Raw genomic sequence first — 72,089 nt, forward strand, 5'->3', positions numbered from 1 at the left:
TTCCTTCTTCATTAAACACAACTTGATTGCCAGTGCCCACAACAAGTTGTGAAACACTTACCAAATTATGTTGAAGACCTTCGACATAAGTAACATGATTTACAGTAAATTGGCCATTCGTTACTTTCCCGTATCCTTCTACTTGACACTTGTTATTTTTCCCGAACTTAACAACACCAACATTTTCCAAACTTCTAAAATCTATAAAATTCTCCTTTCTTCCAGTCATGTGATGTGAGCAACCACTATCAATGTACCATTTCTCATCATATTGCTCGTCACACAATACCTGCAATCGTTAAAAGGATTTAGGAACCCAAGGCTGTTTGGGTCCTTGGTCATTAGTTTGAAAAAGTGAATGTAATTTAGAACCTGAAGCCTAATTTCGAACTTTGGGTTTGAAAGTATCAACTAAGTCGATATCATTAGTTAAATATATCAAAAGATAATATTTCGATAGTTTTGGACGTTCACTAACTTTCTCTTTGTGCTTCTCAGTATGTTGTACTTTTGAGATCGGTTGCCGTTTCTGAACTGGAGTATTTGATTCTTTTGAAGATGAACTTCGAGATGAAGAGTCATTTAAATACTGTTCATAAGCATTTTTTATTCGATTTTGAGAAAACTTTCTCGATTGATACTTTTTCCCTTTTCCCTCAAGTCAATGATTTATAGTTTGCACCTCATAAGAACCTTTTGTGTACGATACTTTATTAGCTTTATGCGTAGATGGATATGGAAAATTTAATTTTTGTGGAGTAAACTTCGCAGATGGATGGAATTTATCATTCACAAGTGTTTATTTGTTCGCAGAATTTTGAACATTTATAATTTTTCGAAGATTCTCAAATTTTCGAACATCCTCCAATTTTCGAACATTCTGAAATTTTTGAATATTGTCAAATTTTTGAACATTGTCAAATTTTCAAATAGTCTGAAGTTGACAAACATTTTCAAAATACTGATTTGTTGCATGAATATGTCTTTTCGAAGAAAATTTATTTTGCTCATTTGTTAGTGTGACATAGAAAGTATTTAAAGTTAAAAACTTTTGTTGATTTTTAGCACAAAAATTCTTTTGATGATTATTTGTTTGAAAAGTCCTTGAGAATGTTGATTTTGAAAACTTCAGTGAATAATTTTGAGAATCAGACAAAATTGATTGATCGGGATTTTCCTTTTTATCCGAACGAGTTGAAAACTTTGTTTGTACTGATTTAGACAACCCATTTTCAGATATTTTCTTGGTTGGTATTTTTGATTGCTTTTCATTTGACACTACTTGCCAAAAAAAGTTCTTTCGTGCTTGTCTTTTCGAAATTCCTTTTTTATTCGAAATTTTTTCAACAAGATCTTTAAAATCTTGTGAATTGAGTTTAACATTCTGATTCGTTTCAACAAAATCTTGTTTTAAAATCTCGTTTGCATTTTCTTGTTTTTCAACCCATTTTCTTTGTGGGTTTTGTCTTTGAAAAACATATGAATTCTTTGTTAGATTATTTTGAATAGTGCTTTGATTTGAAAAGAATCCTTTGTCTGATCTTTTCTTGTTATCTTCTTCAATTATTTTGTTCAACTCTTCTTTGAAGTTTTCAAAATTCCTAGCAGTGACAAACACATGATTTGGGAATACAACATCATCTTTCCCCTAAAAATTTGGATACACCACAATGTTCATGTCCAGAAAATGAACACCTTTTTCAGATAACACTTTGTTAAAATTTTTAGTGTCTCCAAACATTTGTTCAACAACAATTCGTATGGTTGTTTCGTTTGAAACATACTTTTCTGTTTCAGAATTGTTTAACACTTCTTCTTCATTCTCATCATCACTACTATCCGTTTGACTGTCTCTTACACTTACATGATCAAAGTCACAAACATTCGAAGTAGAGAGTCTATCAGTGTTATCCTCAACCATTGAATCATCATAAATTTCTTTTCCTTTTGAGTTAGATGTGACATTAGTGACAGATAACTGAGAACAATCAATACTTTCCTCCTCCTCAATTTCACTTATTTCGCTAAAACTATCAGAATTATCATCGATATCAGGAAAATTAGATTGAGAGTCAAGTTTCGAATTCTCAGTTCTTTCCAAAATTTTGATTTGTTCACTTTTAGTTAAGGTATCATTCACAATTTTAACAAGCTCATCAGCATTCAAATATTCGTCTATCTTAACAATACCATAAGCAAATTGATTATCAGACACTTTATCGAATTCTACTATAGTTTTCTCACAATCATAGGACAAACTATCAACTTTCTCTCTTTTGTAAACAAGAAAAGGCAATAATTTCCTATGTTGTTCTTTGCTTATATAAGATGAATGACGCAATGAAGTCAATTTAGCATATAGTATTTTTTGCTAAATTATAGTAAATTTCTCGCTGAGCAAGTAACATTCGAACTTCATTATCTAGACATTCCCTATCATTATTCACATTATTCAATTGCAATTTCAGATACTCTACCCTACTTCGTTTCGAATGTAGCAATTTTTGGGTCTCTAGCAGCTGGAAGTTTAGTTTCTTAGCTTCATTACTAGTAGACACCACAATTGTATCAAAGTAATAAACAATATCATCAAATGCAATTATTTCAGAATCATAAGCTTGTAAAGGAATGTTAAAAGATTGAAGAATAGAACGTACCTTCATTGTCATCGGTGATTTGTCTCCTGATTTGGTCATGAAACAATGACCAGTCACCATTTCGTCCTCATCCTCTTCAAATTGTGCGAACATAGCCCCATGCGTCGGATTACGGATCTCTTCTTCATCAGATCCTGAAGACCAGATTTGATACGTGCCATCCTCTTCACCTTCGCCTCGTGCAACCAAAGACATCCCCTTTGCCTTTGCACGAACTTCTTCCAATCTTTCAACATAAAAGGCTTCGTCCTTAACCCTATTCTTTTTCTTTTTTCTTACAAAGCATACAATCATTTGCCAAATGATTTGCTCCGTTGTAGTAATGACAGTGAATGCCCGAATCACCCTTAAGTTTCCTCTCAATTTTGGCTTCAGTTGCGTTCACATCATTCTTCTCGAATTTCTTCTTCTCCTCACCCAGAGACTTATTAATGAAACTTCCTTTCACATCACTCTGCTTCACCTTGGGATTGAAAGGTTTCTTGAAAAACTTGTTAACTCGGTTGTTCGAGTAAAAAGCAATCGCTTCATCATCAAAATTCATTAGAAAGCCTTATTCATCAAAATCATATTTCTCAACTGCTTCTTTCTCAGACAGTTTCGAAACAAGATCTAAAGGACCTACCAAACTAAGTTTCGACTCTTCAGCCATCTCATTCACTTCACTTTCATGAGTTTTCAACTGATTATACAAAAGATTCAGGGATGAAGTATCGAAGCTTTGTTGATTCTTCACCATCATGCTGACACTTCTCCTTTCCTTACGAAGTCCCATCACAAAAGTGAGATTGAACTCCATTGATGACCTTGTGATTCCATAACGATTGCGTCTATAGATCAGTTCATTAAGACGATCATAGTAAACTTCAATAGTTTCATTCTCTTTTTTTCTGAACTCTTTCAGCTCCACAAGACACTACTTAACAAAATTTATCTTTGTTTTCTCACTTCCTTGATACTTTTCCTTAAGTGCGTTCCAAATTTCCTTCGCACTTTTACAACCACAAACGTAATTGTTAACAACAGGTGGCAATGCACCTCGCAATTCTCTCAAACAACACTTTTCGTTGTTCTTCAGTTTGGCATATTTTTTAGTGACAAAGGCTGATGATCTAGATGATCTGATATTTTGAACATTTGATGGAGGTTGAACTGATCCTGAAATTCAGCTCCAGAGTTCCTTGTCCAATCCGTTCAAGTAATCCTCCATTTGATCAGCCCACTGATCATAGTACTCTGGAATCAATATAGGAATCTTCGTAGAAGATCCTAACAGATGAGAAAATGAAGTCATCGTGTTCATGTTGAAATTCGCCATTAACGTACGGATGAGATTTTTCAGAAGAACTTGAAGAAATTTGAAATTGAATGAATGAATTCGTTAGAAACTCCAAAATCGATTACTCGATTACACAATTTAAACACAGAATCAAATAAAAACGGTAGATCAATGATAATTTTCAAAATCAAACAATGCGGAAACTTTTGAGAAAAAATCGCGACTCAAAAACTAGAGATTCAATTGAAAATCAGATCTTCGCAGTATTGATTCCTGCTCTGATACCAATTGTAGTGGTGTTTAATCGAGTATGAGAATTAAATCAGATTAAAACGATGTAATATGAACACAAGAAGTAAATAAGGTCTGGTTTGGCTCATATTAATTTCAGAGAACAAGAATACAAAACTGATAGTAAATGATGGGAAAACTCTATTATCAACTCTATGTTTAGCTCCTATTTATAGGAGGCTGAAAGTACAAAAAATACTAAGGCTAGACATTAAGCTTCCTCAAAAAGATGCCTTAGCAAATACATAAGGAACATATGAAGCTATCTATTACACAGACTTCGACATATTACAAAATATTTCGACTCTACACTTACAAATCACTAAGCATGGCATCATCCTATCTATCAGGATACAGATCAAACAAATCATAAAAACATAACAACATCCTACCTACCAGGATATCGATCTAATAGATCATTACAACACTGAATCATAAGATAAATCAGGATAGCAATTCGACAAGGCCGAAATTGGTGCCTTCGACCCAAAAGTATAGTAAGAAAAACTCACCTCACACTGATGTATGAAACAGAACCTCTGGCCGTTGGCTCACGAAAAATCTCGAACTATCATAATAAATAAACCTCCAATTAATAATTGGATTATCACTTCAAAACTATTAACTCATAATTATCCATTAACTCTTCTTTAATTGGGCCAAGCCCAAGTCCAACCTTGATCCAAAAAGGTCAAAAATATATAAGGCCCATAATTGGCCCAATTTTCCAAATTGGGCCCAACTCCCTAATAGACCTCATCCTAAGGCCCAATTCCCTTAACTGGCCCAAAATACTTCTACGCAGAAAGTCCATTAAGGGCCCATACCCAAACTGGCCCAAAATCGAAGCCCAAATTGCAAAAGCCCAATAGAGAGCGTATGTTAAGCGTACCCTGAAGTTATGCAGGGCGTATGCGAGCCTCGCATTGACTGGAAATGGGGTCGTTGACTGCGTACATGGGGCGTACTCCATTTATGCGAGGCGTACCCTGGTAGAGTTTAAACTCCAATAAGTGCTTAATGGCTTAAGCACTTAAGCCCAAACTTCAGATCCATGGTCCAAATGCACCTGAGAGTCAGAAAGTTTCCAACTTTATGTCTTTAGACGTCCACAAGCTCTTAATACAAGATCTTATCCCATTAATACCTTTCTACCAAATGCATAGGACAATTCTAGCTATAGGGACTTCATTTTTATCATTTTGGACCCTTCCTATGGTCTGAAAGGACAACCTAAAACATCCAAAACGTAGCATGCATAATATTGGGACTTTTGGGACAAGAAGAGTACCAAAAAGCTAACAAAACATGATCCACACAATACAAGCACAAAGGCAGAAGCTTTTTACCTTCCGAAGCTTCTACATGACAAGATGATCCCAGATCTACAAGCTTGCTTCAGTCTCCAAACACCTTGATGCAACTTCTTCTTCTTCAACGACTCAAGAAACACACTCTTACATCACACACACACACACACACAAAAGAGAAGATAGGGTTTCCAGGAAATGATCTCAGGACTTGGAGGTTGAAAGGATGGGGGTAAAGGGTCCATAGTGGGGTTTAAATACCCAACAAACCCTAAAATTTAGGGTTGCACTCAGACATACGTACGCCTTGCGTACATATGAATACGCCTTGCACACTAAGGCATACCCTAGTACGCCAAGCATACTCATATATACGACTAGTGTACTCTCCTTCCGACCAAAAATTACCAATTTACCCTCATTCGCCTAGCATACTCATATATACTAGGGCTAAATTCCACCAAATTCAAAGACCAACATGACATATTTATTACCGAGGGAAGGATTTGAAAATACCTAGAATCACAGGATGTTACAACCCTCCCCCACTCAAAGTAGACTTCATCCTCGAAGTCTGCTTTAGCAAAGAAATCCGGATAATGATCTCGCATCTCAGCCTCTGGCTACAACGTCTACTCGGATCCCCTCCGATGCTACCACTGTACCTTCACCAAAGGTACCTCCTTGGTACGCATAATCTTCACCATACTTTCTAGGATAGCTATCGGCCTCTCGACATAGTTTGGGAGCTCATCAACCAGAACATCATCCAATGATATCACTTCATCCTCGTCCAAAACGTACTTCCGCAACTGCGATACGTGAGGGTGCTATGAATCTGACTGAACTCCTCTGAGAGATCCAATCTATAAGTAACCTTGCCAACACTAGCAATAACCCAAAATGGTTCAATAAGTCGGGGGCCTAACTTCCCCCTCTTCCTGAAGCGAACCACACCTTTCTAAGGTGAGACCTTCAGCAACACCACGTCACCGACTTGAAACTCCAACTTAGATCGGCGCCGGTCGACATAACTCTTCTTTCGACTTTGAGAAATCTGCAACCGCTGCCTGATTTGCTGAATCATCTCTGTAGTCTGTAGAACCACCTCCTCCGACCCATGACCCTGTGGCCAATGTAACCCCAACAGACTAGTATGCGACATCTTTGTCCATACAGAAGCTAAAAAGGAGGGGCGCCAATACTGGAGTGGAAACGGTTGTTGTAGGAGAACTCTGCAAGAGGAAGGTAGGAGTCCCAGCTCCCACTAAAATCAATAACAAAAGCACGAAACATATCCTCAAGAGTCTGAATGGTCCTCTCACTCTGGCCATTGGTCTGAATGGTCCTCTCACTCGTGCCCAGTTTCTCATAGAATTTTTTCCAGAAATGGGAGGTGAACAGAACATTACGGTCTAAAACAATAGAGATTGAAATCGCAAGGCGAGCAATGTTCTTGTGGATATACACGTCGGCCAATTCTTGGCCGGCGAACTCTCTCGAATTTCCAGAAAATGGGCACTCTTGGTCAATCGATCCACGATGACCCAAATATCGCCAAGACCCCTTGTTGTCTTTAGCAAATTGGTGACAAAATCCATCGAGATCTTCTCCTATTTCCACATGGGAACCTACATGGACTGCAACTTGCCATGCGGCCTTTAATGCTCGGCCTTGACCATGTTGTAGGTCAAGAACCTCTCAACATACCAAGCGATCTATGTCTTCAATCTCAGATCCCGATACATCTTGGTGGCCCCCGGATGGATAGAAAAACAAGACGAATGAGCCCCCTACATCTTGGTGGCCTCCTACATCTATGTATTCATGCACGACCACCAATAACTCAATCTCAGATCCCGATGCATCTTGGTGGCCCCCGGATGGATAGAAAAACGAGATGTATGAGCCCCCTACGACACGATCTGTGTTACCCCAACAGACACATAAACCACACCCGACCACAACGAGTTAACAACCCACGACTATCCGGCACAAATCTGGTGATCTCACCCCTGATCCTCTCAATCTTCCAATTCTCCTCTCGGATAACCTCAGTATGAGCGTCCCTAATCAAACCCACAGGTGGAGAATCCATTGATATCCTCATACACGCTACCTTAAGAGAAGGTCCAGCCGACTTACGGCTCAGGGCATCCGCCACCACGTTCTCTTTACCCCGATGGTAAAGGATCTCACAGTCACAATCCTTGACAACGTCTCGCCACCTGCGTTGCCTCATGTTCATGTTCGGATAATCCATAATTTGCCTCAAACTCTTGTGATCCGTGTAGATGGTACAGTGGACCCTGGTGGTTGTCGAGGCCAACCAAATAAATTCCCTAAATATTACACACTAAAATAGTGTATAGTGGTAAAGGGATTGTATCCACGAAGATTGGTTCAATTTAAATCTATATGTAGATCACTTGTTCATGTACTTATAAAACAAGAGTAAAAGTAAAATGGGGGGGGGGGGGGGGTTAATTCTTTTTGATTGCTTGAGAAAATTAAAGCTAAGCTAGAATGTAAATATGACAAGTAAACAAGTAAAAGATTTGATTAAATTCAATGAAGTGAAATTGGTTGATTTTAGGATACACCACATGGATGACATGGTTGACTTATCATTAGACTAAACGGAACAACACTTGTGAATTAACTTAACTTGGCTATAGAAATCCATAAGCACAAATTTCCTCAACTCTTCATTGTTATTGAAATGGTTAGAGGAGCTCTTAACACATTTCCTTAATTAAAGTCACAAAATTAATGAAGCATATAATCTTGTGAAAATCGATTAGCTTTAAGTTCTAAGAGTTACCAAGCCCAAAAGATAATCAAATGCTTACATTATCATTATGGAGGAAACATTTCCATGGTTTAAATGAAATGAAAACAAACATAAAAACCATTTGTTGCATACTAACTTGAGGGTCCATTACTTAACCATGAAATTAATCAACAAAGATAAGCATTCATTCATCAAAACTCATGATCAAGAATAAATATGACAAGTAAACAAGTAAAAGATTTGATTAAATTCAATGAAGTGAAATTGGTTGATTTTAGGATACACCACATGGATGACACGGTTGACTTATCATTAGACTAAATGGAACAACACTTGTGAATTAACTTAACTTGGCTATAGAAATCCATAAGCACAAATTGCCTCAACTCTTCATTGTTATTGAAATGGTTAGAGGAGCTCTTAGCACATTTCCTTAATTAAAGTCACAAAATTAATGAAGCATATAATCTTGTGAAAATCGATTAGCTCTAACTTCTAAGAGTTACCAAGCCCAAAAGATAATCAAATGCTTACATTATCATTATGGAGGAAACATTTCCATGGTTTAAATGAAATGAAAACAAACATAAAAACCATTTGTTGCATATTAACTTGAGGGTCCATTACTTAACCATGAAATTAATCAACAAAGATAAGCATTCATTCATCAAAGATCATGATCAAGAATAAATAAACACAAAAAGATGTTTGACTAGAAAACATTTCCATAAACTTCAAAACAAGATAACATAAGTCTTCAAAATAACCAATCATCCATGGGCTAAACCCTGTTCAACCAAATATAAGTTTAGCCAAGCATGGCCAAAATAAAAGAAATGCAAAGTAGTTTAGAGGTACCAAAAATTGCGCTAATTGCAAGATGAAAAGATATTACACTAGTCCCATAAATCTTCAAATTCTTCCAAAGCCTTCTTGAGAGCAAAATGAGTAGTTCTTCAAAGTGTTTCTCTTGAGTTCTATCCCAAATCTTAAGTAACAAGGAGCTCATTTCCGGATCTAAAAGTTGGCCAAAAGCAATTGAACAACCTTCCCAAAGTAGAGAATAAAAGCCAAAAATCCGGATTCTTCACAACACGATCCATGCGGACCGCATTGGTCTCGTTGAAATGGTGCCTTGGCCCATTTAATTAATAAACCAGCCCAAATATTTTCATTAACATCCTAACCCATTTGCACAAGCTCTTGGAAGCCCATTTATATTTTTCCAAAACCTTCAAACACGATCCAATGCTCATTTAGTCCTCCATAGCTAGTCCTCGTCATCTCGGCCAAAATTTAAGTCCAACGCACTTCTTGTTTATATTGACATCAAGCCCAATTGCACCACTTCAAGTCCACGAAAAAATTGCAAGCCTCTAATAGTCCTGCACTCCTTCCATACATCCAATGCCAAATAGTTTCCGGTAAATCTTGCAAATAAGCTCAAAAGACTGGAAAGCACCCGGTAAAGGAGAAAAATAACAAAAAGAGAAAATATGCACGAAGATTAACTAAAATGAGACAGTTTTAACTAAAAATAAACTATGAAAAGAAGTAATAAAATGAAACTATCAAATCACCCCAACCTTAAACCTTACTTGTCCTCAAGTAAGACAAGACTAAAATGAACTTGGGATGAACTATCCTAAAAAGGAAAAAGAATGAACATCTTAGGCAAAAATTCACAATACGCCCTTAAAATAAAAACATATAATCCATTTTTAGAGATAAGAATCGCTTTAAGGTATGAGCCTTTGTTACATTTCTAGCAAGGGGTACATGTTGATCAAGATGCAAGATGAGCATCCATACTTTACTATTATGGTTTATGTGACATTGTTTCATGGTCCGATCTAGCCCACAAGCCATAAGAAAGTGTCCCTCGGTTAGAATGTTCCTCACTCCTCACAACTTCAACCCCACGCCAAGAAATAAAACATAGAAGAAGATAACTCAGGCAAAAAATGGCAAGTAACAAGCTATGTACAAAGGTTGACAAACTACAATCATTTAGAAGAATAAGTGCTTCCACCAAAATAAGATCCATGTAGAGCGAAGAATCAAGCACGTGATGAACAAAGAGCGCCATTGTAGTTGCCAACAAAAGATAAAATCTAAACTAGAAAAACATCAAACTAGAAACAAATTACATGAACTAAAACCCAAAAAGGGCTAAACATCAACAAAAGAAAACAAATGGATGCAACTTCATGGCCCGACATTTTCTTTATATATATATATATATATATATATATATATATATATATATATATTATTTATTTATTTATTTATTTATTATTATTATTATTATTATTATTATTATTATTATTATTTTGGACAACAAAACCCCAAAGACACATTTACAAATACAAATACTTGAGTTACTTAAGCAAAAAAAATCATAATGAAGGAAACACTAAAAATATTTAACTAAATTCGTATTTTATTTTATTTTTTATTTTTTAAACTAGAATCAACAAAAATAAAGTTCAAACTTCACAAAATATCAAAACTTTAAACACATATGTAACTTCACATATGCATACTAAATACTATACTTCTATTAAAACTTTTCGAAAATTAGTGCAAGAACTTTTGAACGATATTTTAAAACAAGTTAGTTTTGATTTACAAAACACAAAACAAAACTAGAAAAAAAGGCAGTTCTCTCTCTCTCTCTCTCTCTCTCTCTCTCTCTCTCTTTTAGGCTCATTTTTTTGGTTTACCATAGTTTTACAAATATATCCTAAAAATAAAAATACAAAACATAACTATATACAAACTATAAGCGGAATCTAAATCTAACCCAAAAAAGAGGCCAAACGAGCGAATTTATAGGAACTAAGTGCAAAAGTTGAGCACAACTAGACTAAGGATAATTTGAGATCAAGTGGGAAAAATGCGTCTAAATCATAAAGTGAAGGAATATGATGTGAAATGTAGCAGCTAGACACTAAAGATCTCAAAATAGGAAAATCTAGTTTTTATTCCTTTCTTTGGGGTTGGATTGTGGCTTCTGAGGAACATGCAAGTGAGGAACTAGTTGGCACGAGGCTAAGTTGTCCCCCTAGTTATGCCACAATTATCATAATTCGATTCATATGCATAACTATTTGGTCTCTCTCTCTCTCTCTCTCTCTCTGTAATGACCCAATTTTACCAAGAATTTTTTTTTCATTTTTAATTAATCAAACAAATCCCATAATCCATAGATTTCCAAACCATTTGTTTTCCAATTCACAATTATTACAATTTCATTGTACTTTTTGAAAACATCACAGAGTCCCAAACACACAAAAAGAGAGGTAGAGTGCACGCCACGTCATCACGCCTTGACCTTGCCCTTAGGCTCTAAAGTACCTGAAACAATCAACAACCTGTAAGCGAAATGCTTAGTGAGTTTCCCAGAGCATACCACACATACAAACCAATTATATCACATATCCTGTTTGTTATAAAAGCTACACACATATCACGTAAGCCATGCATATATGAAACCTGTGAGAATGCCATGGGCTCCCCCGCATGGTCTTTACCTAGGACTGCCATGGGCTCCCCCACATGGCCTTATATCCAATGCCATAGGCTACCCCACATGGTCTTACATCCAATGCCACGGGCTTCCCCCGGGGTCTTCATACAAAACATGCAATCACATAACAAAACACAGAATGTCTAACACATATGTCATAATCACATAATGGGCCAGCCTTGGTGCCTTAGACCCATAGGTATGGTGAGAAGACTTACCTGCCACGAATGCTGAACTGACACTTTGCGACCAAATACACCCCATGAGCTGCTCCACTCAACTGCCTAAAAAGTGTCATACCACATCCAGTCATTTCCCAAAAGTCAATCCTGGTCAACTACAGCCAAGATCAAGTCAACAGTCTACTCGCCGAGTACAACTAGTGACTCGCCGAGTTTCCTGGGATAACGACTACTCGCTGAGTCATCGAGGTGACTCGTCGAGTTCATACGGTCTTGATTGATAATCTAAGGTCATTCGTCGAGTTTCCTCGCTTGCCACTTGACACGTCTACGAACATCCAATAGTTGGGGAATCTTACTCGACTCTCCGAGTTCTTCCTTCAATTTGTCGAGTTCTAGGTAATCTTCATCTAGCTTGCTGATTTGTTCATCCAACTCGTCGAGTCTAAGACAATATTCATCGGGCTCGCCGAGTCGATCATCCAACTCGTCGAGTCCTTGCCTGCCTTCATATGACTCGCCGAGTCACCGCCTGCGACTCACCGAGTCCTATCAGATCTCAGGTCATACAAACACTTTTGAGCCATACAATGCTTCCAAATGACAGATCTAAGATTTTGAGGCATGCTTTCCACGTAAAGTTGCAAACTTTACGTGCATGCAAGGCTTTAAGGCCCTAAAATAGCAAATCTAAGCTTGGAATGGAGTCATACCCTAGAGAGGAGGCACAAGCTAGGCACAACTGATAACTTTATGCATCTAAAGACCAAAAGGAGTTCAGATCTGAAGTTACAACTTTAGATCTTGGATTAAAAACAAAAGCCCTTTTTTAGAATCCATGCACAAGAGGGTTTTGGGTGGAAATGAGCCAAGGAATAGCTTAATACCTTTAGGAAGTGCTCCACAGAAGTAGATCTTGAATCCCCCACAAGTCCTTAGCTTCCTCTAGCTTGTTTCCTCAAGTGTTTCCTTCACCAAATCCCTCCTTCAAGCTTAAAATCACCAAGAACACACACACACACACACACACACTCGAATCAGGGTCTTTGGGAGGTAAAGGGGTGTCAAGGGGAGGCTAGGAGAGGCTAATGACCCTCTAAATAGGGTGCAAGGCCCCGAAATCTAGGGTTTCTTCTGCCAACATCTACTCATTGAGTCCCATTCTGGACTCGGCGAGTAGGTCATTAAACTTCACGGACAAACCCTTTACTACTCGACGAGCTGGGAGCCCAACTCGCTGAGTAGGTTCTTAAAATTCCAAACCAAGATAACATTATTAATACCTGAGGATCAGGGTGTTACAACTCTCCCCCACTTGAATTAGGCTTCGTCCTCGAAGCTTGCTGGTCCAAACAACTCCGGATAGAAACATCGCATTTAATCTTGTGATTCCCAGGTCCATTCGGAATCATTTCGGTGCTGCCATTGCACCTTTACCAACTTCACTTCTTTATTACGGAGCTTCTTCGTCTTCCTGTCTAGGATCGGAACTGGTCTCTCGATATAATTCAGGCTCCCATCCAACTGAGTGTCGTCCAAGGATATGACTGAAGACTCGTCGGCAACACACTTCCGGAGCTGAGACACATGGAAGGTGTTGTGAATCCGACTAAGCTCCTTTGGGAGATCTAAACAATATGCGACCTTGCCCACCCGGGCTATGATCCTGAACGGACCTATGAACCGAGGCCCCAATTTGCCCCTCTTGAAGAACCGGATAATCCCTTTCCAGGGTGACACCTTCAGTAAGACAAAGTCTCCTTCCTGAAATTCGAGGTGTGATTGCCGTCGATCTGCATAACTCTTCTGACAACTCTGCGCAACTCGCAATCGGTCACGCACCTGCTGAATTAGTCCGGTGGTCTCGAGTACCACCTCCGTGCTCCCCAAAACTCGATGCCTAACTTCATCCCAACACACTGGGGTCCTGCACCTCCGTCCATATAACATCTCAAATGGGCTTTGGTCAATACTGGCATGATAACTGTTATTATATGAAAACTCTGCCAGTGGGAGGTACGTATCCCAACTCCCTCCAAAATCCAGCACACATGCCCGCAACATATCTTCCAGTGTCTGGATCGTCCTCTTACTTTGGTCGTCGGTCTGGGGGTGATATGTCGTATATTAGATGCAGCTGGGTACCCAGTTCCTCATGGAACTTCTTTCAAAACGTGAATGTAAACCGAACATCCCTATCTGAAACCACTGATACCGGCACTCTGTGCCTAGCCACCACCTCTCGAACATAAATGTCCACCAACTTCTCTGTAGATATACTCTCGGAGATCGGAATGAAGTGAGCACTCTTCGTTAGTCTATCCACGATCACCCATATGGAATCTACTCCCCTCGCTGTCCGTGGTTGCTTCGTGATGAACTCCATAGTGATCTCTTCCCACTTCCACATGGGAATGGGTAATGGCTGAACCTTACCATGAGGTCGCTGGTGCTCGGCCTTGACCTTCCTGCAGGCTAAGCATCGCTGCACATACACAGTGATCTCCCGCTTCATGCAGGGCCACCAATAGCTCAACCTCAAATCCCTATACATTTTTGTTGCACCTGGGTATATAGAAAATTTGGAGTTATGTGCCTCCTCTAACAATCTCTGCCTCACTCCCCCTAACATCGACACCCATACTCGGCCACACTGCGTCAACAAGCCACGACTATCCTTAACAAACAAAGGATACTGCCCCCGAATTCTTTCCAATTTCCAGTTCTCTTTCTTCACCCCCTCGACCTGAACCTCTCGAATCATTTCTATGAAGGGTGGACTTACCGTTGCCCTCATACAAATACCCCTGATCGGCGACCCCGTCGCCTTGCGACACAATGCATCGGCCACCACATTGGCCTTCCCTGGATAGTATAGGATCTCGTAGTCATAGTCCTTTAGCACATCCAACCATCTCCTTCTGTCGTATATTCAGGTTCTGTTGGTCCATCAAATACTTCAGACTCTTGTGATCGGTATACACAACGAATTTCACCCCATAAAAATAGTGCCTCCAAATCTTGAGGGCAAACACCACTGCCACCAACTCCAGGTCATTCGTGGGGTAATTTGCGTCGTGAGGCTTCAACTGCCTCGAGGCATATGCGATCACGTGCCCCCTCTGCATCAGTACCGCTCCCAAACCTGAAATCAATGCATCACAATATACCACGAAATCATCCAATCCCTCGGGCAGTACTAGGATCGGAGCCTCACATAACCTCTGCCTCAGGGTCTCAAAAGCCCTCTGCTGATCCTCACTCCATCGAAAAGCCACATTCTTCTTAGTCAAACGAATCAATGGGACATCAGTCTTGGAGAAATCGTGGATAAATCTCCGATAATAACCTGCTAAGCCCAAGAAGATACGAATCTTTGAGGCATTCCTCGGTACTTCCCATCGCATCACAACCTCCACCTTCGCCAAGTCAATCGAAATACCCTCTTGATTGATGACATGACCCAAAAACTGCACTTCCCGCAACCAAAAGTCACACTTGGAGAACTTCGCATACAGCTTCTCTGTCCTCAAGGTCTCCAGTACCTCTCTCAAATGTTGATCATGCTATTCCCTAGTCTTGGAGTAGACCAGGATATCATCAATAAAAACGATCACCGACTGGTCCAACATTGGCTTGTACACCCGGTTCATGAGATCCATGAATGTGGCCGGAGCATTGGTGAGCCCAAATGGAATCACCACGAACTCGTAATGCCCATAACGAGTCGTGAAAGCTGTCTTTGGTATATCCTCATCCCGAATCCTCATCTGATGATACCCTGACCGGAGATCAATTTTAGAGAACCACGATGCTCCCTGGAGCTGATCAAACAGATCGTCAATCCTAGGCAAAAGGATAGTGGTTCTTCACTGTCAGCTTATTTACCTCTCTGTAATCGATGCACATCCTGTGAGACCTATCCTTCTTTTTCACGAAAAGGATCAGAGCTCCCCACGGAGAACTACTTGGACGGATGAACCCTTGGTCTAGCAGCTCTTGAAACTGTGCAGATAATTCCCACATCTCGGGTGGCGCCAACCGATAGGGTGCTTTTGCTATCGGGGCGACACCTGGTACCAAATCAATATGAAACTCCACCTTCCTTTCCGGAGGCACTCCAGATAATTCTTCAGGAAAAACATCCCGAAATTCCCGCACCACTGGCACAATATCGATATCTGTCACTGACTCCACTCGCGTATCTGAAACATAGGCCAAAAATCCCATGCAACCTTGCTGCAGAAACCTCCTCGCCCTCGCCGCTGAACAGAGGGTCGGGCCCTACGAGGTCCTCTCGCCGTGGATAACCAGTTCTCCCCCCGTTGGGGTTCAAACCCGGACTAACTGCCGCTCACAATCGATCAAGGCTCCATTGGCCCCTAGCCAGTACATCCCAATAATCACCTTCAATCCCCACAATGGTATGGGAACCAAATCAATGCGAAACCTTTTGCCGTGCACATTCATGACACAGTCCTGACACACCCTCGTAGCACTCACGGTGCGATCATCTGCAATCTCCACCTCGAGCGGGGTATCCAGAGTCCCCGGTGCGTCTCGGAATTTCTTACTAAGCGCGAGAGACACAAAAAGATGAGGTATCCCCCGAATCGAATAAGACATGGTCCGTTATACCATTGACCAAAAAGGTCCCTATCAAATCATAATAAGCATACATACAAACATTTAACATAAAAGAGACAGAGGATTATGATCACATACCAGCCACGACGTCTGGCGCGGCCCGAGCCTCCTCGGTAGTCAGCTGGAATGCGCGGCTCTTCACCGCTGGAGCTTCCGCCTTATGGCGGCCATCAGTAATCCTCATAGTGGCGGGCGCGGGCGCTGCCACAGATCCTCCTCCTCCTCATCCTTGCAACCTCGGACAATCGAATTTTTTATAGCCTGTCTGGTTGCAGTGAAAGCATATCAAGCCCTTCTTGGGGCAATCCTTACTCAAGTGGCCCTGCTAGCCACATGAGTAGCATCCTAACATCCCGGCTGTCCGACAAGCCCCACTATGAAATCTCCCGCACTTGGCACACCGACCCCGACCCTGTTGGCCCTTACTCAAAGAATCCGAGGTCTTAGGATTCTTAGCCTGAACCCCTGCTGTCTGTGCCTGCCCATTCTTCCGCTTCGTGCGGGACTCCAATTCCATCTCCCTCTCACGAGCCTTATGAACCATCTCATTCTGGGTTTTGCACCCTGTGAAGCTCACAAACTCCCGAATGTCCTCTCTCAGCATAGAGTGATATCGGGTCCTCCTTATGTCGTCATCTTTCGCATACTGAGGGATCAACAAAGCTTGCTCTCAAAACTTGGCGGTGATCTCCGCCATAGTCTTAGTAGTCTACTGTAGATCATGAAACTCGCTTACGATCCGTTGCACCTCAATAGGTGGTGCAAACTCCTGATCGAATCGTCATACAAACTCGGCCCACGACATATCATCCACACCGGCTGCTCCCACCTGACTAGTAATCTCGCCCCACCAATCTCGGGTACTGTACCTCAGCATACAGGTAGCAAATCCAACCTTTGCCTCCTCCGGGCAAGAACTCGTGCGCTGGGCATTCTCAATGTCCGCCACCCAGCGTCTACTCACAATGGGATCCCTGACCCTAGAAAACTCCGGAGCTCCGTATGCTTTGAACTCCCTAAACAAGGGGGTTCGAGCTCCACCCTGGCCCATAGAAATATCGGCCCTGAATGCTCTAAGTCTTTCCTCCATGATCTCCATCACACCCTCCTTGACTGTCCCAATGATAACTGGGGTAGTGTCAAGGATGCCCCTCGTAACCTCGGCCGCAATCAGCTCACGCAGCCTCTCATCGATACCATCAGTAGGGCCGCCTAGCCTAGCCCCGGATCCCGATCCCGATCCTGATCCCCCTGCTCCAAATCGCATAACCACCATGCTGGACTGTCATTTCACAAAACATAATGATCAGGATACCCATAACGAGGTTACTTCCATACCGTTTTCCTTTGGAATTCCTAGGTAGAACATGGGTTTGGGTATGGGTCCTATGCTTACAATAGTACGGGCCCAATACTACCTTCCACACCTACTCGTACCTTACCCCGCTGCTTTACCTGGTACCTCCAAATCTATCCACACAAACCATGACTCACAACTCTCGCATGAATCAAACTCGGACACCCTATGGTTGTCCTACTCATAACAGTCAAACCAATCACTCCAGGTTGCTTTTAGGCATGCAAATTATACACAAAAAGGATCAAATAAACTTTTGAATAAAGGATTCTACCCTAAGACTGCGTCCAACAAGAATACGGCTAAATCCATAATTCTCAGGCTATCAGCTCCTAACCATATATAATATTAAAACATACACTTAGCAATTCCATATAATCGAGAAGGCTCACTATCATATAACATGGCTATTCAACGTGGGAAACTACTTACTTGGCTCGGCTGATCACGCGTGTTGCACTATCCTCTTTTGGCTTAAAAATCCTTTGTAAGTTACTTTTGAAAACATTTTACCACTTCCTTAGTTTGAGTCTCGACACACCCGAGAATGTGTTCGAATCCCTCAAACCAAGGCTCTGATACCAACTTGTAACGACCCAATTTTACCAAGAATTTTTTTTCATTTTTAATTATTCAAACAAATCCCATAATCCATAGATTTCCAGACCATTTTTTTCCAATTCACAATTATTATAATTTCATTGTACTATTTGAAAACATCAGAGAGTCCCAAACACACAAAAAGGCAGGTAGAGTGCACGCCACGTCATCACACCTTGCCCTTGCCCTTAGGCTCTGAAGTACCTGAAACAATCAACAACCTGTAAGCGAAATGCTTAGTGAGTTTCCCAGAGCATACAACACACACAAAAACCACATATCATATATCCTGTTAGCTATAAAAGCTACACACATATCACGTAAGCCATGCATACATGAAACCTGTGAGAATGCCATGGGCTCCCCCACATGGTCTTTACCTAAGACTGCTATGGGCTCCCCGACAAGGCCTTACATCCAATGCCATGGGCTACCCCACATGGTCTTCACTTAGGACTGCCATGGGCTACCCCACATGGTCTTAAATCCAATGTCACGGGCTTCCCCCGGGGTCTTCATACAAAACATGCAATCACATAACAAAACATAGAATGTCTAACAAATATATCATAATCGCATAATGGGCCGACCTTGGTGCCTTAGACCCATAATTATGGTGAGAAGACTCACCTGCCATGAATGCTGAACTGACACTTTGCGACCAAATACAACCCATGAGCTGCTCCAGTCAACTGCCTAAAAAGTGTCATACCACATCAAGTCATTTCCCAAAAGTCAATCCTGGTCAATTACAGCCATGATCAAGTCAACAGTCCATGTTGACCCTAACTCGCCAAGTTTCCCGGGATAACGTCTACTCGCGGAGTCATCGAGGTGACTCGTCGAGTTCATATGGTCTTGATTGGTAATCTAAGGTCATTCGTCGAGTTTCCTCGCTTGCCACTTGACACGTCTACGAACATCCAATAGTTGGGGAATCTTACTTGACTCGTCGAGTTGTTCCTTCAACTCGTCGTGTTCTAGGTAATCTTCATCCGGCTCGCCGAGTTGTTCATCCAACTCGTCGAGTCTAAGATAATATTCATCGGGCTCGCCGATTCGTTCATCCAACTCGTCGAGTCCTTGCCTGCCTTCATATGACTCGCTGAGTCACCCCCTGAGACTCGCCGAGTCCTATCAGATCTCAGGCCATACAGATTCTTTTAAGCCATGCAACACTTCCAAATGACAGATCTAACCTTCTGAGACATGCTTTCCACGTAAAGTTGCAACCTTTACGTGCATGCAAGGCTTTAAGGCCCTAAAATAGCATATCTAAGCTTGGAATGGAGTCATACCCTAGAGGGGAGGCACAAGCTAGGAACAACTGATAACTTTATGCACCTAAAGACCAAAAGGAGTCCCGATCTGAAGTTACAACTTCACATCTTGGCTTAAACACAAAATCCCTTTCTTAGAATCCATGAACAAGAGGGTTTTGGGTGGAAATGAGTCAAGGAATAGCTTATACGTTCAGGAAGTGCTCCACAGAAGTAGATCTTGAATCCCCACGAGTCCTTAGCTTCCTCTAGCTTGTTTCCTCAAGTGTTTCCTTCACCAAATCCCTCTTTCAAGCTTAAAATTACCAAGAACACACACACACACTCGAATCAGGGTCTTTGGGAGGTAAAGGGGTGTCAAGGGGAGGCTAGGAGAGGCTAATGGCCCTCTAAATAGGGTGCAAGGCCCCAGAATCTAGGGTTTCATCTGCCAGCATCTACTTGTCGAGTCCCATTCTGGACTCGGCGGGTAGGTCATTAAACTTCGCGGACAAACCCGCTACTACTCGACGAGTAGGGAGGCCAACTCTCCGAGTAGGTTCTTAAAATTTCAAACCAATATATCATTATTAGTACCTGAGGATCAGGGTGTTACACTCTCCTTGTACATATAAGAGAAGATACAACAACTGAAAGTCCTTAAGAGTGATTCTTATTTGTTATGTGAGTTTCCAAAAGAATTGTATTTAAGGTGATTCAAGTCTTTCAAGTAAAGATGTTCAGAGATGCGAATAAAGAGATAACAAAAACGCATGAATGCTAATGCCCTAAGCTAAATGTCATGCATAAATCAAAAGTGAAAAAGAAGAAAATAAAATCCTTTTGGAGCTTTATAAAATAAAAAAATGAATGCAAATTAAGGCTAAAATGTTATGTAACCTAAGCTAAAATGCATGAGTAAACAAAAAGAAAAGGGGATACCCCACCCCAAGCTTAGAAATAAGCATTGTCCTCAATGCTTGGGCCGAGGCGAAAGTACCTGAACTGGGGGATCGGGAGGAGGATATGGGTATTGAGAGTAAGGGTAATGGTAAGGTAGAGGCTGATAAGGGTGAGTAGGTGTAGGGTATGGATATGAAGGAGGAAGTGGTACGTTGTCAAATTGGTTTAATGATTGGTGCCACCCCCACATATGGTGCATTCTAAGCAACATGATTTGGTTGGCGACACAAAGAGCCTCGAACCGTTTGGCAAAATGGGGGGCAGTGGGAAATATACGGGAGGTACTTGTGGCTGGGCTTTTTGTGGACCAGGGGTGGGCTCATTTCCGGACTCGTCATCCACATGCATCCTATTATCGTCTTGAGCTTGGAGCGCATCCTCATTGAATGTCTAAGTGATGGTCCTCTCAAGTCTCCACTGAGTGCGATAATGGAAGGTGAAGTTGGAGACTCGAGGACAATGCCATGTAAAACCGCCTCTGCTCCTATGACACATGTGATGTATGTTTGTTAGAACTCGCTCATCCAAGAGAATTTTGTTGTCTATGGGAGTGAAGTCATCCAGGAGTTCAATGTCAAGTCTGCAGGCTAAAAGGATGAAAAGTCCTCCAATGCAAATATCACTGATTCCTTTGGTTTTCATGAGTCCACATTTGTAGAATAAGAACGAGGCAAAAGTCGGGATCGGTGGGTTTTTATGTCGTGTCATGCACCCAAGGAAGAATAGCTCAATCTTCGTGACTTGACCGAGTTCTTTGCAGGCAAAAATAGTGCACACTACGATACGATGGGCTACGTGGAGGCATGGGTGAATGATGGAAGTTGCTTTATCGTGGGCAGCACAAGAAAAGATTCGACCGGTAATTTTTGTCCAAAAAGTCTCGTGGTTGAACTCGGGAGGTAGTGAGTCGAATGTCGTGAATGTGTTCGAAAAAGGTAAGCCCAAGATGTCATTTACCCTTGCAAGATTAATGTACATCGACTCCCCCATAAATTGGAAAGAAATTTTTTTCCTCTCGTTGTCTAACCCGTAGTCAGCAAGGAACTCCCTAGTAGGGAGCTGGTAAGTGTGTGCCATGAGATTGAGAAGGTTTTCTCATCCGATGTTATGGAATAATTGCCTGACCCCCTCAAGAACCCCTAATGAAATGAGTGTGGTCCCATCCAATGTTACGGAACAATTGCCTGACACCCTCAAGAACCCCTAATGAAATGAGTGTGGGCCTGCACACAAATTTGGTTGAGGCAACTTTCCTAGGTAGAGTTTTTCTATAGTTTTTAGTCGTCATTGAGTCCCGGAACCTTGGAATGTTTGGTTCCTCATTTTGAGCTCTAGCGGGGGCCTTGCCTCGGGCGGCAATCGAGTGCTTTCTAGACATGGATATGATCAACCTGTAAGGAAATTAACAACCACACGGACCAACCATCCCATCAAGTAATATTTCGATTCAAATTACTAATCGAATCCCTATGGACTTCTAAAAAGGTTCAACAATTAATGCAAGAAATATTTCGTAGACTAATTTGATGCAATACCATATAAATTGTTGTTCTAAAACATGCACATTGGTCAATTAAAGTCAAGGAGAGAATTTACCCGTTGGTGACCACGATTTTTGAAAGTCGAAAATTTGCACGCGAAAATTCGGGATTTGAAAATCTTGCAACACTCCACCCCAAGCTTGAAGCTTTGGTCAATACCCCATGAGAAGAAATTTACCGGAAAAACCCGAGAAATCCGGCAACGACTTGAGATTACGGCATAATTTTCCGGCGAGCTTTGAGGAATATTTTTAGTGGGGTTTGTAGCCTTGACCAAAAGGAGTACAATGGTGGTGTCTGAATTGCGAGATGCGGCTGGAGGTTGCCAAAAAATGGACGGATAGTGGCGAGATGGTGGTGGTGGCACCCAGAATTTCGGCAACAGATTGGAGGAAATTTTGGGTCGGGTTTGTAAAGCTTGAAAAATAGGAGAGAATGGTGGTGGTTTCACGTAATTCCGACCGACGGTTTGACGGGAAATTGAGTTTTGGAGTTGGAGATAGGAGGTGTTGTAATGGAGTTTAGAGGGAAAAGAAGAAGAAGAATGGGGAAGAAGGGCCGGTTGGTAGGGTAGGGGGTTTAAAATTACGGTCAAATATGGTCAACGCCCGGGTCAATAGAAGTCATAACCTTAAGTATACGTTTTCTGTAGTACACGCGGTCTGCGTGAGGTGCACTAAAATGAAATTTAATTCCAAACTTCATGTGGTTAGTTATGTCGAGCATACGTGGTTTGTTTTTGGGACACACGGACAGGACCTCAACCACACGCGGTCCATGTAAATTACTTTGTAAGGGCTCATTTTTTCAAAGATGATGCAGTTGATTTTGAGGACCACATGTGGTCCATTTTTGACACATGCGGACGAAGCTTTGGCTACACGTGGTCCGTGTGAGTACTTCTAAAAGGATTCTTAATTGCAAAGATGACGTGGGCCTCCTGGACAAGTACACTCAGACCATTTGTGGCTCACACGGACATTATCTAGAGTACACGCGGACCATTTGTGAACCCGTGAAAAAAATCTCAAATCTTCATGTTTGACCAAAACGAACATCGGGAGCTTAAAATTCAACACTCTTTCACTACAAAAAGGAAGAAGAAATGTGAAATGCAAAAAGGATTTATCTAAAAAATTTATTCAAAATTAGAAAAAAAGAAAACACAATGTTTTCCAAAAAATGCCCTTCTTTAACTTCTTTGACGAGATGTCCTTCCCTCTCATTTTTAGTATACTGGGGCATCCAAATTGGATGACATCTAGGACATTTGCATTAAAACCTTCATAGAAAGGTTTCAAACGATGCCCATTGACTTTGAAGATTTGCCCCATTTCTTCACTTTGGATGTCAACCACTCCATGCTTAAAGACTTTTAACACAACAAATGAACCTATCCCTCTTCACCTCAATTTTTCAGGAAATAACTTCAAAAGGGAATAGTAAAGTAAGACTCTGTGTCCCGACTTAAAATGTTTTTGGGTGATTGACTTTTCATGGAACGCCTTGGTTTTCTCCTTGTATATTCTTGTATTCTCATAATAGTCATTCCTTAAGTCCTCTAATTCTTGAAGTTGAAGTTTCCAATGTCTTCCCGCTTCATTAATGTTAAAGTTGCATTTCTTAATCGCCCAAAATGCACGGTGCTCCAATTGTATGAGAAGATGACATGGTTTTCCAAAGACCAACCTAAATGGATACATGCCTATCGGGGTGTTGTAAGTGGTCTGGTAGGTCGACAAGGCATCTTCAAGCCGTAAACTCCAATCCTTTCTTGTTGTGTTGAACATATTCTCAAGGATAGACTTCACTTCTCAATTTGAAACCTCAGCTTGACCATTTGTTTGAGGGTGGTAAGCGGTAGAGACACGGTGGGTCACATTATAATTTCTTAATAAAACCTCCATCATTTTGTTACAAAAATGCATCCCCCGATCACTAATCAAAGCCCTAGGCACACCAAATCTCACAAAGATATTAGATTTTAAAAGTTCCATAACCGTTTTGGCATCATCCGATCTTGTGACTTTGGCCTCAACCCATTTGTAGACATAGTCAACCGGGAGCGAAATATAAACATTGCCAAATGAGACAGCAAAATGGGCCCATAAAATCAATCCCCACACGTCAAAACTTCACAAACTAGGATTGGATTTTGTGGCATTTTGTTCTTATGTGAAATGTTCCCCGTGCTTTGGCACCGTTCATAACTTTTCCAAAACAAATAACAATCGTGTGACATGGTTGGCCGAAATAGTCCACACTCAAGAACCTTTCTTAAAGTTCGGTTAGGTCCGAGGTGTACCCTAGAAGCAAATTCAAGACAAAATTGCAAAATAGATTGATGTTCTTGTTGGGGTACACATCTCTAATAATTTGATTGGGACAATGTCTCCACAAATAAGGTTCATCCCACATGTAATATTTGGCATCACTTCTTAATTTATCTTTTTCAGCACGTGTGAATGTATCAGGATACCTTTTTCTTAGCAAAAAGTAAAGAATATTGGCATACTAGGGAGTAGATCGAGTAAGGGAAAGAGATGCACATCCAAAAACATGTCCTGAAACGGGAAAGGAGTCTCATTTGAAGTGATCCGGTTTAGATGATCGGCAACAAGGTTTTCGCATCCGCTCTTGTCCCAAATCTCAAAATCAAATTCTTTTAATAGTAAGATCCAACGGACGAGTCTTGGCTTTGCATCTTTCTTCATCATCAAGTACTTGAGGGCCGCATGATCCAAGTATACAATAACTTTGGTACCAAGTAGGTATTGTCTAAACTTCTCCAAAGCGAACACTATGACAAATAGCCCCTTCTCTATGGTAGGGTAGTTTCTTTGAGCATTGTCTAGTGTCCTTGATGCGTAGTAGATGACATGGGAGGCTATTCCATTCTTTTGACCCAAAACGGCGCCTATGACATAGTTGCTTGCATTACACATGATCTCAAATGGGAGATCCCAATTTGGTGCTTGCATGATAGGAGCAGATGTAAGCAACTCTTTGAGCCTGTCGAAAGCTTCTTTGCATGCCTCATTGAACTCAAAATCAACTTCCTTTTGCAAAATTTCGCACATTGGCCTTTTTATCTTTGAATAGTCCTTGATAAACCTTCGGTAGAATCCGACATAACCTAAAAAAGAACGAACTTCCCGAACACAAGTTGGGTAAGGTAAGCTTTGAGAACATCAATTTTAGCCTTATTTACCTTGATTCCTTTCTATGACACAATGTAACCCAAAATAAGACCTTGACTCACCATAAAATGACATTTTTCAAAATTTAGAACCAAATTCGTTTCAATGCCTCTTTTCAAAATTTTGGTTAGATTGGTCAAGCATTCTTGAAATGAATTTCCATATACCGTAAAGTCATCCATAAAAACTTCAATTATGTTTTCAAAATATTCTGAAAAGATACTAACCATACAACGTTGGAAAGTGGCCGGGGCATTACACAATCTAAATGACATTCTCCTGTATGCAAAAGTGCCAAATGGACATGTCAAGGTTGTCTTTTCTTGGTCTTCTGGTGCCATAGGGATTTGGTGAAAACCGGAATACCCGTCTAGAAAACAATAATGTGATTTCCTGGACAACCTTTCTAACCTTTAATCAATGAAAGGCAATGGAAAATGATATTTTCTTGTGCTTGCATTGAGTTTGCCGTAGTCCATACATACTCTCCACCCATTTTGCATGCGGGTGGGGACCATCATACCTTTATTGTTCTCGACCATCGTGCTTCCCATCTTCATTGATACCACTTACACCAGGCTCACCCATTTTCTATCTGAGATTGGGTAGATCATTCGCACATCAAGGAGCTTCCAAATCTCTTTCTTGAAAACTTCGATCATTAGCGGATTCAACCTTCATTGCGCATCCCGTCTTGGCCTGCATTCATCCTCCATCAAAATCTTGTGCATACAAGCGGAAGGGCTCAATCCCTTAAGGTGCGCAATCGTCTAACCCATTGCTTCTTTATGTTCCTTCAACATCTTGAGGAGTTGCTCTTCTTCACATTCAGTTAAATGAGTTGAAATGATAACCGGAAGAGTCTCGTCGTTTCCCAAGTATGCATACTTCAAGTGTTGAGGTAGGACTTTGAATTCTAGTTTTGGTGGTTGAACAAGGGAGGGTGCCAATCTTGTGTGTCTTTGAGGTAGTTCAATTTGCTTCACACTGAATTGGGTAGTTTTCTTGATCTTTGAATTGTTAACCAATCTTTCAACTTCCGGATCCAATGAGCAGAGCTTCAACTTCTTGGCTAATTTTCCACAATCAAATCCTTTGATCAAAATCATCTCCAACATGTCACCATTAGACAACTCAAGAAATTCTTAGGTTAATGGTTGAACAACATCAACAAAATAAAAGGATGAAACATCACGAGGATATCTCATATCAGCGTATATATTAAAACTTATTGTTTCCCCATCAAACTCCATCATTAAGCTTCCCGCATACACATATATATTTGTTCTAGCTATCTTCAAAAACGGTCTTCCAAGTAAAATTAGAGCAGACTTAGAGGACACTTGTTCTTCTAGATCAATCACATACAAATTCTCCGGGAAGACCAATTGTTTCACTTGCACCAAAACATCTTCTAAAACACCCCTAGGAAAGATACTTGATTTATCCGCAAGTGAAATTATGACACCAGCTTCTTTTAAAAACCCGACATTCAATGATTCATACACCGAATTGGGCATGACATTGACAGAAGCACCAAGGTCAAGCATGGCACTACTAAAAGTGACATTCCCAATCTTGTAAGGAACCATAAAAATTCTTGGATCTTTGCTCTTGGGTGGAAGTTTCCTTTGTAATACCGCGAATGCATTTTCATTCATTGAGATTTTCTCATTTCCCTTCAATTTCCTCTTGTTGGTAAAAAGTTCCTTCAAGAATTTTTCATATCTAGGGATTTGTTTGATTGCATCAAATAAAGTGATGTTTACTTCCACCATTCCGATGGTGTCCAAAATCTCTTTCTCCTCCATATTCTTCATTGAAGTCGCAAGTCGGGATGGGAATGACGGTTGAGTGGCTATTGGTGTCACAAGATGAATAATCTTCTTTGGAACTCTGGCTTGTACATCATTCTTAACAACGAGGTCCTTAATGGGGTTGATCTTTATTTCTTCCTAATCTTCCTTTGACTTCTTCTTTGAAGTACTTTCTCCGGTTTGTTTACCACTTCTCAAGGTCACCAGATTGACATTTGGGTTCTTTTTGGTTTGAGAAGGGAGTTTTCCATAGGACTCCAACTTGCTTATGGATGTAACTATATCTACCATTTGTTCTTCAAGGCTGGAGATACTAGTCCTTGTCTCTTTTTGGAATTATTGGGTAATAATGGCTAAGGATTTGACAATGTCTTCAAGAGACATTCTAGAGCTACTTGGTTGGGATTGAGGAGGTTGTTGGTGATAATGTGGAGGGTGCGGTTTGGGTTTGTAATGAGGTGTTGTGGTGGGTAGGAGGGTCTAACAAAATCATTTTGAGGCAATGGTCTTGGGTTGTAGCTCATACTGGGATTTGGCTTCCAACTTGAATTGTATGCATTTTGGTAACTGGATGGTTTGTTGTGTTAATTTTGGAATTCTCCCGTGGCATTCACGTGTTCCGCATCTTCTTGGAGAATGGGACACATATACGTAGGATGTCCGATTGTTGCACATATTCCACAAACCATCACTTGTGGAGTTTGTCCCATGGCTAACATTTGAACAACGGATGTTAAATCTTTGAGCTGAGACTCTAGATTCAATGTCCCCTCTTCATTGACTTTTTGTTGAGTTTCTCTCTTTATATCTTAGCGTGCACCAAAGTGTTGGGAATTAGCGGCCATTGTGTTGAAGAGTTGTCGTTTTTGTTGTGAGGTTTTGCTAAAAACATCTCCACCATTTGAGGCATCAACTAGTCTTGTCCCCATTGGCAAGAATCCTCATAGAAGCGTTGAATAAGGAGTTGTTCCGGAATTTGATGTTGTGGACAACTATAGCACAAGTTGATGAACCTCTCCCATTAATCATGGAAAGTCTCATTTTGACCTTGGCAAATTCCACAAATCTCATTTCTAAGACTTGAGACTCTTGAAGCGGGATAGAACTTGTCAAGAAAAACTATTGCCATGTCGGTCCATGAGTTGATTGACCCCGGGGGAAGATAGAATAACCAATCATTTTCTCTATCGGCCAATGAAAAGGGGAATGCCCTTAATTTGATTTGGTCATCGGTTGACCCTTGTGGCTTCATATTAGTGCAAATAATGTGGAACATCTTCAAGTGCTTATGAGGTTCTTCATTCTCTAATCCATGATAAGTTGGAAGGTGATGGACTAAACTTGACTTCAATTCCGAACCTCCTTTTAAAACGGCGTAATTGATACCAGTTGGAGTTTGTGTAACATCGCTTTCCATCATTTTCCTCAAGGTTCTTTTGGGATCTTCTCCGGCCTCGTCCATTGCAATTCTTTCAATAATGGGTGGATTTTGTTGTAGGGGTGGTGTTTCAGGAATTTCTTGGCGAGGGTCGGGGCTAGAATCGGGTTCCGTATAACTTGATGAAGCATTTTGACCGCGTTCTATTCTCTTTTCCTTTGTGAAATGCCTTGCTTCTTTTTCTATTTTCGGGTTATAAATCAAGTCACCTGTATGTTGAGATCTGGGCATAGAGAAACAAATTGATTAAAAATAAACCAATCCCCAACAACGGCGCCAATATTTGGTGGTTATCGATGCCAACAAAATAAATACCCTAAATATTACACTATAAAATAGTGTATAGTGGTAAAGGGATCGTATCCATAGAGATTGGTTCAATTTAAATCTCTATGTAGATCACTTGTTCAAGTACTTATAGAATAAGAGTAAAAGTAAAATGGGGGGTTAATTCTTTTTGATTGCTTGAGAAAATTAAAACTAAGCTAGAATGTAAATATGACAAGTAAACAAGTAAAAGATTTGACTAATTTCAAAGAAGTTAAATTGGTTGATTTTGGGATACACCACATGGATGACATGGTTGACTTATCATTAGACTAAATGGAATAACACTTGTGAATTAATTTAACTTGGATATAGCAATCTATAAGCACAAATTGCCTCAACTCTTCATTGTTATTGAAATGGTTAGAGGAGCTTTAAACACATTTCCTTAATTAAAGTCAGAAAATTAATGAAGCATATAATCTTGTGAAAATCAATTAGCTTTAAGTTCTAAGAGTTACCAAGCCCAAAAGATAATCAAATGATTTCATTATCATTATGGTGGAAACATTTACATGGTTTATATGAGCTGAAAACAAACATAAAAACTATTTGTTGCTTACTAATTTGAGGGTCCATTACTTAACCAAGAAATTAGTCAACAAAGATAAGCATTCATTCATCAAAACTCATGATCAATAATAAATAAACACAAAAAGATGTTTGACTAGAAAGCATTTCGAAAAACTCCAAACACAGGATAACATAAGTCTTCAAAATAACCAATCATCCATGGGCTAAACCCTAATGAACCAAATATAAGTTTAGGCAAGCATGGCCAAAATATAATAAATGCAAAGTAGTTTAGAGGTACCAAAAAATTGCTCTAGTTGCAAGATGAAAAGAAATTACACCAATCTTATAAATCTTCAAATTCTTCCAAAGCCTTCTTGAGAGCAAAATGAGTAGTTCTTCAAAGTGTTTCTCTTGAGTTCTATCCCAAATATTCAGTAAACAGGAGCTCATTTCCAAATAAAAAAGATGGCGAAAAGAAATCCACCGACCTTCCCAAAGTAGAGACTAAAGCCAAAATTTTGGATTCTTCACAGCACGATCCTCGCGGACCGTTTGTGGATCCACACGAACCGTGTGGGTCTTGTTGAAATGGTGCCTTGGCCCAATTAATAAACTAGCCCAAATCTTTTCATTTACATCCTAGCCCATTTGCACAACCTCTTGGGAGCCGATTTATGTTTTCCAAAGCCTTTAAAAATGATCCAATGTACCTTTAATCTTCCTTAGCTCGAGTCCTCGTCATCTCGTCCAAAATTTAAGTCCAAAACGCTTCTTGGTTATATTGACACCAAGCCCAATTGCACCACTTCATATCCACGAAAAAATTGCAAGCCTCTAATAGTCCCGCACTCCTTCCGTACATCTAATGACAAATACTCTTCGGTAGATCTTGCAAATAAGCTCAAAAGACTAAAAAGCACCCGACAAAGGAGAAAATAACAAAAAGAGAATATATGCATGAAGATTAACTAAAATGAGATGGTTTTAACTAAAAATAAACTTTGAAAAGAAGTAATAAAATGACACTATCAGACCACATAAAGGTAATGCCTCCAAATCTTGTGAGCGAAGACCACCGCTCCCAACTCTAGATCGTGCATGGGATATCTCATCATATGGGCTTCAATTGCCGTGAAGCATAAGCTATCACTCTTCCCCTCTGCATGAGGACTACTCCCATATCGGTGATGGATGCGTCGCAGAAAACCACAAAATCCTCAATTCCCTCCAGGAGGGTTAAGACTGGGGCCTCACAAAGTCTCTGCCAAAGGATCTCGAATACTAACTATTGCTCAGGGCCCCAACAGAAATCCACTTCTTCCTCGTCAGAAGAGTGAGGGGTACTGCAATCCTCTAGAAATCCTAAAAGAATTTTCGGTAGGACCCTGCGAATCCCAGGAAACTCTTGATATCCGAGGGAGACTTTGGAACCTCCCACTGCATCACCGCCTCGATGATGGCAGGATTCACCAAAATCCCATCTTAGTTATCGAGGTATCCAAGGAAATGAACCTCTCACAACCAAAACTCGCACATCGAGAACTTAGCATAAATCCATTCTTGCTATAAAACCCCTAGGAGCTCGCGAAGATGCTCCTCATGCTGCTCTCAGGTCTTGGAATATACCAATATATCATCAATAAACACGATAACTGAGCGATCCAAAATTGGCCTGCATACTCGATTCATCAAATACATAAATATTTTCAACGCATTAGTGAGCACAAACCTCATGACCATGAACTCTTAATGCCCATAACGAGTTTGGAATGCGGTCTTCTCTACATCCTCCTCCCTTACCCTGACCAAATGGTACTAAGACCTTAGATCTATCTTTGAAAACCAAGATGCTCCCAACAACTGATCAAATAGGTCATCAATTTGCGATAAGGGATAACGGTTCTTTACTGCCAACTTGTCCAGCTCCCTATAATCGATGCATATCCGGTGTGAACCATCCTTCTTTTGAAGAAGAGAAATGGCACTCCCCACGGAGAACTGCTCGAGTGGATGAACTGCTTGCCTAAAAGCTCCTGCATCTGAGATGACAACTCCTGCATCTCAGGCGGTGCTAATCGGTACGACACCTTAGCAATAAGTGTCGCACCTGGCACATGGTCGATCCTGAACTCGAATTGCCTCTCACAAGCCTCACTGGGTAACTCCTCCGGAAATACATCATCGGACTCCCTAATAATCGGAACATAAACAGTTGATGCCTGATCCCCAATGCACGTATCCACCATATAAGCCAAGTAACAAGTTCACTCGTGCTATAAGTACTGATGAGCCTTGGCTTCCGAACGAAACCCTGAACCCAGTCTGGTTCCCTCTCCATAAATAACTAGTTCTCCCCCACTCAGGGTTAGAACTACCGTGCACTAACCTTCATAATCAATCATCACACTAAAACGGCTCAGCCAATCCATACCTACGATTACGCAAATACCCCCCATGGGGATAGGGATCAAATCAATCAGGTAAGTGATGGGTTTTGAGCACAATAACAACCCTACGATTCACAAGAAACCCTAGATGCTTTGGATCTAAGTTTTCTCAAGTTATACATGCAATTTCATTAGGCATCTACCCTATCTAGCATGCATTTGGAGATATACAACATAAAAACTAGTTAGATGAATACCTCTTTGTTGTAGCTTGTAATTCTTGGCATTTCAAGAATTTTGTACCTCAAGTGTGATACTTCTAATAAGTTACAAACACCAAAAGCAAATTGAGGCTTATGAGAGAGAGGTTAGGAAGCGCAAATCGGCTAGGGTTTCACCTTGGCATTCTTATGCCCGATTTTAGGGATGCTAGGGGTTACTTTTATAGTATGGAATTTCTAGGGTTTCTTACATGTAAGCCCTAATTCACCATGACTCTTCACATTTGATAGGCCCTTTGGACTAAACCATCATTGACTCTCATATAGGTTTAATCCATCTCTAATCAACATGGATCGTTAGCCCAAACTATAAGTATTACTATTTCACCTAATCAGTCCCCGAATTAATTTATGATCAATAACAATTAAATAATATGCTTTCTCAATTAATATATTACTCATGTAATATATTAATAAATCACAAATAACCGCTTTCTCAAATATCCATCCTATCAAACTGCTCTGGTGAAGGCAACTTAAAAGGGTCATGCTATAATCGGGTTAAGTAAATACCAATTATATTTATGGACTTAGACACTTAATCCAACAGTCTCCCACTTGGATAAGTCTAATATTTATAACTGCCAATGCAACTTCAAAATTTGATTAGCAATTGTAACTCTCAAAAGCCGTTGTCGAACTCTGACCTAGTCAATGACGTGTCCTTTAGATAAGTGATCATATAATCCTCTATTCTTTAAGATATCGTGTGGAAAAAGACATGGAATGAAGTCATACTCATTGTCCAACAGTTTTTTTTCCCAATTTCTGATTTTTTTTACTTATAACTTAATTGAACACATTAGTTAAGTCCTGACTGGCCCGACACATAAGTCAAAACTAAATCATCGAGGGGCCTATGATATCGCTTTTATTCCTCTTAGGATAAAAGGAACAGAGAAACGTTGACTTATATGCTTGTACTAATTACTTGTCAAATTATATATAACAACACGTTTTATAACATCAAGTTACTGATGCGTTTTCGTACTATCAATGAACAACCAGCTCGTAATCAAAAACTCATATATCTTGGATTGAAACCATACAATATTATCGTCTCACAATCGCTCGTGATAAATTCCATGAAGTGATTCATGTGAGCGTGGGGTTAATCCAATACTCAAATCTTATTTCAGGAACACTCATGAATGTTGTAGCAAAACCTTGCTATGTCTAAATACTTTAGCCAATCTACAAGCCAATTAATGATAGTCTAACCTCAGTACCTACTTCCAAAGTATGATCGATTGTGGATAATATGAATAATCTTATTATTTCGGAAGTCAAAACATGCAAAAGTGAACATAAAATAAAAAATTGACAAAAGGCAGTACACTTTTCTTATAAATAAAAACCGGTATTATTTAATCATCAAATATCAATTACATTTATTTATTACAAGTTTCTAACTGACTATCTAATCACTAAGATTAATAACGTCTCTCAAGCTAATGCTCTTAGCATGCTCAAAATGCTTAACCCTACTCAGTCCCTTCTTAATGGGATCTGTTGGGTTATCCTCTGACGATAGCCTCTTCACTACAAGGAGCCCTTCTGCTACTCGAGGTCATATGAAGTGATATTTTATGTCGATGTGCCTAGATCTGCCATAATCCCTTGGTTCCTTGGTGAAGGCTATCGCAACATCTTTGTCACAGAAAATCTCCATAAGCTCATTTACAGCTGGTACAATTCCAAGGTCTCCGATGAAGTTCTTTAGCCATATCGCCTCCTTCGACGCGTCACTTGCTGCTATGTACTCTGATTCACACGTTGAATTAGCTACAGTCTCCTGTTTGGAGCTTTTCCATGTTAACGCTCCTCCATTTAGGGCCGACTGAGAGCGGAGATTATCTCTGTCGGTCTGAAAGTTGGCGTCACTATACCTTGTCACTCATAAATCATCAGTCCCACCGAGGGTAAGGACCCAGTCCTTAGTCCTCCGCAGGTACTTAAGAATGTTCTTTACTGCTATCCAGTGAGTTCTACCCGGATTTCCTTAATATTGACTAACCATGCTCAAAGCAAAAGCCACATCAGGGCGAGTACATGTTATAGCATACATGATTGAGCTAACGGCAGAAGCATATGGTACTCGACTCATTTGTGCTATTTCGGCATCAATACTCGGACTTTGAGTCTTACTCAGTTTGGTATTGCTCTAGATAGGCAGTTCTCCTTTCTTGGAATTGTCCATGTTGAAATGTTTCAACACCTTGTTAAAGTAGGAACTTTGACTAAGTCCTATTAGTCTTTTTCTCCTATTTCTCAATATCCTTATCCCTAGAATGTAAGCAGCTTCCCTAAGGTCCTTCATGGCAAAACACTTCCCAAGCCAGGGCTTAACCTATGAAATGTCTATACTCCCACTAACCTTGACATATACGCAGGATTCTTCCTCACTTCTCAAAAAACCATACTCTTTGACTTTCTCATCGAAACAAATATTCAATCTGCAAGATGCTTGCTTTAATCCATAAGTGGATTTCTCAAGCTTACACACTATATTAGGGAACTTCGCATCTACAAAACCCTCTGGTTGACTCATGTAAACACCCTCAGCCAACTTCCCATTAAGGAAAGCAGTTTTAATATCAATTTTCCATATCTTATAATCATGAAACGCAACTATGGCTAGCATAACCGTTATAGATTTGATCTTCACTACCAGTGAGAAGGTCTCTTCATAGTCAACTCCAGGAGTTTGAGTAAAGCCCTTCAAAACCAATCACGCCTTATACGTGTGTACTTTCCCATCCATGTCGGTCTTCTTCATGAATATCCACTTGCACTGAACCGTCTTACGACCTGGTACATTGTCAACCAAATTCCATACTTGATTGTCATACATGGACTAAATATCGCTATCCATTGCCTCTTTCCATTTTGCAGAATCTTGGCCTGCCATGGCTTCCTTGTAGTTGTTAGGTTCATCCAAATTTATCAGGTTGCTATCACTGATAAACGTATCATATTCACTTGTTATTTGAAAACATACAATGCAGGTGGAACACTAAATCTACCGGAACGTCTCAAAGACATGATCTCGTCAACTAGTTCAACATGAGCCTCATCCTCAGGTTGATTGATAGTGTTAGAGGTTCCTTCATCACTTAACTCTTGAAGCTCTTCAAGCTCAATTTTCCTCCCACTATCCTCTTGCCATATGAGTGCTCTTTCACGAAAGCCACCTTTTCACGCTATGAAGACCATGTTCTCACTAGGTCTATAGAAAAAATATCCAAAGGATTTCTGTGGGTAGCCGATGAAAATACAACGCTCACTACGAGGTTCAAGCTTGTCGGGAGTTTCTCGTCTTACGACAGCCTTGCAAACCCCAAACCTTGATATGTGCTAAAGAGGGAACCTTCCATGTCTACATTTTGTGAGGTGTTTTGGCAACCTTATTAGTTGGGACTAGATTAAGGATATGGGCGGTAGTCTCTAAGGTATACCTCTAGAATGAGATAGGTAATGAAGCTTGACTCACCATGGAGCAAACCACATCCAACAAGGTTCGATTGCGCCTCTCAACGACACCATTCAGCTGTGGTGTCCTAGGCGGCGTCAATTGTGAAACTGTTCCACATTCCTTAAGATAGTCATGGAACTTGATACTAAGATACTCACCATCTCGATCGGATCAGAGCATCTTTATATTCATGCCCAATTGATTCTCCATTTCTTGCTTAAACAAGTTGAACTTTTCAAAGGTTTCCGAATTGTTCTTGATTAAGTAAATATATCCATATCTGCTATAATAATTGGTAAAGATTTCATAGAAGAGGTTGCATCCCTTGTGGCAGATCTGAAGGGTCCACACACATCTATGTGTATAAGATCTAACAAACCCTCACTTCATTCACAAGTACCAGTGAAAGGTTACTTGGTCATCTTTCCAAGCAAACAAGATTCACACGTGTCATCTGACTTTAAGTCAAATAACTCCAACACTTCATCCTTTTGGAGTTGGGCTATGCGCTTCTTGTTGACATATCCAGGACGACAATGCCACAAGCATGCCTTTTCCAAACCATTGGACGAATCAATATGCAATACATTATTTCCTAAGTTGTCTACAACCATCACCGTTTCATATACACCATTACAAGGCAATGCTTCAAAATAAAATTTACCATTACAAAAAGCATTAGTAGAACCAATTTCATTGTTAAATGAAAATCTAAAACCTTGTTTATGTAAACCATGAAACGGAATATTGTTTCTCGCCCTATCAGACGAATGGTAACAATTGTTCAAATCTAGCCCTAACTAATTACTAAGCAATAAAGAATAAACTCCAATCTTTGTGACAAGAGCGCTTTCCTATTTCCCATGATCAAGTTCATCTTCCCATGCTCCACATCTCTACTTCTTCTTAGTTCCTGCAATTAGAAACAAATGTGAAAACCACATCCTGTATCAACGACCCAAGAACTAGCATGTGATGAGTTTTTAGATTGAATAGTGTAAATACCTGCGAAGGTGGGCTTTATCATCCCATCCTTAATTTCCTACAAGTACTTAGGGCAGCTTCATTTCCAGTGCCCTTTTTCATGACAATGGAAGCACTCTTCTTCCTGTGGATTGGAAGAGGGAGCAGTAGAACCACCTTTGGACCCACTAGATGAGGATCCATCATGAGACTTTCCCTTGTGATTCTTTGAGGAAGCTTTCCTCGTCTTTCCCTTCCCATGTCCAATTGCCAGGACTAGGTCAGCAGTAGGAGTGGGTACCACAAACTTGCCTTTTAAAATACTTTCAGCTGTTCTCTGTAGGCCTTGAAGCTTTCTTAGAGTGACTTCCTCATTCTTCATATGATAAGTCATTCTAAACTTATCTTAATAAGGAGGCAAGGAGTGTAGGATAATGTCAATAGCCAACTCTTCATCGAAATTGACATTCAACATTAGCAAGCGGTCCACATATCTTTGCATCTTTTGCAAGTGGGCCATGATGGAATCTCCATCCTTCATTTTTGTTGTTATCATAGAGGCAATGATTTCATATCTTTCTTGTCGAGCACTCTGATGGTACCTTTCCATCAAGTTTTGGTGCATCTGAAAAGGCCAGAAGTCCTCATAGGACTTCTGAAGCTCAGAAGTCATAGTAGCTAGCATGATGTACGAAACCTTTGTCGTGTCCTTCTCATGAGCCATATACTCAACTAGTTGCATAGGAGTGGCAGTTTCTTCATCAATCTCCTTTAGTTCTTTAACGAGGACATATTCCTCTTCCTCGTACCGAATAGCCATGCAAATGTTTTGAATCCAGTCACTGAAGTTCGACCCATCGAAAATAACCCTCCCACATAAGTTCTTGAGGGAGATAGAGCCAGAAGCATTTGAGTTTGAAGCGTTGTTTGAAGTAGATATCTCAAAAAGAAGGACAAGTTTTCATTAGATAGAAAATCCTTAATATAACACCCAAAAGAAATATTAAGGGTAGGACCCAACACAATATTTAACAATTCGGAACAGGGATGCCGTAATCTAATTGCGAAATATTTGAAAGTAGTTAAATAACGATTTACCAATTTCACCACCCAAAACTAAACTTTTAAAGAATTAAGTTTTTATGAAATTCCTAGTTCTTTGAGATTCATTGAACTTTTCAATGGCATGTTTAAATCATGATTATTCCCTTCAAGTTTGTGATTGAGATACCGAGGATCACAAACAAGGTGTGAATAACCATGTAAATTTGCTTTGTACTCTCGAGTCATTTACCACCTAATCAATGTGCCGGTTAACCACACACACTCCATTGATCTATCACAATTCTCGATCTACCATTTTCCACCCTTGTTAGTCCATGTTAGTGTGTTGTTTAACCACACATGCTCCACTAATGACTTGGGAAGGTGCAAAGTGGAAATTAATGGAATAGCCACATTTTCACATTTTTCCTAAAGTAACTAAGATTGGTAATTTATGAAAAACATTTAGTTACTTTTATAATTATCATTTTACTTTTTAATGAGAATTAATGTCCTATGCTACCCGTTCGGCTAACAACCCTCCGCTAGTCAAGGAATCAGTGGGTGAGAGTGGACACCCATTTAATCACCATTTTATCGGCAATTTCCATATACCGCCTTATAGACTAGCTTCATGAATGAGGCCTACTAACGGTAGGACTGACTGTCTTATATATATATATATATATATATATATATATATATATATATATATATATATATATATATATATATAAGTATTAAGATTTTAATATTATAATACCATAAGGGTTGAATTTTACACTTTTAAAACTCTAGGGTTTAGAATTTAAATATTTCAAAATTAAAACCTTTTAAATTCTAGAACTTGAGGGCAAATTTTGAAACTTTTCAAAATTCTTGGATCAATTTGACAAAAATTAAATTAATCATATAATTAACTATATCACAAAATTGACCTAATCTAATTTTCATATAGCAAGATGATTCAAATCAAATTTTACAAATAATTAATTTTTTCACAAAATCAAGTAATTATATTAAAATTTGACAATCACCATTCAATTGGACAAGGATAATCATTACCTTATCATAGGAAAAAAAACAAATTTTTTTTCAATCAAAACAATTTGTGGTAATGATCCTAATCCAATTCACGACCAAAAAACTGAAAACCCGCCATCTTTGGTAGATTATATTTCCAAAAAAACAATTTCCTTTTGCTTTGAACAATTAACCAATGCATCAATATAATAGAAAACACCATAGGCTCTGATACCACTGATGGGTTTTAAGCACTAAAACAATCCTATGGTGCACATACAACCCTAGATGCTTTGGATATATGTTTTCTCAAGTTATACATGCAATTTCATTTTATCCAAAGCATGTACCCTAGCTAGGATGCAATTGGAGATATACCACATAAAAACTAGTTAGATGAATACTTATTTGTTGTAGCTCGTAATTCTTTGCCTTTCAAGAATTTAGTACCTCAAGTGTGATACCTCTAATAAGTTACAAACACCAAAGGAAAACGGAGGCTTATGAAAGAGAGGTTAGGAATCACAAATTGGCTAGGGTTTCACCATGGAATTCTTGTGGCCGATTTTAGGGATGCTAGGGATTACTTTTATAGTATGGAATTCCTAGGGTTTCTTACATGTAAACCCTAATTCACCATGACTCTTCACATTTGATAGGCTCTTTGGATTAAACCTTTATGGACTCTCATATAGAATTAATCCATCCCTAATCAACATGGATCATTAGCCCAAACTATAAGTATTACTGATTTACCTAATCAGTCCCCATAAATTTAATCAGTCTCTTTTGATCACTAAATTAATTCCAAATTAATTCTTGATCAATGCCATTTAAATAATATTATTTCTCAATTAATATATTACTCATAAATATATTAATAAATCACAAATAACCTCTCTCTCAAATGTCCATCCTATCAAATTCCTCTGGTGAAGGCAACCCAAAGGACCATGTTACTATCGGGTCAAGTACATACTAATTATAGTTATGGGCGTAGACACCTAATCCAATAATAAGATACAAGAAATGGCATATAAGGATCCGTCATATATAAATTTAAGAAATCAGAGAACTAACCCGAAGATACCACTTACTCAAAACAACTTATAAGGTTGACATAATACCGATCAGGTACAGTTTAACCATAATATGACTATTGAATTGGGAATGAAATTACATACCTGAGGTTTCTTGCGGCTCGACTTTAACCTCTATAGGAACGATGAGCGTCAGAACGTAGACTCTCTTCGTCCCCAGAGTAGGATAGCGGGACTGGAAATGACCTGGCTGGTGAGTGTGAAAGGATATCTTATCCTTCTTACAATCCTGATCAATATATCCTTTTTCCCCACACTTGAAACACTTAAACTTGTGACAAGCAAATCTATGAGTTCCCCCAAACCTGCTACACACCTCATGATCCTCCTTCCTCCTAATACCCAGGTAAGCAACCTTAGTGTCCTCAATTTCTATTGAGAGAGTCCTTTTCCTCTTCCCTATTTGTGTCCCGATAACTAGACATCCTCCAGCAGCTATCCCCTTAGCAGCACCGCCCACAGATTGCAAGGCTGTGATACGCTCGTTGAGCCTGGAAATTACTCTGCCCATGATCCGATCTACAACATTGGGTAATTCTTCTTGCAAGATCTGAAAAACCAGCATGGTAATCACCTCCCGCATCTGATCAACAGACAATACCGGCCTCTCATGGCCACTAGCTCTGGATCTTGATCAGGATCCAGCCTCCAATTGTCTCGCCATTACTATATTGAACATAACCAAGGAGATATCATATAATACGCATATCATAACTGGGAACCAACTCCCACCGAATCCCTAAGGGTTGTGACTTGCTTGCTATGCATGTGGGTCTTGTTCTTTCAGTAATACGGGCCCATACTACCTTCCACACCTACTCGTACTTGTCTCAAGGATCATCAAAACACCCTAACAATACTCATAAGCATAGTCGAACACTTAATCCTCACTCCCTAGAGGAAAGGATAAATATCTCACAACTGGCCGGCTGACCCCACACGACTCCTCCTACCACTAACTGCCACACGACCCTCCATTGGTACTAGATAACTATTGCAGGAATACAATCATATTCCGCACATCTTAAACAATCTTAGACTAAAAGATTTAATCCTGCAATGGTTGGACTCATCCAAGAGTTTCGCAGTAGGACCAAATCCCTTATCCTAAGATTATTTAACCCATGTAGCATGTGACTTAGCATATTAACTCAATAGTCAGGACACACACGAAAGAGTCATAAAACAATCAATCAAGTGCTCTACAAGAGATAAGGTATCATATATTAGGCAATCTTATCATGCAATTCCTGAAGATCCCTATCCTGCTACTAACATGTTGTTCTAACATATCTCAATATCAAATAACAGTATGGTATTTTGATGACTACTTACTGGCTCCGACTGATCATACACATTGCATCCACCTTGAGTATTTTGAAAATCATTTTGAAATCATTTTCCTTAGTTTGAGACTGGATTAGCTCGAGTGTAACTCCAATTCACTCAAACCAAGGCTCGGATACTAACTTGTAACACTCAATTTGTTTTTAAATTTAAAACTTTTGAGATAAACACAAAACCATTCTTCATTGCAATTTATTTTGAAAATAAGTTTCACATCAGAGTTTCCCTAGAAATCATAACATACAACATGAGGAGGTGCACGATCAAGCCTTTGCCTTCCCGAGATCATCCGAAGTATCTGAACCGCATAATGAGCTTTTACCATCACGTAACCATAACCAATAACAACATGCATAATGAGCCTTTAGCCTGACTGGACCTTCTTGTAGGGCCTTCAGCCTATGTGGACCGCTCTCGAGCCTTCGGCATGACTGGACCACCTCATTGGGCCTTCATCCTATCCGGACCGCTCGTCGAGCCTTCGGCCCAACTGGACCGCCTCGTAGGCCTTCAGTCTAACCGGGCCACCCTTTGTCTGTTAGCCTTCAGCACACAATAGGACCGCGTCAACCCAACTATACACACATTCAACATATATATATATATATATATATATATATATATATATATATATATATATATATATTTATATAACAATTAAACACATAACCAGTCAACACACAAACAAGTAGATCTTACAGATTACTAAGCATGGCGTCATCTTAAGTATCAGGATACAAATCTAACAGATCATAACAGCATAACAACATCCTACCTTCCAAGATACCGATCTAACAGATCATCACAACACTCAATCATAAGATAAACCAGGATAGTAATCCGACAGGGTCAGCATTGGTGCCTTTAACCCATAAGTACAGTGAGGAAAACTCACCTCGCACTGACGTATTAAATTGAACCTTCGGTCACTGGCTCAAGAAAAACCTCAAACTATCATAATAAAGAAACCTCTGATTAATAATTGGATTATCACTTCAAATCTCTTAACACATAATTATCGAATAAATCTTCATTAATTGGGCCAAGCCTAAGTCCAACCTTGATCCAAAAAGGTCAAAATATACAAGGCCCATAATTGGCCCAATTTACCAAATTGGGCCCAACTCCCTAATAGACCTCATCGTAAGGCCCAATTCCCTTATTTGGCCTAGAATACTTCTACTCAAAAATTCCATTAAGGGACTAATCCCAAACTTGGTGAAATATGGCCCAAAATCAAAGCCCAACTCACAAAAGCTTAACAGAGAGCGTATGTTGGGCGTACCCTGAAGTTACACAGGGCATACGTGAGCCTCACATTGAATGGAAACGGGGGCGTTGTCTGCGTACACGGGGCATACCCTCACAGGGTTTAAACTCAAATAAGTGCTTAATGGCTTAATCATTTAGCCCAAACTTAAAATCCATGGTCCTAATGCACCTTAGAGTCATAACGTTTCCATCTTTATGACTTTAGACATCCACAAGTTCTTAATACAAGATCTTAACCCATTAAGACCTTTCTACCCAATGCATGGGACACTTCTAGCCAGAGGGACTTCATTTTTATCACTTTGGACCCTTCCTAGGGTATGAAAGGACAACCTAAAACGTCCAAAATGTAACATGCACAATATTGGGACTTTTGGGACTAGAAGAGTACCAAAAATCTAACAAAACAAGATCCACACAACACAAGCACAAAGGCAGAAGCTTTTTACATTCTGGAGCTTCTAAATGGCAAGACTATCCCAGATCTAGAAGCTTGCATCACTCTCTAAAGACCTTAATGCAACTTCTTCTTCTTCAACCACACAAGAAACACACTCTTAACTTACACACATACACAAAAGAGAAGCTAGGGTAGCCAAGAAACGATCTCAGGACTTGGAGGCTAAAAGGATGGGGGTAAAGGGTCCATAATGGGGTTTAAAGACCCAACAAACCCTAAAAGTTAGTGTTGCACTCGGACATACATATGCCTTGTGTACATATGCGTACATCTTGCGTACTAGGGCGCACCCTAGTACGCCTAGTGTACTCATAGATACGCCTAGTGTACTCCCCCTTCGACCAAAAATTACTAATTTGCCCCTCGGGCCTCTTAGGGATAAATTCCACCAAATTCGAAGACTAACATGACATATTAATTATCGAGGGAAGGATTTGAAAATACCCGGAATCACGTGATGTTACAGATTTAGCACAAGATACAAAATGAACTAATTTATTAACAACTATAGTCATTGTACCTACATTTTACGTCTTAAAAGATAAATATGATAAATTTGTTGATGTTTTGAAATATAAAGTTGTGATATTGATCCGCAGAACCATCTAAGGCCTTAGAGGTAATAAAGGGCGACCTAAACCTTACTAGACATGGTTTACTTTCTAATCAACATAAATTATCCTCCCTTATTACTTTTAGGATTTCTCCTTTGTCACTATTACACGTATCTTGAATACAAACACCAAAAAACAAATAGATAAAACACTTTGTAATATTTAGAATGGAAAGGCTCCATCCTTATCTTACATAATGTTCTGTAGATTTGAAGCCAATGTTCAACTAAATATTCCAAACCCTAAATCTACTAATTACATATTTTCTTAATACTCTAAAAGTTGCTTAAATTATTTATAAAATCTCACATAGACTAAGTTCTCTTATACCTATGCAAGTTGAGCTATCATAAAACAAGCTTCTAATAACAAAGCAATTCAGAGATACATGGAACTTGAAGCATCTCAAGAACTATAGCCTAATATAGCAACAATTAACACTATTTTCAGTAGGGATTGTTGAAGATGAATAAAAGCTATTCATAAACACATCATGTTTGCATATATATTAAACATCAGAAATATGGAATCTCTTATTGATAGGTTTTCTTAGTGGGTTCTAGAAAATTCGTCAACTACCAAAATTCTATATCAAACTTTGAACCTGATAAATGACATAGAGTCATGGACAGTGATATGTAATCCATGTCAAATACTTAAGTATATGCTTGATTAATCTTCCTCCATATACCAAGTGTATAAGGAGTAACATAGAAATGTATATACATTTAGAAAGACTTGTTGTTAAAGGCTTTAATCATACTCATGTTAATGACTATGATCAAACCTTTACTCAAGTAGCTATGACTAGATCAAGAAGAATACTATTACTATACCTACATATTTTGATTGTGAGGTATGACAAATAGATTTTAAGAAAATCTATTTTAATAGACACCTACGTGAAGATGTCCATATAGCTTAGCCTGGAGGTTTTCTTAATCCAATTTATCCTAACAAAATATAAAAGCCTTAAGACCCATGTGTGGATACAAAGAAAAGTTCAAAAGGGTTGAATCATCACTTTAAAGTGAAAAAATAATGTATGATTTAGATAGTGGTGAACATCTAGGAACTATTCACTATCCATAATAACACACAATGAAGAATGCCATTCTTCAACATCCAATTCCTAAAAGCTCATATATGGAATTGATGTATTAGGTAAGTTTATTAGTTATCCCTTTGTTACAAACATCCTGTTGAACATGAGACTTGGATAGCAACCAATCTCATTTGTTGTTCAACCTTGGGTAATGCTCATTAGATTCCTAGTTATCAACACATAAGATGAACAAACCTCATCTTGAGTACATAAGCCTCAACCATAGTTAAGATCACACCTAATAATGGATTTTATATCTGCATAGTTAACGATTGGTGTTTGACCATATCAAAGTATAAGACTCCTTACACTGAAGTCCCACTATGTATATCAAGTATTAAGGATACAAAGATAGTACCATTTATCAAGTATCACTCACGATAGCGATCCATGAGGCCATCTTGATGCTGGTTTGTCGAATATCGGGTCTCTGATAAGTAACTATGAATCTTGGTTTACTTGCCTACTTTCATCTTGTTAGATTCAATCAATACAATTCTTATTACTCTTACTTCATATTTTCTCTTATACTTATAAGTGGCTATGAAATTTTAGAATAATAATATTATTAATGTATTAAACATGTTGTAACAGCCCGAAATCTCAGGTATTGTTTAAATTATGTTTTTGGGTAATTTAAGAGGGGACTCGGCGAGTTGGAGCATAGACTCGCCGAGTAGGATCGCAGACTTGGTCGCGGGATCGCGACTGGACTCGACGAGTCCAGGTATGGACTCGGCGAGTCGACGCTGTTCAGCAGAAACCCTAACCGTTCGGTTTGGGATCGTATATAATGCTCTTATGTGCCGTCATTGTTCGTTTTAGTCGATTGAGAGGAACCCTAATCGGTTGTGGGCATCTAGAGCAAGATTGGAGGATATTAGGGCTTGAAGAGGTTGTGGGACAAAGAGAAGAAAGGTTTTGGCTAAAGGAACAGCAAGGGATTCGAGTTCTGCGGTTTGGAAACACAGAGAGGGCATATTCCAGGTAATATTTCGGATTTCCTTCTGTTGTTTGTTGTGTTTATGAAGTTAGGGTTTATGAAACCCATTTAGTGATTAGATGGGTTATTATGTTATTACCCAAACGTTTATACCCCCAGTAATGAGATGCTTAGAAGTCCAGAAAGTCCCATGGTTGTATATCTCGGGACCAAACGTAATTCAGGAAGCAGTTGCTCGTCTGCATGGCATGGACTCGCCGAGTTGTTCTTCAGACTCGGCGAGTAGCTTGAAGATTTACTGGGACTCGCCGAGTTGTTCTTTAGACTCGGCGAGTGGAGTCGGGGTGGCCCCGCGATTCTTTCAAGGGTAACTCGTCGGGTCGAGGAGGGTACTCGACGAGTAGATAAGGAATCTCAGAAAGTTGGAGGACGTCTAGACTCGCCGAGTCGTCATGGTACTCGCCGAGTCCGGTCGAGCTGACCGTTGACCGTTGACCAGAGTTGACCTAAGTCTGACTTCTTAGGGATAGTCACCCTTAGAAGTTATAAGTGTTAATGAGATATGTAATGTTATAGGAAGGTTGTAGCTCGTCGGATTGTGCACGAGTGATTTCAAGAGTTGCTAGCTTTCAGCATTTACGAGGTGAGTCTTCTCACTATACTGTACCCGGAATGGGTTTGACTGTGTGACCGGAAGGTCAGATATGTTATGTGATATGTATGCTATATGTGGTAAGTTAATTGTTATGTGTGCTATGTATGATCTCTGGGCCGGAAGGCAATATGTTACGGGCCGGAAGGCGATTATGTTATGAGGACCGGAAGGTCAGGGCCTGGAAAGGCGTATGTGCATAAGTGTATATTGGGGAACTCACTAAGCATTTGTGCTTACAGTTGTTGTGCATGTTTTTCAGGTACTAGCGAGGACCGTGGGAAGGCGCCGGCATGATCGATACACACTGAAGATTGTCTTTATGATCTTGGGATTTTGAATAATTGTATTTGACAGAATAATTAATCTATTTATGCCATGTTTACAATGGAAACAATTATGTCTTTTAAAATGAAAAATTTGTTTGAAAAATTTGAGCTGTTACAATTGGTATCAAAGCCTTGGTTTGAGGGATTCGGGTGCACCTTAGGGGGTAACTGAACTCAAACCGAGGATTTGAGGAAGCTTTTCAAATAAAGGCATAAACTTTTGTAAATGGTTTTGTGGTAAGCAAGAAAGAAGCAGTGTGTACGATCAGTCAGCGCCCGAACGGTAAAGATCCCCAAAATACCTTACAATATTATATGATATGAATTGTTATGCATGCTAGAAGACTAGGTATTCATGATAGGACTAGAGTGGCCTGATTTGTGATGCCTTAGTCTAGGGAAATTGCCTATATGAGATGCTTTGCTAGTATGCGGGTAGATAGAGCGTATCAGAAGTAGAGTACTCACTATCCGGAGTTTGGGGAGGAGGACTTGGGATGAACACTGATGTGGTGTGGTCGGTAGTATTGGGCCCGTACTACCGAGGACACCGGGTCAGGGGGAGGCCCAAGTAAGAATCCCTGGATATCTGGGACTGAGTAGGGTTGCGTATCGAGTACGATTATACTCGGTAGAATCTCTGATAGTTTTATGTTGTATTTCAGAGATATCATGGTTAGACCGCGTCACGGAGCAAGTACGAGCGGTGTGAGTGACGAGGATATTCGTCAGATGATCCACGAGGAAGTGGCGGCGGCGATCCGGGCTGAGATCCCGGAGATGTTTGGGTCTATCAAGACCACCCTGATGGAGACGTTCGACGAGCGGTACGCCGCATTGACTGAGGCTGCAACTGCTGCAGCTACCGCAGCTGTGGCCGCTGCTAGGCCACAGGGGGGTGATTCATTGCTGTTCCGAGAGTTCAGCAACACGAAGCCACCAGAGTTCGATGGGACGCAGGATCCGATTGCTGCGATGAGGTGGATCGCAGATATAGAGGGGTGCTTCTACACTTGTTCATGCCCGGAGCACCTGAGGGTACGGTTCGCTTTGAACCAGCTCCGTCTGGGAGCAAAGGACTGGTGGAAGTTCGTGACGGCGAACTTCACTTTGGCAGAGACTGCGGCAGTGACATGGGAGGGGTTCACTACCATGTTCAGGGAGGAGTACGTTCCCCCGGTGGAGCGGGAACGATTGGTTCAGGAGTTTTTAACCCTTAAGCAGGGTACTGATTCGGTGGCGGTGATCACGCGGAAGTTCCATGAAAGGGCGATGTTTTGCCCCGAGCTGGTGGCCACAGAGCAGGCTCGGATGAGCCGGTACTTGGGTGTTCTGAGGAGGGAGATCCGGGAGTTTGTGTCAAACTCCACTTACCATACTTTTACTGAGCTTCAGGCGAATGCCAGGAAGCGTGAGATCGAGTTAGAGACTCAGGCCAGGGAGGAGGCCGAGTCTCAGCAGGCAGACCGGCGGCCGGCTCAGTCTCAGCCGGCAGCCAAGCGGATCAAGTCCGCCGATTCGAGGACGGGAGGTTCGAAGAACCGCACTTGTGTAAAGTGCGGCAAGGGTCACGATGGGGCGTGTCGAGCCGGTGCCTGCTACAAGTGCGGCAAGGAGGGGCACATTGCTAGGGAGTGCCCCAAGGGGTTCATGGTTTGCTTCCATTGCAACCACACCGGCCATCGGAGGGCCGAGTGTCCGCAGCTTCGTCAGGGATCTGCACCTGTTGCCAGGACTACTGAGACTCGACCGGTGAAGGTCGAGGCCCCGAGGGCTCGTGGGAGAGCCTTTCAGCTGACTGCGGAGGAGGTCCGCGCTGCGCCCGATGTTGTGGCAGGTATGTTGGAAATTGTGTAATTATTTTATGTCGATATATTATGCTTATGTTATTATGCGCGTAGGTACTTTCCTTGTGAACTCTGTGCCTGCCTTAGTGTTATTTGACTCGGGTGCGAGTAGGTCCTTTGTGTCCTTAGCCTTTAGTCAGCAGATCGGCGTTAGTCGTGAGTCGTTGAGTCGACCTTTGCGAGTTTCTATAGCTGACGAGAAAGTGATTCGTGCTACGGAGGTTCTTCGGGGATGTGTACTAGAGATTTTCGGGGTTGAATTCCCGATTGACCTGATTCCTATTGCGATGGGGGATGTCTGTGTTATCGTGGGCATGGACTGGTTGAGCCGATTCGGCGCTGTCATCGACTGTGAGCGTCAGTTGGTGACCATACGAGACCATAGTGGGGGAGTTCTTTCGGTGTACGGTGAGGGTACCCGTTCAGGAACAGCTTTTTGTTCGGCCGCTAGGGCGAGGCAGTGTCTACAGCAGGGCTGTAAGGGTTTTGTGGCGTACGTGACGGATACGCGGGAGGTTTCCGAGAGACCGAAGTCAGTTAAGGAGGTCCCTGTGGTGCGTGAGTTTTCAGATGTTTTTCCCGAGGAACTGCCGGGAGTACCTCCTGTGAGGCAAGTAGAGTTTGGTATCGATCTGGTTCCGGGGGCCGCGCCAATTGCTAAGGTGCCCTATCGTCTTGCACCTCCAGAGATGCAAGAGTTGTCCTCGCAACTCCAGGAGTTACTGGGAAAGGGATTCATTCGGCCGAGCAGCTCGCCATGGGGAGCACCCATTCTGTTCGTCAAGAAGAAGGATGGTTCACACCGGATGTGCATTGATTACCGGGAGTTGAACAAGCTAACGGTCAAGAACCGTTACCCGTTGCCTAGGATCGATGATTTATTCGATCAGTTGCGGGGAGCATCTTGGTTTTCCAAGATCGATCTGAGATCAGGATACCATCAGGTGAGGGTACGGGAAGAGGACGTCCAGAAGACAGCGTTTAGGACGCGATATGGGCATTATGAGTTTGTGGTGATGCCTTTTGGACTCACCAATGCCCCGGCTGTGTTCATGGATCTCATGAACAGGGTATGCAGGCCGATGTTGGATCGGTCAGTGATCGTATTTATCGACGACATTCTGGTGTATTCGAGATCTAGAGAGCAGCATGAGGAGCATTTGAGGGAGGTCTTTGAGGTATTGAGGTCGAAGAAGCTTTATGCAAAGTTCTCCAAATGTGACTTTTGGTTGCGGGAGGTCCAGTTTCTAGGGCATGTGGTTAATCAGAAAGGGATATTGGTCGATCCGGCCAAGGTTGAGGCGGTGATGAGTTGGGAAGTGCCGAAGTCACCCTCTGAGATCAGGAGTTTCCTTGGGTTGGCAGGGTATTATCGGAGATTTATCAAGGATTTTTCCAAGATCGCAGTGCCACTCACCAGATTGACCCGGAAGGGTGTTGCATTCTCATGGGGGCCTGAGCAGCAGACCTCCTTTGAGACACTTCGCCAGAGATTGTGCGAAGCCCCGGTATTAGCTCTCCCAGAAGGGATGGAAGATTTCGTGGTATATTGCGACGCATCGATTTCGGGATTGGGTGCAGTGTTGATGCAGAGGGGTCACGTGATAGCTTATGCGTCGAGGCAGCTGAAGCCTCATGAGACGAGATATCCCACACATGATTTAGAGTTGGGGGCAGTAGTGTTCGCTCTCAAAATTTGGCGTCACTACTTGTATGGGGTTCGATGTACGATATACACGGACCATAAGAGTCTGAAGTATTTGATGGATCAACCCAACCTAAATATGCGTCAGAGGAGGTGGTTGGATGTGGTCAAGGATTATGATTGTGAGATCCTGTACCACCCAGGCAAGGCTAATGTGGTAGCCGATGCATTGAGCCGCAGGGCGGAGAGCACTCCATTGCGAGACGTATGTTTGAGACTGACCGTGATGACTCCAGTATTGGACACTATTCGTGGAGCCCAGGCAGAGGCTGTGCGAACAGAAATGCAGAGGAAAGAGCGGGTTGTGGGGTTAATCTCAGAGTTTTTCAAGGATAGTCGAGGCCTTATGACGTTTCGGGGTCGGATTTGGGTACCGTTCGTGGGCGGTACGCGTATTACGTTAATGGAAGAGGCTCATAAATCGAAATTCTCGATCCATCCCGGAGCTACAAAGATGTATTTGGATTTAAGGAAGGAATATTGGTGGCCCTGTATGAAGAGGGACGTAGCATGGTTCGTTGAGAGGTGCTTGACCTGCCGTAGGGTTAAGGCCGAGCACCAGAGACCGCATGGCAAGTTGCAGCCATTGGAGATTCCCGAGTGGAAGTGGGAACAGATCACTATGGATTTTATCACCAAATTGCCAAGGACTGCTAGGGGAGTTGACGCAATTTGGGTGATTGTGGATAGGTTGACGAAGAGTGCACACTTCCTTGCCATCAGTGAGAGTTCTTCAGCGGAAAAGTTGGCGGAAATATACGTGAAGGAGGTGGTGTCTCGGCACGGGGTGCCGATCTCGATTGTGTCCGACCGCGATGTGCGCTTCACTTCCAGGTTCTGGAAGAAATTCCATGAGGAGCTGGGTACTAAATTGCATTTTAGTACCGCATACCATCCCCAGACAGACGGTCAGAGCGAGCGGACGATTCAGACGCTGGAAGACATGCTCCGAGCGTGTGTGTTAGACTTCGGGGGTAGTTGGGATGCGTATTTATCATTGGCAGAGTTCTCCTACAACAACAGCCATCATTCGAGCATTGGTATGCCACCTTTCGAGCTGTTGTATGGTAGGAGGTGTCGGACCCCCATTTGCTGGGGAGAGGTGGGACAGAGAGTGATGGGCAGCACGGAAATCGTGCTCCAGATGACAGAGCAGATTCAGCGAGTGAGACAAAGGTTATTGACTGCCCAGAGCCGACAGAAGAGTTATGCAGACAGGCGCCGATCCGAGCTTGAATTTCAGGTCGGCGACTTCGTTCTCCTGAAGGTCTCTCCTTGGAAAGGAGTGATTCGGTTCAGGAAGAGAGGCAAGTTGGGGCCCCGGTATATTGGGCCATTTCGTGTGATTGCGAGGATAGGTCGGGTAGCCTATCGGTTGGAGTTACCAGCAGAATTGGGTCAGATCCATGACACCTTTCATGTGTCGCAGCTGAGGAAGTGCATAGCCGATGAGTCGGCAGTGGTTCCATTGGAGGATATTCAGGTGGACGCGAGCCTGAATTACGCGGAGAGACCAGTGGCGATCAGGGATCGGAAGACCAAGGTTCTGAGGAACAAGGAGGTACCCTTGGTGTTGGTTCAATGGCAACACCGTAAGGGATCGGAAATGACTTGGGAACCGGAACGCGAGATGCGGGAGCAGCATCCGGAACTATTTGCGGAGTGAGACTTCGAGGGCGAAGTCTAATCCAAGTGGGGGAGAGTTGTAACAGCCCGAAATCTCAGGTATTGTTTAAATTATGTTTTTGGGTAATTTAAGAGGGGACTCGGCGAGTTGGAGCCTAGACTCGCCGAGTAGGATCGCAGACTTGGTCGCGGGATCGCGACTGGACTCGACGAGTCCAGGTATGGACTCGGCGAGTCGACGCTGTTCAGCAGAAACCCTAACCGTTCGGTTTGGGATCGTATATAATGCTCTTATGTGTCGTCATTGTTCGTTTTAGTCGATTGAGAGGAACCCTAATCGGTTGTGGGCATCTAGAGCAAGATTGGAGGATATTAGGGCTTGAAGAGGTTGTGGGACAAAGAGAAGAAAGGTTTTGGCTAAAGGAACAGCAAGGGATTCGAGTTCTGCGGTTTGGAAACACAGAGAGGGCATATTCCAGGTAATATTTCGGATTTCCTTCTGTTGTTTGTTGTGTTTATGAAGTTAGGGTTTATGAAACCCATTTAGTGATTAGATGGGTTATTATGTTATTACCCAAACGTTTATACCCCCAGTAATGAGATGCTTAGAAGTCCAGAAAGTCCCATGGTTGTATATCTCGGGACCACACGTAATTCAGGAAGCAGTTGCTCGTCTGCATGGCATGGACTCGCCGAGTTGTTCTTCAGACTCGGCGAGTAGCTTGAAGATTTACTGGGACTCGCCGAGTTGTTCTTTAGACTCGGCGAGTGGAGTCGGGGTGGCCCCGCGATTCTTTCAAGGGTAACTCGTCGGGTCGAGGAGGGTACTCGACGAGTAGATAAGGAATCTCATAAAGTTGGAGGACGTCTACACTCGCCGAGTCGTCATGGTACTCGCCGAGTCCGGTCGAGCTGACCGTTGACCGTTGACCAGAGTTGACCTAAGTCTGACTTCTTAGGGATAGTCACCCTTAGAAGTTATAAGTGTTAATGAGATATGTAATGTTATAGGAAGGTTGTAGCTCGTCGGATTGTGCACGAGTGATTTCAAGAGTTGCTAGCTTTCAGCATTTACGAGGTGAGTCTTCTCACTATACTGTACCCGGAATGGGTTTGACTGTGTGACCGGAAGGTCAGATATGTTATGTGATATGTATGCTATATGTGGTAAGTTAATTGTTATGTGTGCTATGTATGATCTGTGGGCCGGAAGGCAATATGTTACGGGCCGGAAGGCGATTATGTTATGAGGACCGGAAGGTCAGGGCCTGGAAAGGCGTATGTGCGTAAGTGTATATTGGGGAACTCACTAAGCATTTGTGCTTACAGTTTTTGTGCATGTTTTTCAGGTACTAGCGAGGACCGTGGGAAGGCGCCGGCATGATCGATACACACTGAAGATTGTCTTTATGATCTTGGGATTTTGAATAATTGTATTTGACAGAATAATTAATCTATTTATGCCATGTTTACAATGGAAACAATTATGTCTTTTAAAATGAAAAATTTGTTTGAAAAATTTGAGCTGTTACACATGTTAATATAGAACACAACACATATTATTGTGAAGATCATATCCCAATATATCATAAAAATACAATAGTTGTTATAGTGTTCCAATATCCAAATACTAAATCCTAGTTGAATCTCATTTATATAATAACAACGTCCTTTAGCTCACGTGTGAAAACTCATAATTAGCTCTTAAGAATGCCTTTATTAATGGGTCTGACTAAATTTAATTTGTGTGCATTTTGAGAATGCGATCATCTCCATATTTGACTTTATTCGAAGTATAGTAAATATCTTAGAGAATATGATTGGTATTATGATATTAAATAAAGTCTCTTAAATTGATTAAGTGTACTCTTGAAGTCACAAAAGATTTATATATTATCCTTCAATGGAAGGACTCAACCTTGTTTTCTATAAACTTATTTATCCAATCATCCTTGATTATAGCTTCTTAATAGTAGTATATTTTGATTATGTAGTAGACTTTGTTATTATGTTTTGCTCAGACCTCATAATCCATTTATAACTCATAATTATATCTTTCTCTTTTGATGTTAGCATCTTGTGTAGTTCCTTACATAAAGATCTTCTTCTAAACTTATTATCTCATATATATTATCATAGTTCTTAAGCACCCTTTGAATGTCCTTATAGCCATCTATTAAGTTACCCATGTATCCATTTGGTATCATACGATAGGTTATCAACAGAATCATAAACCTAGCCTTGTGCATAGTATGACATAAAATATGGATTCATTTGTCAAAGCAAATAGAATATAAATCATTTTATCTAACTCAAACCTATGAGCTAGGTTATTTTTAGAGTAGCTAGATATGCTTCCAAATGGCAATGCGAAGAGTCCCCCAAAGGAGTCTGTAACATTCCAAAAATACGGTCCACAAATTTCATTTTTAATATACTAATTATAAAACCATTTGTCTGAAAACATCCATAGTACAAAATCAAAGTATCAATAGTCAAAACATGTCATCATAAAACAATATCAGAGTGTAAATCCCAACGATCTCATGTGCAAAAATCCTGGTGTGATGCGCTGCAGTCATGGCGACTCCTTTCCCTTCGAAGAGGATGTACCTAAAACAAAAACTAAAAACCGTAAGCACAAAGCTTAGTGAGTTCCCTCATCATACCACATACCATACAATAAACATACTGCCAGGCATATCTTGTTGCCCGACCTACCCTAATGAGCATATCTAGGTGCTCAACCTACTTTTGTCAGGAAAACCGAGGTGCCCGACCTACCCTTGTCAAGCATATTTGAGTGGCCAACCTACCCTTCCAGGCATATCTGGGAGCCCGACCTACCCTTTGGTTTATTTCAACCGGTTATGGGGATATTTCACCCCATACCACTACCACATAATAACATAGCATAATATACTGTCAGACATATATGGGTGCCCGACCTACCCTCCAGTTTATCTCAACTGGCTACTGGATCAAACCTACCCCTCCTACCACTATGTCACACCCCAAAACCGATAACAGCGGAATATGTTCTAGGGTGGAGGACATCATGTACAATATCATAACAATTGCATAATAGTAAAAACAAGCGACAACAACCAGTGCATATATGTAGTAAGTTTAATTACAAACGTGTTCTGTAAAGTTTAATAGACACCAAAAGTATAACAAAATAAAAGATAGGTCTTGTAAGCTCCATCTTCTCCTAAAGCTGCACCAGTACCTATCTATCTTTGACCTGAGGATACAAATTATTTTGAAAACGAGTATCAGCATAAAGCTGGTGAGTTCATAAGATTTTAGTGTCTTTGCTGTATAAAAGTGTTTTCAAAATTATAGAATAAAAACTGAAATTTATGTTTATAATTAGTAGAAATCCCTAGAAAATCCTATATTTTCCAGAAAAGTACTTTGTAAGTTAAATCCTTTGAGTTGTGTGTAAGCATTATCATCGAAAACCATTAGTTGTAAAAGTATAGTAATAAATCTCATGTGAGTAACATAGGGGAAGAAAAGTTATGCTTGTTAACAGTAGTAGTGGTGCAATCTTCCATTAGCATTAGATATTTACTTACTTCGGGATGTTAGCTTAGACTTAAGTCTTAGTGTATTATGTTGAATAAAGGTGTAACCCCTCATGTGACCAGACTGGAGTGATAATAGAGAACCCGATGACCTTCCCGGTCATTCATAATGTAGTGATGTAGTGCCACCCCTGGCCTAGTCGGCTCGGACTGTAGCTAGCAGTCGGGATGTAATAGTGTCTGCCCCGTATAGATCTATACGTGTAGTGTTGCCTTCCTTCCGGAAAGCCCTGGTCAAATGGTGTAAGCGCAGTAGAGTGTCTTATAGAGGCATAGTGTGTTATACTCTGGATTTGTGTATTCCTTGGTATTATAGTATAATATTCTTTTGTATAGTTCTTAGAGTGTTCTCTTATACTATTATTAACCTGTAGAAATATCCGTTATAGTGAGTATAGCAGTAGTAGAGATAACAAGTAGTAGTCTTAGCTATACCTATTATAGCTAACTAGAATGTATGATTTCCTGCCTTTGAATAACAAAGGTATTGATTGAGATTAACACTTTCATATCTAACACAAATATATATGATATACAACTAAGAAATCAACGACAGTCTGACGGATAACCGATACCCTAAGACCACATCAAACAAGAACAGGAAATAAGGCGAGCTATCGGTCCTAAGTCCTTCAAGCCTTACTTATATAAATATGTTAGTGTAGATATATTTTAAAAAGAAAAGTAATTTAACACAATTTTAAAAACAGTTTAATAACAATTTAATCTTAAAAATGCATTTAATAATCAACTAAAACAATTTATTTTGGAAAACAGCTAAAAGTGTAGGAAAATCCCCTTTTTAATGATAATCTGTGAATCACATATGATTTAATAATAAAACTTGTAGAATTTATACTTGTATCCCCCCCCCCCCCCCAAAACATGTAAAAACATTTAAAAGGTCCATTAAGGTGTATGAACTCACCTGAAATGAGTAGATCGGGTGGAAGTGTCGGATGAGCGTTTGGTGTCAAGTAGAGACTTGTACACCCTTTATGACCCTAGTAACATATGAAGACATATGTTCACAAGCAATTAGTGATTTAAACTCTAATTAAACACATATAGGCATCCTAATGTGATTAAAGGTCTTATGGTTGAGTGCTAGAAGCCTAATGTGTTGCAAGGAAAGAGTATAAGACCTCATCATGGAGTATACTCTTCTAAAACTCACCTTAAGTGGGTTTACGGTTGGGAGACCACATCCCCCATGAGTTTACGGCCGTAAACTCATGGGAGGAGTGTAAGTGAGTGGTTTCAAGCCCTTTTGTGGTTGTAGAAGTGGTTCTAAGGTAATATACAAGGTTATAGGGGTGTTTAAGGTCAAAGGAGGGTACTCCCTTGGAGTTTACGGTCCAAAGACCACTCTGTGGGAGTTTATGGCCGTAAACCCATGGTTTACGGTAGTAAACTCTTGTATGCCTCCATTCTTTGATTGTAAGGCCCTAGGCTCATTTATAACAAGTTCTAGTGAAGGTATAAGGCTCCTTAAGGGGCTTAAACTTTCATTTGGTATGATTTAGGGGAGTTTACGGTCTAAGCATATGCTTGGGCCGTAAACTCTAGTTTACCGCTCATATGTTGATGTTTAGGTGTTCCAAGTCCGAAATAGCAAGTCCCTAAGCCATATCTCAAGCCTAAATGTGGTTTAGAAGTGTTTTGGGCTTGGTTTTCATGTTTAGAGGGTGTTTAAGGTCTAAGCATGTGCTTGGACCGTAAACCCTCTTCAAAGCCCAGAAAATGGTTGATTTAAGGTTCAAACACTTCTAGGTTAGGTCCAAAACTAGTTTCTAAGCTTCAAGGGAAGAAATTTGTGACTTTTGACCACATTTTAGGGGTTTACGGCCTAAGGAGGTTCTTAGGCCATAAACTCCTCCTTGACAGCGTTTATGATCGATTTTTGGGTTAAAACCCCAATCAATGATGTCTAGAACAAGTTAGGGTAGAAGACCTTACGTTTTGGAGGCGGAAGCTTGCGGTTTTGATGCGAAATCGAACTTGAAGAGAGAGAGAGAGTAGAGAGAGAAAGTGGGTCTAGTGTGGTAAAAGGTTTCCATGGGGTGTCCACCCTCCTTTATATAAGGCTTGGGTGTTGTACCCGGTATACGACTACCCGATACTTATGTTTAACGGGGTTTAAACTTTTACCCGGTTAAATGGTCGTAATTAAAAATAACTTTTTCCAACTAAATGGAAATGTAATTTACTTGCTTTTATTTATTTTATTACGACGATATTGACATAAAACACAAATAAATAAAACATTTATTTATTTTTCGACCCCAAATTTAACGGAACTTTTATAACATAAAATATTCTATTAACGGAAACGGGTTTAAATGACGGAATAAATTTTGGGTTGCCATATCATCCCCCCGTTAAGGGAATTTCGTCCCGAAAGTTATTACAGTACTACTACACAAAGAGACGGGGATATTTGAGTTTCATTTGATCCTCGCGCTCCCAAGTGAACTCCGGTCCTCGTTTAGTGTTCCATCGAACCTTCACAACTAGGACGCGGCTTTGCTTCGTTCGTTTGATCTCCCGGTCCATAATTTTCGCGGGCTCTTCCACGAAGTTGAGGTTCTCGTTTACTTCGATCTCGTCAAGTGGGATAACGAGAGTCTCGTCGGACAGGCATTTCTTCAAGTTTGAGACATGGAAGGTAGGGTGTATGTTCCTTAGCTCGTGGGGTAGGTTGAGTTTGTAAGCTACGGGGCCGATTCTAGCAAAAATCTCGAAATGCCCTATGTACTTAGGATTCAGCTTTCCACGCTTTCCAAAGCGTATCGTGCCCTTCCAGGGTGAGACTTTTAACAGGACTCGGTCTCCCACCTGGAATTCCAAAGGTTTTCTTCGTTTATCTGCGTAGCTTTTCTGTCGATCCCTAGCGGCTTTTAATCGTTTGCAAATTTGTATAATCTTCTCAGTCGTTTCTCCGATGATCTCCAGACCCGTGAGAGAACTGTCAGGAACTCATCCTTTAGCTAACTGAGTGTCACCCACCTCTGCCAAAAACACAGAGGGGATGTGCACTTCCGACCGTAGAGGGCTTCAAATGGAGCTGCCTTGATGCTCGTATGATAACTATTGTTGTAGGAAAACTCCACAACGGGTAAGTGTGTATCCCACGCCTTACCAAAGTCAATCACACCGGCTCGTAGCATATCCTCTAAGGTTTGGATCGTCCTCTCACTTTGTCCGTCAGTTTGCAGATGGTAGGTTGTACTCATGTCCAGCCTCGTCCCTAATGCCTTTTGTAGTGATTGCCAAAATCTTGAAGTAAATCTACTATCTCTATGTGAGATAATAGATACAGGGACACCATTCAGTCGTACTATCTCCTTAATGTATGTCCTTGTGAGTTTCTCCATCTTGTCTGTTTCTTTGATGGGTAGGAAGTGCGCGGGCTTCGTCAATCTGTCGACGATGACCCAAATGGTATCCAACCCACCCATTGTCTTGGGTAGCTTAGTTATGAAATTCATGGTGATCCGCTCCCACTTCCACTCCGGTATCTCTGGTTGTTGGAGAAGACCTGATGGCTTCGTGTATTCGACCTTGACCTTTGCACAAGTAAGGCAGTTACTCACGAAGGTAGCAATCTCTGCTTTCATGTTAGGCCACCAGTATAGCTTTTTAAGATCCAGATACATCTTATCTGAACCTGGGTGAACGGAGTATCGAGTGTTGTGTGCTTCCTTCATGACCAAGTCTCTGAAACCTCCGAGGCGCGGGGTCCAGATTCGGTCCATGACATAATAGGCTCCGTCACCCTTGACCTCCAAGTTCGTATCCATTCCTCGCAATGATTCTCCCGCCACATTCTTAGGCTTTAAGGCTTTGAGCAGAGCCTCCTTAATTTGTGTAGATAGGTGCGAATGGATTGTCATTGTTAATGACTTGACTTTTCTACCTGAATACTCTTTTCTACTTTGGGCGTCTACTACTAGATTGGCTTTCCCCGGGTGATAACGAATTTCGCAGTCGTAATCGTTGAGTAGTTCGACCCACCGTCGTTGCCTCATGTTGAGCTCCTTCTGGTTCAGTATGTGTTGGAGGATTTTATGATCAGTGTATATTATGCTCTTCGTTCCATATAGGTATGTCTCCAGATCTTTAGAGTGAATACAACCGCCCCTAACTCGAGGTCATGGGTGGTGTAGTTATACCTCATGTGTCTTCAGCTGTCTTGAGGCATAGTCGATGACCTTACCTCATTGCATCAAGACACAACCGAGCCCTTGGTTCGATGCATCGCAGTATACCACAAAATCCTCTATCCCTTCGGAATGGATAATACCGGTGCGGTGCATAGAGCTCGCTTGAGGGTATGAAATGCCTTCTCCTGCTTTTCTCCCTAGTCAAATGTTACGCCTTTCTGTGTCAATGTGGCAAGAGGTTTCACAATCTAGGAGATGTTCTGAATGAACTTGCAGTAGTAGCCAGCGAGGCCTAGAAATTGACGAATTTATGTAGGCGTCTTCGTTGCTGACTAGTTCTCAATGGCTTTAATCTTGGATGGATCCACGTGGATTCCTTCTTCACTAACAACGTTTCCTAAGAATTCAACTCTTCGGATCCAAAATTCGCACTTAGAGAACATCGCGTATAACTTTTCCGATCGCAGGGTTTCCAAGACTCGTCGTAGATGATTCCTGTGTTCTTCCTCGCTCCGAGAGTAGACGAGTATATCATAAATAAAGACGATGAAAAACTGATCTAAGTATGGACGACACACCGTATTCATCAAGTCCATGAACACTTCAGGTGCATTAGTCAGTCTAAAGGGCTTCACTACGAACTCGTAGTGCCCGTAACGAGTTCGGAAGGCTGTATTCGGAACATCCTCCTCAAGCACTCGTAACTGGTGATACCCGGACCTAAGATCAAACTTGGAGAAGTAACTCGCCCCTTGTAATTGGATGAATAGGTCGTCGATACGGGGAAGAGCGTAGCGATTTTTGACCGTGAGTTTGTTGAGTTCCCTATAATCGATGCACATACGGAACGATCTGTCATTCTTCTTCACGAACAAGACCGGAGCTCCCTAAGGTGAGAAGGTCGATCTTATAAAGCCCTTGCTGAGCAGCTCGTTAAGTTGACCGGATAATTCTTGCATCTCGCATGGCGCTAAACGATAGGGAAACTTAGCTACGGGGGTAGCTCCTGGGACTAGATCGATTCTAAACTCAAGCTGATGTTTGGGAGATAAACCTGTAAGGTCTTCTGGAAGGATGTCATGGAAATCACATATGTAAGTCCCTCTTCTGCTCGTGTATCAGTCAGATCCGTTTGATGGTGCAGAATCCCAATCAAACGGATTATTTAAGATAAAATAGAAGAGAAGGAGAAGAAGAATAATATGAATCTTGTATGTATTGATATGAATTATGAGCCAGATACAAGAGATTCACACACACATAAAAGCTCCTGTTTCTCTCTGGCTGTAAACTCCTTAGGGTTTATCAATCATCACTCCTCAACCTAACACCTTTATTTATACTTGAATATGGGCCGGAAACAAATGGGCCGTAAATGAGTTTACGGTCGTAAGGTGTTTACGGCCGTAAACTCAGCCGTAAACTAGACCGAAAACTCCACAATTATTACACAAAAATATAATGCCCAGAAAAGTAAAGTATAAACCATATTTTGACCCAACAATCTCCCCCTTGGTTTATAGCTTTCTTTTCTTAATTGACCCAACAAGCTCCCCCGAAAAAGTAGCTGGCTTTCTTGATAATCTTCATTGGGAACTTGGCTTCAGCATTAATCTTCACATTCTTCACGACTTCAAGATGAACTTGATGAATCTTCAATGAATGACTTCATCTTGAGCAGTTGGACATTTCTTCAGAATTTGGCTTTGAACGCACGTCGGGTGAGGAGGCTTGACGTACTGATTCTTGAAAGATAGTGCTTTCAGCTGGAGAACATCAGAGAGAACAAATCTTCTGGATCACTTCAGCAGGTCGATCGTCGGTATTGTGGTCCACTTAAACACGAAAATTTGTGACAAAATTAGGACATACTATTTGATACGTACAAGACAAGGTATACTTAAGTTCCTAAAAATCATATCTGATCCTAATTCCTTAGATACTATATCTTAAAGACCATTCATCTGACGACGACCAGGGATATTGTTATCCACCTAAATTGAGCAGCGAGATCTATAGACAATCTTTGAGTGTTCAATTTTAAGTGTACTGGAACGTGTTTCCCGCTTCCTGATATGCCCCAGCCATCAAGAACTTCCAGAGTACTCCTTACACCGGGTGAGCAGACAACCATTCAGAGAGAGAAGAGATTCAGAATTCTATTGCTAACTACTTCAGAGGGGTTGAGAAGAAGAAGGTTGCATATGCTGTGTACCAGGTCGGATTAGAAGTCGCACAAAGGAGATAGCATATGGCTAACAGATGAGAAGTATTCACACATATATTTCATACATATATATATATATATATATATATATATATATATATATATATATCCTGCAGAGAAATAGAGTTGCATATGTTGTGTACCAGGTCGGATTGGACGTCACGCAAAGGAGACAACATATGACTAACAGACGGAAAGAAAGAAAATGATATTCTACAGACCTAGTTTATCGGAATTTACCAGTCGCCTCATCCAACCAGAATTAAGGACAGAATCCGCACATCGAGGAAAAGTTAAACCACGGTTCCAAGTACGGGTTCAATTAATGTGACGAGTAGATTCCCATATATATCTCCCTGCTCAACCTATCCGAGCGTCATATTGTCAGGCAGAACGTATCTAACTAGGTCAAGATTTGTCAACTCTATAAATTTCCTAAGTTCAACTCTCCCTAGTCAAGTCCATTTAAAATTTGTCGTGCCTACCGACGCATCAAATCAGAGCATAGACCCTTCAACTTCGGGTACGTTACGCAGACTCAGGATGCCTGTTATCACTTGATAATATCACTTCCCAAAACATCTCCCTCAAACACAGACTCATAATCAATATATTTTTTTTTTATTTTCTGATTTTCTGATGTTTTTGGATTTTTTTTTTTAAATTTTTAAATTTTTGTTTTGTTTTTATTTCTCCCCCTAAATTTGTGCATAGGAGAGAAACGAAAGTAAATGCGCAAATTTAAACTATCCTAAAACAAAAATTAGTCTTTAAAGCGAATCAGGTTAAGAAAAACTTTGGAGTATAGAGAAGAAAACGCAAACCGTAATTCACCGATTGAATCTGCATCCAGAAGGTCTGAGAACAGCACACGTAATCTCAGAATAGATCCAAAAATTCTTCATATCATTAAGAATTAACCCCATGTGATCCCTTCTTTTCTTCCATTCCCGCAGAGGACACATACTCTCAAACAATGTTTTGAGTGTTGTACAGTTGAGAGATGCCTCCTATCATGTGCTTGGAACAGCTACTACCAACAAACCGAAGTCTGATGATATGCCTCCATAACTGCTCCAACACAAAGCGGGATTAGTTGGTCTTTGGAACCCAGTCCATTTTGAAACTGGGTCGACCTTTTTCATCGTTGCACATTACTCTCTCCCATGACATGTCTTGTTTATCACAAACAAAAGACATAGAAATATTAGAATCATTAGTTGATTTAGGAGAGTGAGCCTTCGGAACCCATTTGTAGTTGGATTTAACCCATTTCTTTTTTGATCTGATGGGTGGCTCAGTACTTGCTTTTGAACTTGAAGCCGGCTGCCGAGGTGACTTTAACCTAACCGGTCTTAGTTTTGTTGGGGCATTTCTTGGATTGGACTTCTTAGTCGACATTCCCTCCTTACCCTTGGGATTCAAATTCTTTGCCTTGTGGGTTGGATGCTTGGCCTTGGGAGTTGAATTCTTGGCCTTCTTGGCATTCCAGTCGTCAATTTCTGAACGTGACCTTGAGGGGTTTCTTTTGGAGTATCTCCCTCTTGGCGCGTTCTGCCAGCCTTGCACATAGTAAGGAACGTATGCGCGATTTGGACAATTTCGGGCAATGTGTCCAGGTGTTCCACAGTGAAAACAAGTCTTTTTCTTCACTGTGAAGTTATCTTTTCCTGCCCCTGGTGGCCTATCTTTTCCTTGTCTTTTGTTGTCCCCACATGCACACTTGCCACAAGAGCTCTGTTGCGCTGGAATTGGAGGCCTGTATTTCTCAACGACAGGTTTATCAGAAGCAACTGAGTTCGAAGCAACAGACTCAGAGCTCAAGGAGACATTTGTTTGTTTAATAGTGTTCTCCTTGTTCTCATCTTCTGCTACTTTACGTGCACATGAAGTAGCAACATTAGTATCTTCAAAATTAATAACTCCTCCTGACACAAATCCAGCTCGTTTTCCATATTGAAGATGTGCCTCCCTGTCAATTTCTGATGGGTTTTGAGCATTCTAACACTTCCTAAGTGTACATGCAACCCTAATAACCTTGGATCTATGTTTGTCTAATTATCATGCAAAGTTGAATTCCAAGGTTATATTCCTATCTAGCATACATGGGGAACAATTTTAACTTGAATCATAGATAGAATAACTTACCTTGTTGTTGCTTGTGTTCCTTGAAACCTTGTGAGCCTAGCACCCCAAGTGTGATGCCTCAAATGCTTCACACAACACCAAATGCTCTTGGAAAGACTCTTGAGATAACACACTTCACAAAAATCGGCCAAGCCCTCTTGTTTCCTTAGTAGTGCCGATTTTTGGTGGAGAATATGCTTCTTATATAGTGTTGACACATCTAGGGTTACACCATGTAAACCCTAATGTGTCATGACTCTTCATTTTCATGACCCATGGGTTTGTAACTCCCATGGAGCATCCATGGAGCATCCTATGGGTAGAACCCAACTTGATAATCCATGGAGCCTCTTAGCCCACTATACAAGATATGGATGATTTACACAATCAACCCATATATTTAATTAGTTATCCTTTGATCACTTAATTAATTCCAAATTAATTCTTTGATCAACTAATCAAATAATATTATTAATATATTAGAACTTATAATATATTAATAATCTCCAAGTGTTATTTCTCTCATTTAGTCTATCCAATTGCATGGTGCCATGCAACCCAAATGGACCATGCCGGGTCGGGTCAAGTACAAGCCCGAAATAGTTATGGACTTAGACACCTTATCCAACAGTCTCCCACTTGGATAAGTCTAATAACTATATCACTAGTACTTCAGGAACCGACCGGCAATCGTAGCTCTTTACAAGGTTTCTCGAAACTTGAGAAGATGATGGTACGCCATTTAAGATAAGTGATCATATAATCCTCCGTTCTAGATATCAGCCGGACAAATACATGGAACATAGTCTTGCTTATTGTCCAGCATTTGTTTCCCGATTTCCGATTTGTTTGACATAGAACTTAATTGAACACATCAACTTAGTTCTGACCGGGCCCGGTACATGGGTCAAAACAAAATCATCGAGGGGCCCAGATATCAGCTTCTAATCCAAGAAGGAACAGATAAACTTCGACTCATATGTTTGTTCTACCACTCATTGAATTACACACAAAAGTACGTTTTATAACATCGAGTTACCAATGCGGTTTCGTACAGTCAATGCATAACCAACTTGTAAGTAACAAATCATATCTCTAGGTTTGAAGACTTATATGATATTACCGTCTCACGATCACTCGAGATAGAATTCCATGAAGTGATTCCAGTGAGCGTGGGTTGAGTCCAATGCTCAGAACTTATGAGCACTCATGATTGTTGTAGCCTTGTCCAACACCTTGGACCTCTACAACCCATCATGACAGTCTTGATTCATACCTACTTCCGACATATGACCGACTGTGGAGGTTTGAATAATATGTTACACCAAACAAAATTATTCTGGAAGTCAAAACATGCAAAAGAAATATAGTAAACGATTGACAAGAGATAGCAACACTTTACTCATAAATAAAACACCTTTTATTCATCATCAAATGTCAATTACACTTTACAAATTTCTGAGTTATCTAACTACTAAAACTTATATCATCCTTCAGCCCTATGCTCCGAGCATGCTGGAGATGCTTAACCCTACTCAGTCCCTTCGTGAGGGGATCTGCTGGGTTCTCATCCGATGATACCCTCTTTGCCACGAGGAGTCCTTCTTCGATCCGATGTCTAATGAAATGGTATTTTCTGTCGATGTGTCTGGATCTCCCATGATCCCTTGGTTCCTTGGCTAAGGCAACAGCACTTTCACTATCACAGAAAATTTCCATTGGCTCTTTAATAGCTGGTACAACTCCAAGGTCTCCAATGAAGTTCTTCAGCCATATCGCTTCCTTTGCTGCTTCACTAGCTGCAATATACTCTGATTCACAAGTAGAATCAGCCACTGTCTCTTGCTTGGAACTCTTCCAAGAAATTGCTCCTCCGTTTAGGGTAAAGACCCAGCCCGACTGAGAGCGGAAATTATCCCTATCAGTCTGGAAGCTAGCATCACTATACCCTACAACTCTCAAGTTATCACTCCCACCGAGGGTAAGGACCCAGTCCTTAGTCCTCCGTAGGTACTTGAGGATATTCTTTACCGCAGTCCAGTGTGCCTTGCCAGGGTTCGCCTGATACCTGCTAACCATGCTCAAGGCAAAAGCTACATCGGGTCGAGTACACGTCATAGCATACATGATCGATCCTACAGCCGAAGCATAAGGTGTTCGACTCATTTCTGCTATCTCAGCCTCAGTGCTAGGGCTTTGTGTCTTACTCAACCTGGTGTTACTCTGGATGGGTAACTCTCCTTTCTTGGAGTCCTGCATGCTGAATCTCTTCAGCACCTTATCCAAGTAGGTACTCTGACTAAGTCCAATTAGTCTTTTACTCCGATCTCTCAAGATTCTTATCCCTAGAATATAGGCAGCTTCACCAAGGTCCTTCATAGCGAAACACTTCCCAAGCCAGGACTTTACTTCCTGCAGGGTTGGAATGTCGTTTCCTATGAGCAGTATGTCATCCACATACAATACCAAGAAGCTAACTATACTCCCACTAGCCTTGACATACACACAAGATTCATCTTCACTCCTAGAAAAGCCAAATTCCTTGACCTTTTCATCAAAGCAAAGATTCCATCTGCGAGGTGCTTGCTTCAATCCATAAATGGATTTCTCAAGCTTACACACTCTATTAGGGTACTCGTTGCTGACAAAACCCTCTGGCTGACTCATGTAAACATCTTCAGCCAACTTCCCATTAAGGAAAGCGGTTTTGACATCCATCTGCCATATTTCATAATCATGAAACGCAGCTATGGCTAACAGAACCCGAATAGACTTAATCTTGGCTACCGGAGAAAAGGTCTCATCATAGTCCACTCCAGGAATTTGAGAGAAGCCCTTTGCAACCAGTCTAGCCTTATAAGTGTGTACTTTACCATCCATGTCGGTCTTCTTCTTGAAGACCCATTTGCACCCTACTGTCTTACGACCTGGTACATTTTCAACCAAGTTCCAAACTTGATTGACATACATGGATTGTATCTCGCTATCCATAGCCTCTTTCCATTTAGCAGACTCGGGGCCTGCCATGGCTTCCTCGTAGCTGTTAGGGTCATCTTGACTTACTAGTGTCTCATCACTAATAAGTGTCTCACCTTCTGCAGTAATATGGAATCCATAGTAATGCTCAGGTGCACTCCTAACTCTCGTGGAACGTCTCAGAGGTACAGATTTGTCAATTTGCTCAACAGGAGTTTCCTCCTCAAGTTGAGGGCTAGAGTTTGAAGTTCCTTCACCGCTTGATTCTTGAATTTCTTCAAGATCAATTTGCCTCCCACTGTCTCCTTGGCTTATAAACTCTCTTTCTCGAAAGACTCCTCTTCTTGCTACAAAGACCACATTGTCACTAGGTCTGTAGAAGAGGTAACCAAAGGAATGCTGTGGGTAGCCGATGAAAATACACCTCTCGCTTCGAGGTTCGAGCTTATCATGAGTCTCGCGTCTCACGAAAGCCTCGCAACCCCAAATCTTGATGTGGTCTAGTTTAGGTACTTTACCAGTCCACATCTCGTGAGGAGTTTTGGCAACTTTCTTTGTAGGGACTAGATTGAGGATATGGGCGGCAGTCTCTAAGGCATACCCCCAGAATGAGATTGGTAGCGTAGCTCGACTCATCATGGAACGAACCATATCCAACAAGGTTCGATTACGCCTCTCAGCCACACCATTCAACTGTGGTGTCCTGGGAGGTGTCAATTGTGAGACTATCCCACATTCCCTTAGATAGTCGAGGAACTCTGAACTAAGATACTCACCACCACGATCGGATCGAAGCATCTTAATGTTCCTGCCCAATTGATTCTCGACTTCCTGTTTAAATTCCTTAAACCTCTCGAAAGTCTCTGACTTATGTTTGATCAAGTAGACATATCCATATCTACTATAATCATCAGTAAAAGTCAAATAATAACGATTAGCATCCCTTGTGGCATGTTTGAATGGTCCACACACATCCGTGTGTATAAGGTCCAACAAACCTTCACCCCTCTCACATGAACCTGTGAAGGGTGACTTTGTCATTTTTCCAAGTAAGCATGATTCGCAACTATCATCTGACTTTAGGTCAAACGACTCCAAGACTCCATCTTTTTGGAGTTGGCCTATGCGTTTCTTGCTTATATGTCCAAGACGACAATGCCATAAAGATGCTTTATCCAAGTTATTATTAGTAGAATCAATACACAAAACATTATTTCCCAAGTCATCTACAACAGATACAGCTTCATACACACCATCACAAGGTAATGCTTTAAAATAAAAGACATTATTATAGAAAACTTCTATAGAACCAACTTCATTATTAAATGAAAAGGTAAACCCTTGTTTGTACAAAGCATGAAAGGAAATAATATTTCTTGCCATTCCTGGCGAATAACAACACTTATTCAAATCTAAACTAAACCCACTACTTAGCGATAAAGTATAAACTCCAATCTTGGTAACAGGTATAACTTTCCTATTCCCCATGATCAAGTTTATCCTTCCTTGCTCCACATCCTCACTTCTTCTTAGTCCCTGCAAGTCACAACAAATGTGAATACCACACCCGGTATCAAGGACCCAAGAATTAGAATGGGGTGAGTTATTAGAAATGATAGTGTAAATACCTGCATGGTTGGGTTTAACTTTCCCATCCTTCACATCTTGCTGGTATTTTGGGCAGTTCCGCTTCCAATGAGCTTTTTCATGGCAATAGAAGCATTCAGCCTCTTTTGGGTCAGAAGAAGGAGTAACGAAACCTTTCTTGGTTCCACTTGAAGAAGAGCCATCAAGGGTCCGAACCTTGGTACCCTTAGAAGAGCTCTTTCTCTTCCTCCCTCGATTCTTCCCGATTGCCAAAACCGGAGTAGAGTTTTGAGTAGGAGTGATAGCAACCGACTTCCCCTTAAGACCTGTTTCTGCGGTCTTGAGAAGTCCCTGAAGTTTGCTGAGGGTGACTTCTTCCTTGTTCATGTGATATGTCATGCGGAATTGATCATAGCACGATGGTAAGGAATGCAAAATAATATCTATTGCAAGATCCTCCGGGAAGTTCACATTAAGCTTCAGCAAACGATCCACATACCTTTGCATTTTCTGCATGTGGCTCGTGACGGATTCCCCGTCCTTCATCATGGTTGTTATCATGGAGCAGATGATCTCATACCTCTCTTGTCTTGCACTTTGATGGTATCTTTCCATCAAATCTTGGTGCATGTCATAAGGGTAGAAATCTTCATAAGACTTTTGGAGTTCCGCTGTCATCGTGGCCGTCATGATGCAAGCCACTTTCGTAGCATCCCTTTCATGCGCCCGAAATTCAGCGATCTCCTGAGGAGTTGCAGTGGACTCATTAATCTCCTTAAGCTCCTTGTCAAGGACATATTCTTTGTCCTCATAGCGGGTAATCATCCTGATGTTTCTGATCCACTCATTAAAGTTGGATCCATCAAAGGTGACTTTCCCACACAAGTTCATAAGGGAAAAGGAGCCATTAGGATTAGAGCCAGAAGCATTGTTGAAAGACATCTGAAGGAGAGAGGACAAGATTAGTTTAGATATAAGAGAGTCCTTAATAAAACACCCAAATGTAATATTAAGGCTAGGATCCAATCACAATATAATATAACTTAGAAGAGGTATGCCGTAATCTAAGCTATATCATATTTGAAAGGTAGGTGAATGACGATTCACCAATTTCCACCACGAAAACCGCAATATTTTACTATTAGGTTTTTTTTGAATGGTTCTTAGAAATTCCTAGATTCTTTGAGATTCAATGAACTTTTTCAAAGGCATGTTTCAATCTCGAGTGTGCCCTCCAAGTTTTGTGACTGGGATACCGAGGATCACAAAACGAGGTGTGAAGTAACCATGCAAATCACTTGGTACCCTTAAAGTTTATCACTCAATCGATGTGCCGGTTAACCACACACGCTCCATCGATACTATAATAAACCCTAAGTCACCCTTTACCTACCTTGTTAAGTCCAAGTTAGTGTGCCGGTTAACCACACACGCTCCACCAACGACTTAATCAAAGTGTAAAGTGTAATTTCATGGAATAGCACCTTATTCACATTTTTCCTAAAGTAACTAAGATTGGGAATTTAATAAAACATTTAGTTACTTTATAATATTCATCATACTTTGAATGAGAATTAATAAGTCCTTGTCTTACCCGTTCGGCTAACGACCCTCCACCGATCAAGCAAGCGGTGGGTGAGAGTGGACACCCATTAAGTCACCATTTTATAGGCAACAACCTTATACCCACCTTATAGACCGGCTTCGTGAATGAGGCGTACTAGCGGTAAGACGACTTTGTTCTTATACATATATATTAAATCATAATAATATAAGTATAAGGGTTGAATTTTAACTTTTAAAATTCTAGGGGTTGGAACTAAAGTTTTAACTTAACTTTACTTGTTCCAAAACTTGAGGGCAAGTTTTGTAAACTTTCAAAACTTTTCATTTCTTGTAACTTATGAGTTTAATAGAGTAATAAAATGAGAACTTTTCATTTTTCTAACTCTTGTGTTCTTTTAATGGTTTTTTTAATCCAAGAGACTTTTTGGTTTTCCATAACTTGAGGACAAGTTATGGACTCCATTAAAACACATTATGATCATGAATTAATCTACCACATAGGTTACAAATAATTCCTATGATCATCTAAACATCATAAGAACAAGAGCATGAATATGAACACTTTCAAGAATCAAAATCACATTTAATCTTTGTAATTTTGATAACTAGTTGTTGTAAATGAGTTAGAAAAGACATTACACCTTCTAAAATAAGTTTTCAAGTACCAAAACATTTTAGGGTAATGATTCTAATCCATTTCCAGCAACACAAGTCGAAATTCTGCACTCTGTCGACCCTACTCGCCGAGTGCATAAACCTACTCGCCGAGTAGGTTGAAGATACACATGAACTCGTCGAGTCCTCCCCATGGACTCGCCGAGTCCATCAGTCAGACAGCAAGATTTTCGACTTTCTTCAACTTTTAAGCACAAATAACAAACAAACAAGCCTAGGCTCTGATACCACTGATGGGTTTTGAGCATTCTAACACTTCCTAAGTGTACATGCAACCCTAATAACCTTGGATCTATGTTTGTCTAATTATCATGCAAAGTTGAATTCCAAGGTTATATTCCTATCTAGCATACATGGGGAACAATTTTAACTTGAATCATAGATAGAATAACTTACCTTGTTGTTGCTTGTGTTCCTTGAAACCTTGTGAGCCTAGCACCCCAAGTGTGATGCCTCAAATGCTTCACACAACACCAAATGCTCTTGGAAAGACTCTTGAGATAACACACTTCACAAAAATCGGCCAAGCCCTCTTGTTTCCTTAGTAGTGCCGATTTTTGGTGGAGAATATGCTTCTTATATAGTGTTGACACATCTAGGGTTACACCATGTAAACCCTAATGTGTCATGACTCTTCATTTTCATGACCCATGGGTTTGTAACTCCCATGGAGCATCCATGGAGCATCCTATGGGTAGAACCCAACTTGATAATCCATGGAGCCTCTTAGCCCACTATACAAGATATGGATGATTTACACAATCAACCCATATATTTAATTAGTTATCCTTTGATCACTTAATTAATTCCAAATTAATTCTTTGATCAACTAATCAAATAATATTATTAATATATTAGAACTTATAATATATTAATAATCTCCAAGTGTTATTTCTCTCATTTAGTCTATCCAATTGCATGGTGCCATGCAACCCAAATGGACCATGCCGGGTCGGGTCAAGTACAAGCCCGAAATAGTTATGGACTTAGACACCTTATCCAACAATTTCTTCTTGTTTCATAGGGATGGATGTGTAGTTATGATTGTAAGGAGGAGGTACACTATCATACCCTAGACCCTTGTGTTGATTCCTTTTAAACTGCATGCTTTGGTCTATCATATTTGCAACCACCTCACTTGAGAAATCATATTTTCTAACATCAAGTTTGGCGGTTTCAAACTTTCCTTTCAAAGATTCAACTTCAGCCACTAGCTCAGCATTTTGTTTGACTACATAATCATAGTTTTCACATTTGTTACTGTAGTCTTCCTGAAGTTTCTTAAAGTC

The 72,089-nt window shown here is 40.8% G+C and overlaps 1 non-coding gene across 1 annotated transcript; it reads left to right on the forward strand.

Moving 5' to 3' along the window:
• The first annotated feature begins 28,403 nt into the window (after nucleotides 1-28,403).
• On the forward strand, nucleotides 28,404-28,510 carry LOC111884249 (small nucleolar RNA R71). The gene has a single exon (XR_002847666.1). It is a non-coding gene; the product is annotated as a small nucleolar RNA R71 (small nucleolar RNA).
• The last annotated feature ends 43,579 nt before the right edge of the window (nucleotides 28,511-72,089 follow it).

The sequence above is a fragment of the Lactuca sativa genome, chromosome 7 (genome assembly GCF_002870075.4).
Source record: "Lactuca sativa cultivar Salinas chromosome 7, Lsat_Salinas_v11, whole genome shotgun sequence".
NCBI classification, from domain to species: Eukaryota; Viridiplantae; Streptophyta; class Magnoliopsida; order Asterales; family Asteraceae; genus Lactuca; species Lactuca sativa.